Source organism: Cynocephalus volans, chromosome 14, assembly GCF_027409185.1.
Source record: "Cynocephalus volans isolate mCynVol1 chromosome 14, mCynVol1.pri, whole genome shotgun sequence".
In the NCBI taxonomy this organism is placed as follows: Eukaryota; Metazoa; Chordata; class Mammalia; order Dermoptera; family Cynocephalidae; genus Cynocephalus; species Cynocephalus volans.
This window is the reverse complement of record NC_084473.1, coordinates 71,670,796-71,742,884: the sequence shown is the minus strand read 5'-3', so window position 1 is coordinate 71,742,884 and position 72,089 is coordinate 71,670,796. Positions and strand designations below refer to the sequence as shown.

Genomic DNA, 72,089 nt, shown 5'->3' with positions numbered 1-72,089 from the left:
AATATATTTCTGGGGGAAAAAAACTCCTGGGTCAAAGGAGAAATCACAATAGAACTTAGAAATTACTCTGAACTTAATGATAATTAGAATATGACATATCAAAAATTTTAGGATGTAGCTAAATTAGTACTTGACTTGAAGGAAAATGTAGAGCTTTAAGTATTTGTGTTAGAAAAAAGGCAAAAAATTATCTAAGTATGTATTTCGAAAGTTAGAAAAAAATCAGCAAATCAAAAAATATTCAATTTTTTGGTATAAAATGAGGCAAAGAGCAATGGTTAAGATGGACAGCTCTAAAGCAAGCTGCCTAGGTGGGACTTTGGAATTCACCATTGACAAACATATGAATACTTCAGTTCTCTATCGCTGCATAACAAACTATCCCAACACTCATTTTATTGCACAGAATTCTCTGCATCAGGAGTTCCAGCAGGGTTCAGCAAGTCTCTGCTCCATGAGGTGTCAGCAAGGTTCATGTGGCTGCAGTCAGCTGTTAACTAGGCTGGGCTGAAGGTCCAAGATGCCTCATCACACAACTCAGCCTCAGTGCCAGCTGTCAGCTGGCACCCATGGGTTCTCCTCCACACATTCAGTTGCTCATTCTCCAGGGAGTCTATCACCATATGGCCTGTCTCCAGCCGGCTATCCTGGACTTCTCTACGTGGAGAGTCAGGACAGAAGACAGAATCTGCAAGGCCTCGTAAGGCCCCCCGTGGGAACTTGCGCCGTCTCACTTTCCTCGCATTCTACTGGCCAACGCAAGTCACAGACCAGTCCAGTTCAAGGAGAGAAACAGGTTCCACCTCTTGACAGAAGTAACAAAGTTACATTGGGAAAGTAGTAGAGATTGTTGCCAGCATCTTTGGAAACAATATACCATAGGGACCTTAAGCAATTTACTCAGACTCTCTGTGCCTCAGTTTCCCAACCTGTACGGGGGAACTAGGGTAGTTCCTAGGTTAAGAGTGATTGTAAAAACTAAATAAGAAAAAAATGTGAAGCATTTAGATGTGTCTAGTACAGTGATTCTCAAAGTTGTGTGTATCAGCATCTGAAGGTCCTGTTAAAAAGATATTGCTGGGCTCTACCCCTAGAGTTTCTGATTGAGTCGGTCTAAGATAGAACACCCAGATGTGCATTTTTAACAAGTCCCCAGGTGATGCTAATACTGTTGGTCTTTTACTACAGGTAAAATAGCATTGGTGTAGTAGACAATAAGCACTCAATAACTGTTAGCTGTTTTTATTTTTAAAGAAGAGGGGAATTATGAACAGCTTTGCTATGTAGACTCTGAAGGCACAGGGAAGGAAAATTTGTTGTCTTTTTTCCCCTGAAGGAGAAAGTTTATGTGTATATAAAAATGTTGCAAAGCAAGACTGAGTAAGTGGTAGAGCTTTTAAATGCTGTGGTTTGCTGAGCGCCAATCAACGAGGAATACTTCCTGAGGAAGTGAGTTTAGAGCTATGCAGCCAAGGATAATCAGAACTACACCAGGGGTGGAGAGTGACCTCCAGGTAGGGGAAATTCATGAATAAATGTTCATCGGTCATAGTCACTGTGCTGTTTAATTTAATGGATATTTTTTTAATCAGGCAGTATAGGAGGACAGTAAAGAAATAAAAGAATATTCATCTCTACCCAATCCCCAGGCCTCAACAGCCCCATTTTTCTGATATAGAATAAGGATGCCAAGCTTTGTCAGTTCCACTGGATCAGCCTGCCTGCCCCTCCACGTTGTCATGGTAACAGAATACTCTCATCCATCTTGTTTTTTTCTCACAAACTATTCAAAAAAAATGAAATGCCACGAAACTACGATCTCTCTCATTTTCCAGCTACATTTGTTTAGAAACTGCATGTTCTCAGGAGCAGGTTGAAAGTTCTTGGGATTAGGCCCTCCTTTGAGGGTAACCTCAGTCAGAAATCCATCCCTCTGTGTTCTGAAGCAACAAATAACCTTGTATTTCAGCTCTGGGAGAATGTAACTTTTGAGTACTGGGTCCCCTGTTCCCTGTGGCTTTGAATATATCTGTATTTTCTCAATGAGAAAGAAGTACGAGTGTATGCAGTTTTAATACCAAATTTAGCCACATCACCTTGCCCCATAAAAGTCCTCAGACAAGGGAAAGGAAAGCATGATTTACCCCCACATGCTGATACTCTAAGGATTACTTAGGCTTTTTTAAAAAAAATCAGTTTTCATTTTTTGCGCCTATTTTCATTTAAGAGAATACTTAGAGTTGTGTTATTTAGATCATCTTTGCCAGTGGTTCCCATACTTGAACCTGCATGTGAATCCCCTGGAGGGCTTGTTCAAATACAGACGGCTGGAGCCCTCCCTGAGCATTTCTGATTCAGCCGGTCTGGAATGGGGTCTGAGAATTTATATTCCTAACAACGTCCCAAATGATATTGATGCTGCTGATCTGGGGACCACACTTTGAGAACCATGATGGTCACTGAGGCTAGTTAATAAGCTGTGAATAATCAACAATTTGCAAGCTCCTCAAGTGCACCTCTGGTTAGCCTGTTAAAAGCAAGAGCAGGGGAAAGGAGGTACTTGGAGATAGATGGAAGATACTGGTTTCACATCTACCTTCCTCCCTTCCTATTCTGCTACCCCCCACCCCCACCCCCACCACCAACCAAATAACTGGGTCACCTTAGGAGAGTCATTAAACTACCCTAAGCTTCGATTTTACCTGAAAAAAGAATATCATCCCCTTAACCTTGCAAAGTTATTGTTCCAATTAAACAAGACTAAATAAGACAAAGTGTGTGAGGCTACTCTGTCAGTGGGAACCGCCATACAAATAAAAGTTGTTAAAAGTGTTGCAGCCAAGACTAATTATTGTTATGACTGTTGAAGTGAAATTCTATTTATTCCTCAATGGCATCAAAAAGGTTACCTTCTCAAGGGTATGGTCCCTAGTCCTCATAAACAGAATTGATCCTTTTTTCATGAGAGCTTCTATATTACTTGGTTTATATCTCTTGACACTTAATTTTTGTCATATGTAAAATGTAATAAATTACATGCCTAGCTTCCCCAAAGATTCCAAGCTTCCTGAAGACAGGGCACGTGTCTTTTACCTTTCTGTGCCCCATACTCCATCTTTATTCTTAGCACAGTGTTATGTACTTTTAGGCATTTAATAAATACTTGTTTGAATAAACAAATAAATGAATTTTAAAAATTAAATTACATATCCTTGACTTCCAGATAAGATGATAACTTATACAGTGTCTACCTGCATTCTTCCACACAACCTCACCATCCAAATATATATATATAATATAGATGCTATATATTTAATTTAATATATCATATTGTTAACCTAAAAAAGAAACTGAGACAGATATATAAAGTAGAGTTAATTCTGGACAGGGCATTACAATGGGAATACGCATGCCATAGGAAGCTATGTGCATATTCCCATTGTAATGAACAGCTCTTATCTCCAAACTAGATGGCTGGCCTCTGCCAGAACCAGATCCCAAGAAAGGACAAAGACTGCCAGAACTGAAGTCTTTCTTGATAATATGGCTCTGAATGTGGGCATTGGTCTTGACTGTGTAAGCCTAAGTGGAGTCAGGGACACCAGGATTAGTGAGAATTTACAAAATGTTTTCAGCCCCCATAGCCACTGGAATTCTGCGACTGCAGAGCCCAGCCCCACCCCCACCCCTCCTCTTTCTTTCTTGAGGATGTTGGTTAGAGAGAAGTCAGGGTGGAAAGTGAGGAGCAAGCACCGGTAATTTTCATGAAGCCCACCTGGGAATCATTGTATGCCTTTGACTAACCAGGAAGCTCCTACCCCTTATTGACAGCTGATTGGGTAGCAGAAAGGAAAAGCCTAATGGGTCTCTGCCTTGAAGGGTCTTGGCCTCAAGCTCAGAAGGGAGCCCCCACTCAGCTGGAACTCAGACCTAGCACTAAATCAGTTGTACAGTCCTGAACATAATGGGGGTCACTTATCTATGTGTGTTTATCTGGAAACACTGCCCCTAGGCAGCATGTTTATCTGGAATCTTTGGCATGGGGTGCAGAGGGTAGATTCTGATGAAGAAGAAAAGAGTCCAGGAAAGGAGAATAAAAGAAAAGAACCACAGTGACTCCATTTTTTAAACTTAATTGACTTGTTTTCTTCTAGTCCAAGAAGCTGACCCTTCATTTGTTGACAAACAGACTCGTATGTAGATAAACACAGATTGTTTAGAGAAATCCTAAGAAGACAGAATGTGTTCACCTGTTAAACATACAGGAATTACTTACAAATTGAATAACCTAGTTACAGTAGCCATTAATATCCTAAGAAGCCTGAGAAACCATTTGTTCAATATGTCATAGTAATCCATTCTATCTTCACACAATGTTTGGAACTTGTTTACTGCTGAGACTTTTCTGAGCTTACACTATGAAACCTCCTCACTTTTTCTGCTTGTTGAGAAGACTTCCTTCTCACACTGAGAGCTGGTCTCCCGGGTGTGCAAACCTAAATAAAAGCCTCATTTAAATTTCCTTACATGCGATATTTCTCATTCTGTGCCTGGCTTATTTCACTCAACATAATTTTCTCTAAGTTCATCCTCTTGCTGCGAATGGCAGAATTTCATTCTTTCTTTTTCCCCTACAGGTCCTCACTCATAAGTGGGAGCTAAAAATAAATAAATAAATAAGAACGATGTAACAACCACAATAATTCATTGAACTTTCAAAAGGAGAGAACAGAACTGAAGCCACCAGAGGGGGGAAAGGGGTGGGGGTTAGCAAGAAATTGGTAAAGAGCCACAAAAAATGATGACATTGTGTAATGCTGAATATATTAATTATCCTGATTTGAACATCACATATTGCACACGAGTATGGATACTCAACACTGTACCTCGCAGATATGTACAATCATTCGTGCTTCGATAAATAAAATTTTTAAAAATTGAAATGTTCTATAAGTATAAAATACACACCATATTTCACAGTATAAAAAATGCACTCATACATAAAAAAGAATGAAATTCTGCCATTTGCAGCTACATGGATGAACCTGGAGAAAATTATGTTAAGTGAAATAAGCAGGCACAGAAAGGGAAATACCATGTCTTCACTCATAAGTGGGAGCTAAGAAAGAAAGAGAGAGAGAAAGAATGAACAATCACAATAATACGTCTAACTTTCAGAAGGAGAGAACAAAACTGTGGTTACTAGAGATGAGAAAGGAGAGGAAGTAGGGTCAGTGAGAATTTGGTTAATGAACACAAAGAATGATTACTTATTGTAATGATGAATATGCGAATTATCCTGATTTGATCATCCTATGTTGTACACAGGTATTGATAGTCAACTTTGCACCCCACAAATATGTGTTATCAATTATGTTTCAATAAAAAAATAAAAATACAAAAAATGCAACTTAGAAAGTAAAACAAAACAAAAAATATATAAAAAATGCAAAATATCCCATTGATAATTTTAGGTTGATTCCATTTAGAAATGATTATATTCTGGACATATTAGGTTAAATAAAATAAATGTTTAAAATTAAAAATAAATAAATAAATTTCCTTACAGACTGAAGTGTTCGCTTCAACAATAATTTTTTTAAAAAATAATATTTATGTATATATGTGAGGTACACCATGAAACGTAGAAAATCTGAACAGAACAATAACAATAAAGATTGAAGCTGTTATCAGAAGGCTCCCAACAAAGAAAAGCCCAGGACCAGATGGATTCACAGCAGAATTTTACCAAACATTCAAAGAGGAATTGACACCGATTCTTTACAAACTATTCCAAAAGATTGAAACAGAGGCAAATCTCCCAAACTCATTCTATGAAGAAAATATCATCCTGATACCAAAACCAGGCAAAGATACAACTAAAAAAGAAAACTACAGGCCAATATCCTTGATGAATATAGATGCAAAAATCCTCACTAAAATACTAGCAAACAGAATACAGCAACACATACATAAAATTATTCACCACGATCAAGTGGGATTCATCCCACGGATGCAAGGTTGATTCAACATATACAAATCAGTAAATGTGATACACCATATTAATAAAATCAAACACAAGGACCATGTGATCCTCTCTATAGATGCTGAAAAAGCATTTGATAAAATTCAACACTCATTCATGACAAAGACCCTCTATAAGTTAGGTATAGATGGAAAGTATCTCAACATAATTAAAGCCATATATGATAAACTCACTGCCAATATCATCTTGAATGGGGAAAAGCTGAGAGCTTTTCCTTTAAGAACAGGAACTAGACAAGGATGCCCACTCTCACCACTCCTATTCAACATAGTGTTGGAAGTACTAGCCAGAGCAATCAGAGAAGAGAAGGAAATAAAGGGCATCCAGATTGGAAAAGATGAAGTCAAACTGTCCCTGTTTGCAGATGACATGATCCTATATATCGAACAGCCTAAAGCCTCTACAAAAAAACTCTTGGAGGTGATAAATGATTTCAGCACAGTAGCAGGATACAAAATCAACACACAAAAATCACTAGCATTTCTATTCTCCAATAGTGAACATGCAGAAAGGGAAATCAAGAAAGCTTGCCCATTTACAATAGCCATCAAAAAAATAAAATACTTAGGAATTGAGTTAACCAAGGATGTGAAAAATCTCTATCATGAGAACTACAAACCACTGCTGAGAGAAATTAGAGAGGATACAAGAAGATGGAAAGATATCCCATGTTCTTGGATTGGAAGAATCAACATAGTGAAAATGTCCATACTACCCAAAGTGATATACAAATTCAATGCAATCCCCATCAAAATTCCAATGACATTTTTCTCAGAAATGGAAAGAACTATCCAGACATTCATATGGAATAACAAAAGATCACGCATAGCCAAAGCAACGCTGAGCAAAAAAAAAATAAAGCTGGAGGCATAACACTACCTGACTTTAAACTATAGTACAAAGCTATAATAACCAAAACAGTATGGTACTGGCATAAAAACAGACACACTGATCAATGGAATAGAATAGAGAATCCAGAAATCAACCCACACACCTACAGCCATCTGATCTTTGACGAAGGCACCAAGCCTATACACTGGGAAAGGGATTGCCTCTTTAGCAAATGGTGCTGGGATAACTAGATACCAATATGCAGGACAATGAAACTAGACCCATACCTTTCACCATACACTAAAGTCAACTCAAAATGGATTAAAGAATTAAATATACACCCTGAAACAATAAAACTTCTTAAAGAAAACATAGGAGAAACACTTCAGGAAGTAGGACTGGACACAGACTTCATGAATATGACCCCAAAAGCGTGGGCAACCAAAGGAAAAATAAACAAATGGGATTATATCAAACTAAAAAGCCTCTGCACAGCAAAACAAATAATTAACAGAGTTAAAAGACAACCAACAGAGTGGGAGAAAATATTTGCAAAATATACATCTGACAAAGGATTAATATCCAGAATATACAAGGAACTCAAACAACTTTACAAGAAAAAAAAAAGCAACCCAATTAAAAAATGGGCAAAAGAGCTAAATAGGCATTTCTCTAAGGAAGATATACGAATGGCCAACAGAGGTATGAAAAAATGCTCAACATCACTCAGCATTCGGGAAATGCAAATCAAAACCACACTGAGATACCATCTCGCCCCAGTTAGGATGGCTAAAATCCAAAAGACCCTGAACGATAAATGCTGGCAAGGTTGCAGAGAAAAAGGAACTCTCATACATTGTTGGTGGGACTGCAAAATGGTGCAGCCTCTATGGAAAATGGTATGGAGGTTCCTCAAACAATTGCAGATAGATCTACCATATAACACAGCTATACCACTGCTGGGAATATACCCAGAAGAATGGAAATCAAGTTGAAGGTGTACCTGTTCCCCAGTGTTCACCGCAGTACTCTTTACAATAGCCAAGAGTTGGAACCAGCCCAAATGTCCATCATCAGATGAGTGGATACGGAAAATGTGGTATATCTACACAATGGAATACTACTCAGCTATAACAAAGAATGAAATACTGCCATTCGCAATGACATGGATGGACCCAGAATTATATTAAGTGAAAGGGAGGAGGGAGGGAGGTTTTGGTCATGGGCCACAATAATCAACCACATTGTATATTGACAAAATTATATTAAATTTAAAAATAATTTTAAAAAATAAATTAATTCAATTTTTTAAAAAATGATTAAGTGTTAAGTTTTATGTTTTATCTATTTTACCACAATTTTTAAAATAATTAATTAAGCAAAGGTTAGAAGGTGGCTCAGTCAAAGCTAAAGGCAGAGGTGGGAGAAAACAAAAACTTTCAGGAAGGAGCACGGGTAGGCGTGATCTCCACTATCCAGCCTGAACTTTCTTTTCTGCGTTGTAATTCCCACCTGCTCTTGCCAAGTCTTCAGCTGAAACCTGGTCTAGGCTGTGGTTTGGGGACAGAACGTGGGTCACTTTTGGACTGTGATGGAATAGAGGTGCAGTGGTCCCCTGGAGAAACAGAAATGAGAAGCATTAACCACTGGAGCAGCTTTGGGCAGGGGCCAAAGACTGGCTGAGGTTACAGGTGAGAAGGAAGAATATGCAGAACATGAGAACATCCCTGGGGTCTATCGGAACCACAAGGGAGGGAACTCTCTCTCCCAGGCTGTACTTTCCACAGCCCACAGGCTATAAGCCAGGTACTGAAGGCTGGACCACTGGCTACCATCCTAACCTCTTCCCTGACTCCAGAATCTTCTCAGGGTCCTACCTAGCCTGGGCCCTATTCCCTGCACTTTGGCACTGGCAGCCTGGTGGGGATGCTCTGAACTGGAGTTCAACGGTGCCCAATCCTCCTGCAGCTGAAACATTCCTTCCTCCCCCAGTCCATCCTATCCCACTCCCCCATTCCCCCCCAACACACACACACACACACACACACACACACACACACACACACACACACACACACACACACACTTCCTACCTGGCCACCCTCACTCCTGGGATTCCCACTGAAGCTGGCTTTGCCCAAGGCCCAGAAAGGACCACAGCATTCTGAAGTGCCTGTCACCATTTCAAAGAAGCACAGAGCCACCCCTGCTGGCCTAGAGCTCCATCCTATACAACTTCTCAGCTTGGCTGGTCACTAGGGGCTAAAGTACCTGCAGGAGCATCTCACTGCCTAGATGCCATAGCCTTCCTCCACCTGGTCCTGGATGCTTCTGTCTGGCTACAACAAGGGCTACTGCGAGGCCAAGGCTGATGTCCTGCCAACGACACCAATTTGTCTGGCTATGACAAAGGCTACTGCGAGGCTAAGGCTGATGTCACAAATCCGGCTCACAGTGCCAATTGTCTAGCTCTTAATCCTGTTCATGATGCTAACTGTGAAACTAGGCAACCACACTAGTTGTCGGGCTCTTTTACCTGCCGGTAATCCTGCACTGACTGGGCCGATGGTTGAGCTAGGGCTGGGTCTGCAGCTCCCAGACCCCTTAAGCGCATTCACAGACTGAGTCACAAACCCTTCACACGCCAGGCTGGGTCACCAGACCCCTTCATGCAGGTCTATAAGCTAGGCAACTGGCCACATTGTCCTTGGAAGCTGCAGGTCTGGAAAAAACAGCCGTGCAGGGTGGGCACCCAAGGCAGTAAAAGCCAGCCAAAGTGGCACCGCCTTGCAGGAGCACATATTCCACCCACACAATGTTTACCAAACCACCCTGAACCGGCTCCAAGGTGAGGGGAGCCTGACCAAGTTATTCTATTTTCCCAACAGCTGTTATTATCAAAATACAGCCCTCAGAGTCACTGCTGTCTGGGACCATGTAGGGCTGACTGGCCCATCACAGCTTTGTGTGGCCCCACTTGGGGTTGACTGAAGGGCTCTGACACCAACCATGGGTGCTGCAGAGATCACTTTCTTCCTGTTCGGAAGAAACACCCAGCTGATGCAGTGAGGCACAGATACCTGTATCAGGCAGGGTGCCCGCATACTCAGCTGAGATGGCACATACAACTTGGAATCATTTGAAAGTAGTTTACTAAAGGGGTTATTTACAGAGGTGTGGGCAAGGAGTAGGGAACTCACAAGGGACACTGCAGTAAGCCAAAGTCAAAAACAGCCTACACATGACCCCCAGGCCTAAAAGATTGAGGAAGGGTGTGGTTACAGGAACCTGAAGTAAAGCTGAGTTCAGATCTCAGACCTTTCCTTTGGACAAGGAACAAAGCAGCCTATGACGATCCCATGGGGAGGGAGGAGTAAATACATTGGCTTCACTCTCCTCTCACCCTCCCTTCTCCTGTGGGCATCAGGTCAGCTCACTGGGGGCACAGAGGGAGACCAGCAGGTGTCTCTGCCCTCTCTAGCAAGAAACCACTCACCCATATGGTTCTGGTTCATGTGAGCCCAGAGACCTGGCGTAAGAAGACCAGGGTAATCTATGCCCTAAAGGAGTTCAAGCCCAGATATCAAGACACAGGCCCAAAGAAGGAAAGGAAAGAAAGAGAGCAGATTAAAAATCTGAGCAAGCCAGATTTTCCCAGCCACATTCTAATCTGAGCAAGCCAGATTTTCCCGGCCACATGTCCCTGGAGCTGGGTGTGGTTCTTCCCTCCCTCCCCCACTGGCTCACCAGCTGACTTCCCATTCAAAAACATAGCTAACAATGCAGTTTTTAAAATCAATCTATAAAGATATAAATAGGCAATTTACAGAAAAAGAAGTGCAAACAACTTACAAGCATATGAAAAAATGTTCAATCTCATTTGCAATTTATGAGTTGCCAAAGTACTATTCTTTTTAACCTCTCATACTGACAAAGATTAAAACATTTGGTAATACACAGTGTCTGCATGATTATGGGGAAACTGTTGGTAGGAATATAAATTGGTGCAATTTCTTTGGAGGCTTTCAAGTTTAAAATTTACACACCTGTTAATTGAGCAATCCTTCTAGAAATTTATTCTATATATATATTTCCACAAGCAAACAAAAATCTCAACAAGGACATTCATTGCGCTATTTATTGTACATAAAAGCAAGGATTGGAAAAGTCCTAATTATTTATCAGTACAGGATTGGCTAAATAAATTATTTTGTGCATACAATGGAATACAATAGACTTAAAAATAGGTACATATGAGGGTACTTCAAAAAGTTATGGAAATGGCATTAAAAGATAATACAAATCTTTCCATAAACGTTTTGAGGATGCCTCCTTGCATATGTGTACTGGTAAGGAAACATCTCTAGAATTTACTAGGTAAAAAGCAAGGTACAGACAATGTGTATAGTATGCCCCTATTTGTGGGGACTTTTTTTTTCCTTCAGGCAGTCTCCGAAAATGAATAGATTATATCCTTTTTTTCAAATTTATTTGTTTATTACTATTAATGTTTTGCATTCTAAGAAGTTATTGCAGAACAGTGGGGGAAGTGGGAGAGGGGGCGGCTGTAGGGGTAGGGGGTGGGGATGGCCCACGGATGGCTCCTTCCCTGGCCTGATTGTGGACGGGGGGCATGACTGAGGCCTTCAGCCCCGCCGTGGGGCTTTTTCCTTTTTAAATTATATATATGTAATTTTCTTTTTTTTTTAGATGGATCCAGAATCTGTTGGAATAGAGTGCAAGAAAAAAGCAAATTCATTCTTTTCCACCACTTCTGCTTAAATCCCATGGGTTTGTACTTTCCTGGCTCCAGAATGACATTGTAATCAGATTTTATAGTTTTTCCAGTCACTTTTAGAAAGTTTAATGGTCCCCCAATTGCATGCAACTATAAGAAAAACCTCATTTTCATAAATTAACAATCCTCCTGGCATGATAGCGAAAACTCCAGTGTAGTCCAATGTAAACCTTCTCCCTTCCCTGTTGAGGCCCATTGCAGGCAGAGATGTCTGCAGGTTTCTCTCTTACCCACTCACTTCCCCAACCACATGCTGGCTGCAGTTTCTGATCCACCCAGGCCACCTTTGGGTACAGAGGAAGAGGATCTAGGGGGAGACAATGGTCTTCTGTGGCTGGTGCAGAGGTGATTGAGCCTGGTTCTCTCTAAGTGTGATAAATGCTGAGTTTCTGGATGTTTGTCTTACAGTGTGCTACTATAGCTATTGATTTGTCTTTCTTTTTTTTTTTTTTTTCCCCTTTATTTTCCTTTTAGAGCTTCTCCTGGAGGGGACTAATGGCTGAGGATCCTTTAACACAGGAGTTGCTTCTTGTCTGGCTGTGTATAACCTCTCACTCTGTTGGGATCACTTGGTCCCTCCAGGAAATCCCTCTATGGTGAGACCCAAGACAACCCAGGCTGCTCCCTAACCCAATAGAATCCACATTTGGTCCCCCTGTAACCTGTGTCTTTGCCCACAGCTGCTGAAAATGAAGCTCAAGTCCAGAGTATCTACCTGTCTTCACTCAATTCCCAGGTAGACAGCTTCAAAGCAGCCTATCACCTTCTCTGGGTGGGAATAGATGCCATCTTTATTTCCAAGAATTGCCAGGCAACAGGGTCCAGATCTTGGAAAAATTGTCATGAGGCCCCTCTTACTTGGTCAAGCACACTAACAACACTCTCTAAAGAAATCCCTCTGCCTCTACACCCCGTACTGTTATTGGCCAGAGGGAGCGTTGCTAATGTATCCAATTCTCTCTTCCAATCTCTTAGCACAGTCTACAAAGGCAGTTGAACCCATGGAAGTAAGAGGCATCTATTTTGTTTTTCCAGGCCTTTGGTCCTCAGCCAATAGGGAGGAAGATTACTATTTCTACATCTTCTTGCATAAACACATACACACACACGCACGCACACACACACATGGGGGGGTCTTCAAAAATTTCATGAAAGGATTCATATTACCTTTTAATTTTATTTTTCCACTAACTTTTTGAAGTACCCTTGTATATATCCATGTATAAACCAAAATAAAGTTCTGGAGAGATTATACAAGAAATAATCCACAGTGATTAAACAAACTGGGACACCAAGACAGAGGGAAATTTACGTTTCATTTTTTACTTTTTTACATTTTTTACTTTTTTTAAAAATTATTTTTATAATATCATGTATTACTTTTAAAACTGAACCAAAATCTAGTTAATACATTTTAAGATATGAGGGAGATTTTATACACATCAAGATCAAAGACCTCATTGATCCAATGGTAACAAAACACCAAACAATTACAAAGTATATTGGAAAAACAATCTCATTTACAATAGCAACCAAAGAAATAAAATACAAGACATGGGCAAAATCCATAAGAAGTAAACTTAAATATTCTACTGAGGAACATAAAAGAATAATTGAATAAATGGAAAAATATACCCTGTTCTTAAAAGACTCAGTAATTTTAAAATGTCAATTCTCCCTGAACTATAATCTCAATTAAAATGCCAATAGATTGGGGGAGAGGGGACTAGGCAAGCTGGTTATAGAGTTTATATGAAAAAATGAAAATGAAAAACTGGCTAGGAAAACTTTTAGTCCCACCAGAGAGCAGAACATTTTGTAATGTTCCGGTAATCAAAACCATATGGGAGACTTGTGGATAAACACAACCACTAAAACACCACTAAAAGGACAATGAAATAATAAACAAAAGTGTAAACCAAAACTCCAAAGAGAATGGGAGAAGCAGAGGAAGCTGTAAACTGGGTGCCTTTGTGGAGCAGAGGAGATGACAATAAGGAGGGGCTGCCCCTGCAGACCCCTGGAAAGCTTCAGAACACAGAACAATGTCCCGAAGGAGGCAGGAATGAGGCAAGAGGCTGAAAACAGGGAGATTACTTGAAAGTCTATTTATAAGCCAGTTAGAAAGCCCTGGTCCTATCCCCAACCCTCCCAAGGTAAATAAGGTCCCCTATTCCCCACCCAGATACCATTGATTTAGTCTCTGGAGAAACAAAAATGATTTTAACCCAGCCTATAACCAGCCAAACGACCACATCAACACGAGGCTAAAATAAGGAAATTTTCGGACTTGTAAGGACTCCTAGAACGTACCGTCCTGGCAAGCTTTCCTAGAAGCCACTGAAGAAGTGCCTCTCAGACTTTAATGAGCTCAGCCATCACCTGAGGATCTTATAAAACGTACATTCTGCTTTAGAAGGTCTGAGATTCTACATTTCTACCAGATCCTGGATGATACTGACGCTCCTGGACCATATTTTGAGCAGCAAAAATACTATAGTAGCAGTTTTCAAAGTGATTCAAAGGACCTCAAGATCCTCTCAGGATCAGGGAAGTCTTCATTTTTCTAACTACATATCTTCGTGAGACCAGATTTTCTTCATGTATTTCAACTAAACAATACATCACAACAGGTATGAGCATCCAGCTGTCTTCTAGTAAGCGAGACATTAAAGACATTTGCAAAAATGTAAAATGATACCTCCCTTCTCAGTAATTATTTTGCTTTAAAAAAATAGTTATTTTCCATAAAGAATGTTACTTATGTTAGTATGTAATGTGTTTTATTATTGTTATTTTGAAATGAATTAATAAATATTTTAAAGATCTCTCAGCTTTAATTTCTAAGATGGTACCAGATCACAAAAATTCTCTGGGGTCCTCAGTCATTTTTACGAGCATAAAAGGATCCTGAGATGAAAATATTTCAGAACAGCTATATTAGAGAATATGCTTCAGGATGAAGATAAAGGATCCTGATGCAGGAAAGGCGAGAGTGAAGACCATGACAACAGCTGTGCTGGTTTTTTCTTGCTGCTGTAACATTACCACAAACGTGGAGGCTTAAGACAACTCAAGTTTATTATCTCAGCTCCCATAGGTCAGAAGTCCAGGCACAGCGTGGCTCCACTGGTACTTGCCTTGAGTCTCACAAGGCAAAATCAAGATGTTGGCAGGATGCATTTGTTTCTGGAGAGGCTCCCCTGAGGAGGAGACTGGACGAGTCTGCTTCTAAGCTCATTCAGGTTGTTGACAGAACTCAGTTCCTCACAGCTGTAGGACTGAGGTCCCAGTTTCCCTGGAGTCGGTCTCCACTTCTAGAGGCCACCACAGGCCTTGTCTCATGGCTTCCTTCTTCTGTCATCAAAGCCAGCAACAGCAAGTCAGTCTTTCTCTTGCTTCAAATCTCTCTCATCTCCCCTCTGCCTCATCTTCCCTGCCGTATCTCTCTGACTGACTTTTCTGCCTTCCTCTTCTGCTTTTAGGGCTCATGTGATTACATTGGACCCATCAGAATAATCTCCCTATTTTAAGATCAACTGATTAGTAACCTTAATAACATCTGCAAAGTCTCCCTCAGTAGTACCTAGATTAATGTGTGACTGAATAACCAGTAGATGGGAATCTCAGGGAACATCTTTAGAATTCTGCCTACCACAGCAGCAAAAGGAAACCTCCAGATAGCAGGTAGCAGGTCCAGCACCCAACCAATCCAGATTGAAGCAGGCCAGCTGAGGAATGTAAAGTAAAAGGAACAGGTATGCTTGAACATATGAAGAACATTACTGGCAGACATGGTCCACAGATGTTAGAGTGAATGGATAGCTCAGCAAAAAGTTCACAAAAAGCCAGCCAAATGAAAAAACAATGTGCTTATTACTCCAGAAAAAGTTAGGAATTTGAAGAGAAAGGAGGCTCAACATCACAAACCCCTGCTTGGCAGTGAACAACCCTTCCACAATTATAATAAGGTAAACACTGACTACTGATTAACAACAACAACAAAAATATAGAACTGTGGTGAAAGTGGAGGAAGGGAAAATAGGGAAAGAAGGGAATAAATTCAATTAAGAAACTGAAAAACGGCAATGTAAGCATATTGTTTAAAAATATGGAAGTGAATGCTGAGGAGAACTCAAAGAGCTGAGGGTGGCTGTCTCTGAGGAGCAGGACTGGGAAGGGAGTGGGCAGGGCAGGGCTGTCCCTCACTCCGCACCCGTTAGCATGTGCCAGGCCTTCTGCCTTTGCCCTGCCCTCCCACTGTCCTTCCCCCACCTGCTCTTGGCCCTTCTCCGCCCTGCCCTGAGCCCCAGCAGGCTGACCTGGCTGTTCCCTTGCCCCTGGGTCCTGTTGAGTTCAGCCTATGGGAGAGATAAAAGTTCTCTGCACTACAGAGGGTGAAAAGAGGGAGATGGTCTCCTGCAATCTGGCATCTTCCCTGCTCTGCGGTGTTTCCAGGTGCTTTTCTCCTCCAGGCTCCAGCTGTCACAGGCTCCTGTCCAATGTCCCCACCCCTTGCCTTCCAGGCTTACAAATGGAAATATTGCTCTCCTGGGCACCTCACCATCCCTATTAGTTCCCTTAATCCTGCCCAAACTTCTGAAATTGTCCCTTTACTAAAGTCTCTTGAATGGCCTTGTTTTCTGCAAGGACCCTGACTGATACAAATAAAATGTTGTGTGACTTTAAAACTTTGCACATACTCAAGTTATATTCTAAAAAAAAATTAATGGCCTGTTTTCTTGAAAAATGTCAAAATCACAAATAAAAACAAAAAGTCCAAAGATCTGATCTAAATTAAAGAACACAAAAAAGACACAAATTCTAAATTTAAGGAATAATCTTGGATTGCATCTGGACCAGAAAAAAAAATTATTATGAAAAATTACTGTAAAGGACACTAGACAATTGACAGAATTTGAATAAATTCCCTAGAGTAGATGATAGCATTGTAACAATGTTAAATTTCCTGACTTTTGTCATTGTACTGTGGTTATGTGAGTGAAATGTCCTTGTTCTTAGAGAATACATATACTTACTGAAGTAGGAATAAAGGAGCATTATGTCTACAACTTGAATGGTTCAGAATAAAAAATTATGTAGATAATATATGTAAAAAAGAGAGTGATAAAGTAAGAAAATGTTAATCTGGGTGATGGAAATTCTTGGTATTCCTCTTGTAATTCAAGTTTGAAGTTATTTCAAAATATAAAGTCTAAAAAAATATATAGGTTATTTTGACAAAAATACATGAACAGTTTGGTACCAGTACATGAACAGACAGACCAGTGGAGCAGAGTAAAAAACAGCATCTATAAATACATATATTCAAGCACATATGGAATTTAATACATTAAAAGGATGGCATTTCAAAACATTGTTTGCTGAGAATAGGAGTGGGGATGGATTATTTTTTTAAATGGTATATAGAAAACTGAGTAGTCATCCAGAGAAGAAGTAAAGTTAGATCCCTATATCACTCTACGGGCCAAAATAAATTCCAGATGGATCCAAAATTCAAACATAAAAGAAAACAAACAAACACCAGAAGAAGAAAACAATGGGAAGAAAGAGACTTAGTAGGAGGCAGAGGCCACCTATCAGAAAGCCAAAGACTTCAGGCACCTACATGTCCAGGCCCTGTAGCTGGCTGCAATCTTCTGCCTCACCCTGGCCAGACCCCCACTAGTCCTTGAATAAAAAAATTAATGATGCAGTATTTCTCTTTCTGTGCCTGCTTTACTTCACTTAACATAATTTTCTCCAAGCTCATCCATGCTGCTATGAATGGTAGAATTTCATTCTTTTTCATGGCTGAGTAGTATTCCATTACTAATCATCAAAGAAATGTAAATCAAAACCACATTGAGGTATTATCCCACTCCAGTTAGATTGGCAATTATCAAAAAGACAGAAAATAATAAATGCTGGTGTGGATGCAGGGAAAAGGAACTCTTATACATTGTTGGTGAGATTGTAAATTAGTACAGCCATTATGGAAAACAATATGGAGGCTTCTAAAATAACTACAGATAGAACTACCATTATAATCCAGCAATTCCACTACTGGGTATATACCCAAAGGAAATGAAATCAACATGCAAAGGGATACCTGCACTCCCATGTTTATCACAGCTCTATTTACAATAGCCAAGATATGGAACCAACCTTAATGTCCATCGATGGGTAACTGGATAAAGAAAATGTGGTATACATACACAATGGAATACTGCTCAGCCATTAAAAAAAAAATAACGAAATTCTGCCATTTGCTAAAAATAAATAAATAAATAAATAAATAAATAAACAATAATAATAATGAAGTTGAACTTTTAGAAGTAGACAGTAGAACTGTGGTTACTAGAGGTGGGAAAGGGGAGGAGAGAAGGCGTATAGTGAATGGTTGGTTGATAGACACAAAATTACAGCTAGATAGAAAAAATAAGTTCTATTGGTGTATGGTAGTACTAGGCATCTACAATTAACAATAATTTACTGTACATTGTCAAATGGCTAAAAGAGAGGAGCTTAAATGTTCTCATCACAAAAAAATGATAAATTTTTATGATGATGATTTGCTAACTACCCTGATTTGATCACCACACATTGTATACATGTAATATATAGTGAAGTATATTGAAATATATCTCTGTACCCCATAAATATGTACCAACAATTCATTGCAATTAAATTTTTTTATTTTATTTATTTATTTATTTATTTTTAAAGATGACCAGTAAGGGGATCTTAACCCTTGATTTGGTGTTGTTAGCACCACGCTCACCCAGTGAGCTAACCGGCCATCCCTATATGGGATCCGAACCCAGGGCCTTGGTGTTATCAGCACCACACTCTCCTGAGTGAGCCACGGGCCGGCCCACAATTAAATTTTTTTAAAAAGAAAAGAAAATACCCTCTTGTTCATGGAAAAAAAAAATGTATTGAAATACAACTCTGTACCCCATAAATATGTACAATCAATATGTTTCAATTAAATTTTTTTAGAAAGAAAAGAAGATAACTTCTTTTTCATAGAAAAAAAGCATTAATGATGCACAGTGCAGTGGGGGGCAGTGTGGTCTCCATCATGATGCTAGCGGTGGGGTGCCCGCTGAGAAGTCCAGGGCTGGCAGGACAGCTGTGGGGTCCTCATGGATCTGCTTGGTGGGGGAGTCTGGCTGTGCTGCTGACCATCCAATTCCTGTTCTTCCTGTCCATTTGCCAAACCTGCTTCTTCAGCCTTATGATTTTACAAGCTACTTTACATTAAACTCCTTTTCTGTTTAAAAATCAACCATGGCTTGTTTCTGTTGCTTACAACTTAGAATTTTTAACATAAATTGTGTGTGTGTGTGTGTGTGTGTGTGTGTGTAGCATATATACATTATATGACTTCATTTACCCCTTCTGTTGCTTTAAAATTATATCTACATAAATATCAAAATCATACAAAAATCTGGGAGGCTAACACAGCAACCTGGTCACAGTTGTTACCTATGAGGGTGGGGAGTTTAATTGTGGAGCTGGACTGAAGAGAATTTCCACTTTTTAAACATCTTCTTTGGCGTTTAGATTTTCTACAGTAATCACTGATTCATGTACTACTTTCTTAAACTGAATTATACTTTAATGTGATTTTTTAAAAACCAATCTGCTACTTGCCTTACACCTGAGTGGGGGCACCGAGGCTTCAACAGCGAAGCAGACAGACCCCATCGCCATCCTGAGGTAGCTAGACGTGTGATGGGAGACTCAGACCTGGGCACCAGCAGCTGTTCTACAGCCTGGTGAGCCCTGCACTGGGAGATACAGGGATGAGCGAGCCCAGAGTAAGGGCATCTACCCGCCTGTGGAGGGCGGGCAGGGAAAGTTTCCCCTCTTCAGACTTAAAAACTGAATAGAAGTTAGGCAGGCAAATGGGGGAGGGGAGAGGGGACATAAAAGTACACCAAGCAGAGGGAACAGGATCTGCCAAGCCTCAGAGACCATGGCTGCCTGAGGAAATAACTCCAAAGAGTGGCTGGAGCCCAGAGAGGAGAAGGGGGAGAAATCAGCATAGAAAGGTGAGCAAGGTCCCATCACAAAAACCTTGTAAAGTCTTATTAAGCAGTTTGGACTTCATCCGGGGGGGCAACAGGTGGTCAAAGAAGGACCTCCACAGAAAGGGCTGATCAGACTAGCCCTTTAGAGTGATCAGTAAATGTGTCCCCCAAGAGTTCATGTGTTGGAAACTTGACCTCCACTGTAACAGTGTTAAAGAGGGTGGGAAATCCAATTATACAATTTCAAGTATTCTGTTGGGAGCAATAGAAAGGGACTGATACAGTTATCAGCATTTTCTTCTCAAGATAATATCAGCTGTGAAGCAAGACATTCTTACTCTCAATGTCACACAACTGCAAAATTCTCTATTAACTTTTAGAAAACTGAGCGTGTTCTCCTCCTAAACTGAAGGAGAGCCATTCATCCGCCCGTCCCCAGCTTTTGACTCCTGACTGTCAGGGCCAACTTTAATGGACATTTTCCCTTAGGGCAGACTATACCATCATTCCTGAACCACTAGCTATAAAAAGCCATAAGAGTCAAACCCCGGGAGAAAATACAGCCCTTTCCAGAAGTTTAGTGTGTTGCAATCCCTCATAAAATCCTCCAAGGGGCGGTCTATTCAGCCATTCTAGGAGCCACTGGGCCACGGGCTACATTAGTAAACATCAGTGCATTAGTCACCATCAGAACTTCAACTCGTCCTTGTCAGCACAGATGCTGATTCGCCGGCAGCTTGCTGGTGTGTTCGCACTCGTCTCCCTGTCTCCAGCGCCACCCCAGCCAAGGGTTTCCTCCTGCCTTGTACCCAAGCCTCTGCGTTTAGGCCACAGTATTTCTCTCCCTAAAGCTCTTAGCGTGAGGTTTTCCCATGATCACAAGCGGTCTTGGGATTTTCTCTCCCCAATTCTATGTCTGACATTTTCCTCTCCAAGGACACAAATTTTAAATTATAGACCTTTTCACTTTTTCAAACTAAAATCACCACGATTTAGGTCACTCACAATTAGGAGTGACATTAGGAGAATAACTTAGCTTCTTGCTTTTAGCATACACCATAGAGTAACAAAGGAAAGAAGAAGAATTCGGAAATTATCCCTAAAATTTTCTGGTGAATAATTTACAATTTTGAAGCATGGAAGGCACAAAGTGTCTTTTAGCAGATATGGTAAATATGAAATACTGCCACCCATTATTTTGAAATACAGTTTCACAGTTGTTTATTCTGCAATGATGCATTTCTTCAAAATGCATTGAGAGTCTTTAGTGAATTCATTACCTTCACTCATGTAATTTAAAAAGCCAAACATTGATTTCTGCTTTATGACACACTGGTGTGACATCTCTGAGATGAGGACAGATGATATCTACAACTGCAGCACCTGGTCAGTCTCTACTCATCTTCTCTAATAAGGTAGAGATGTGCTCATTATCTGCTCATCAAGAAACACCATAGCTGACTGGCACAGACATCTTTTTAAAAGCATGTCTTTCTCTGTTTGCTGTACTGGACTCTATTAGGGAGTAGGGACTGCAAGGGACATGTCTGTCTTTGGTAAGAGCTCTCCAGCTGTCTCCAAAGAGGCCCTTCATGGTAACATTAATAATCCCAGAGAATGTCTCAAGTTAAGAAACCTGGGATTGTCAGCACATCAAATGAACCCTTCTCTCAGAAACAAACTTTCATTAACCAAGCTCAATATCTGATGTGCATACATATCTCCATTTACGGTGTTTCTCTTGTATGTTTGAAAGAGCCCTCATTTCTTATTTGGAGCTTTCGTTACCATAGGTGACCCACATTCTGAATAGCTAAGTCTGGAATGTTCAGTAAGTGTTACTGAAGGCAAAGACTACAGGCAACAAAAGCTACAGTAACGACATCTGACGCTGACCAAATACTATGTACCAAGCCCTGTGCTGAGGGCTTTACTAGAATGATCTCACTGTGACCCTCCCAATAATCTTGTGAAGTGGTGACCATTATTATCATGGAGGCTTAGAAATGTTAATACGCCCACAATCACACAGTTAAGTGTTACAAAGATGAAATACTATAGTTGAGACTTCAAAATGTCCACTAAAATCTGTCCATCACTTGACCATAATAATAGAGTTGTGTCTGGTCAAATAGCCTATTTCCTAGCTGTTACGGCAAATAGGTACAGACAGTTGACTACGCGAGGATCAGTGGGATTTGAAATGAAATAATGTGTGCAGCTTCTGGGTCATCTCCCACTTAAAAACAGACCCCTTGTGCTACTAACACTCTCTTTCCCCTTCCTGTGAACTGGAACAGGACTTTTCACCTTTGATCGGGAGTTGCTCTACCAAATACAGTAACCACCAATCACCTGTGGCTGTTTAAATGAACTAAAATCAAGTAAATTAAAAGTTTAGATCTTCAGTCACACTAACCACATTTCGCCTGCTCAATAGCCACAGGTGGCTAGTGGCTACTACACAGTACACCACAGATGTAGAACATTTCCATCATCACAGAAACCGCTATTAGACAGTGTTCTAGTAGAGAATGACAAAGCATAAGATGAAAGGACCTGGATCCCAGAACAAGCCCATGGAACAGAGTTGCCCTGCTAGTCTAGACCAGTTGAATTGTTACACGGAGGAGAAATAAACTGCTACTTCATTCAAGTCAGTGTGTGGGGGACATATTTGTTACAACAAATTAGCCTTTACTCTTAAGACAGAAAACTCAGTGCCATTGCCAGGTACTTCAGCTCAATAGCCAGTGAGTGGCAGTACTGTCTTTCTCACCCCATGGTCTCTACCACGCTGAGACTGGACATTTGTGTTTTGATTATTTTAGACCTGGTCCACACTGCCCAACACCCTCAATATGGGCGGATCACCTACTCCTGGCTCTACAACTCCTCCTTCCTCACTCTTCCTCCACCAGCTCATCTGACACATTGAAATATTTTCAGAATTTCATGGTCTGCAGAGTCTCCCAAATGTGAGTAATCAAAATGCCTTAATTACCCCCTGTATCATTTCCTATGAGAAATTTTTATTTTTAATGTATGTGCTTTCTGGCTGTTCACAATTTTCCAAGAACATATCTCTTGCCCATGTCCCTTGTTCATCCCTTGCTTGGTAAGTCAGCAATCTACAAGTGGAACAACTCTCACAAGGACTGAAGTACTCCAAGTACTTATGGCCACCACATCCTCTCATCTCCCGTACATAGACAAATCATAACCAGAAATGGCCCTATTCATTCACAATGATTCACAAAAAGAAATCACTGTCACAGTGAGTGGAAATAGCCCAACTCCCCATGATCAGTGCCTTCTCTCCCTGTGGGCAGAGCTACACAGGAAGCCAAGTCGACATCAAACCACTGCCTGGGAAAGGTGGGCTCAGAACAAAGGAAGGTGCATATATGATTGCAGTGTTTAAAAGTACCTGAATAGGACAAGCCGACATGTTGGGCTTACCAATGGGATTACGGTACTGTACTCAGAAGCACTGGCTAAGGCTATACCTATGCTACCTGGTGCGGGTTTGGGCCCTCCCAACATTTATCTCTGGACTCCTTCCTCACTTTTTTTTTCCTTTTTTTTTTTTCTTTTTCCTTTTTTTTTCTTAACACTTATTTGTATGTATTTGTGGGGCATAGTGTGTTGTTTCAATACATGTATATACTATACATTGATTCACTTAGGGTAGATAGCATAGCTTTGTACCAGTTAATTCACCATTTCTACTCACCCCATCCCCCCTCCCCTACCGACCTCTGGTAACCATTATTCTACTCTTTACTTCTATGAGAACCACTTTCTTGGTTTTAGATTCCACATATGAATGAGATCATGCGGTATTTGTCTTTCTATGCCTGGCTTACTTCACTTAACATGATGACCTCCAGTTCCATCCATGTTGCTGCAAATGACAGGATTTCATTTTTTTATAGTTGAATAGAACTTCAATGTGTACATATATTACAGGGTTTTTTTATCCATTCATCCATTGATGGGCATTTAGGTTGATCCTATTTCTTTGCTATTGTAAATAGTTTTGCAATGAACATGGAAGTACAGCTGTCTCTTCAAAATATTAATTTAATTTCCTTTGGGTACATCCCCAGTAGTGGGATTGCTGGGTCATAGGGTAGTTCAATTTTTAGTTCTCTGAGGAACCTCCATACAGTTTTCAACAGTGGCTGTACCAACTTACCTTCCCACCAACAATGTAGAAGCGTTCCCTTTTCTCTGCATCCTGGCCAGCATTTATTACTTTCTATCTTTTTGGTAACAGCCATCCTAACTGGAGTAAGATGATATCTCATTGTGGTTTTAATTTGCATTTCCCTGTTGATGAGTGATGTTGAGCATTTTTTCATGCGCCTGTTGGCCATTTGCATGTCTTATTTTGGGAAATGTCTGTTCAGGTCCTTTCCCCATTTTTTAAATTGGTTATTTATTTTTTTGATGTTAAGTTGTTTGAGTTTCTTATATATTCTGGATATTAGCCCTTCATCTGACGTGTAGTTTGCGAAAACTTTCTCCCATTCTATAGATTGTCTCTTCACCTTGTTGGTTGTGTCCTTTGCTGTGAAGAACTTTCTTAGTTTTATGTAGTCCTATTTGTCTATTTTTGCTTTAGTTGCCTGTGCATTTGTAGTCTTATTCAAAAAAGCACTGACCATTCCCATTTCATGTAGAATTTCCCCTATGTTTTCTTCTATTAGTTTCCTACCTTGGGGTCTTAAATTAGGTCTTGGATCCATTTTAAGTTGATTTTTGTGTATGATGAGAAATAGGGGTTCAATTTCAATCTTCTCCATGTGGATATCTAGTTTTCCCAGCACCATTTATTGAAGAGGCTCTCCTTTCTCCAACGTATGTTTTTGGCACCTTTCCCAAAGGTCAGTTGGCTATAAGTGCATGGGTGTATTTCAGGGCTCTCTATTCTGTTCCATTGGTCAATTTGTCTGTTTTTATGCCAGTGTCATGCTGTTTTGGTTACTATAGATTTATAGTACATTTTGAAGTCGGGCAGTGTGATGCCTCCAGCTTTGTTCTTTTTGTTTAAGATTGCTTTGGCTATATAGGATCCTATGTAGTTCCATACAAATTTTAAGATTTTGATCTATTTCTGTGAAGAATGTCAGTTGGTATTTTGATAAGGATTTAATTGAATCCATAGATTGCTTTTGGTAATATGGACATTTTGATGATATTAATTCTTCCAGCCCATGAACAGAGGATATCTTTCCATTTATGTGAGTCTACTTCAATTTCTTTCAAAAATGTTTTATAGCTTTTGTTGTAGAGGTCTTTCACCTCCTTGGTTAAATTTACTCTTAAGTATTTTTTTCTTTTCTTTTTTTCTTTTTATTTTCTTTTTTTTTTTTTTTTTTTTTTTTTGGTAGCTATTGTGAATGGGATTACTTTCTTGATTTCTTCTTCAGATGCTTCATTACTGGCATATAGAAACACTACTATTTTTGTTTGTTGATCTTGTATCCTGACACTTTACTGAATTCATTTATTAGTTCTAGTAATTTTTTGGTGGAGTCTTTAGGGCTTTCTGTGTATAGGATCATGTCATCTGCAAATAGGAATAGTTTGACTTCTTTCTGATTTGGATGCCCTTTATTGCTTTCTCTTGCCCTACTGCACTGGCTAGAACTTCCAGAACTATGTTGAATAAGAGTGAGGAAAGTAGGCATCCTTGTCTTCTTTCAGATCTTAGAGGAAAGGTCTTCAGTGTTTGTCTGTTCAATATGATATTAGCTGTGGGTTTGTTGTATATGTGTTTATTTATTGTGTTGAGGTGTATTCCTTCAATACCTAATTTGTTGATTGTTTTTATCATAAATGGGTGTTGAACTTTATCAAATGCTTTTTCTGCATATATTGATATGATCACATGGGGGGGTTCCTTCATTCTATAGATGTGATGTATCACATTTATTGATTTGCATATGTTGTACCATCTTTGCATTCCTGGGATGAATTCCACTTGATCATGGTGAATGATCTTTTTAATGTTTTGTTGAATTAGGTTTGCTAGTATTTTGTTGAGGATTTTTATATCTATGTTCACTAGGAATATTGGTCTGTAGTTTTTTTGTTGTGTCTCTTTCTGGTTTCAGTATGAGGGTAATGCTGACTATGTAGAATGACTTTGGAAGTATTCCCTTCTCTTCAATTTTTTGGAAGAATATGAGAAGAATTGGTATTGGTTCTTCTTTAAATGTTTGGTAGAGTTCAGCAAGCCATCTGGTCCTGCTGTTTTCTTTGTTGGGAGACTTTTTATTACTCCTTCAATCTCATTTCTTATTATTGGTCTGTTTAGGTTTTCTAATTGTTTGTGATTCAACCTTGGTAAGTTGTATGTGTCCAGGAATTTATCCACTTCTTCTAGGTTTTTCAGTTTAGTATATAGTTGCTCATAATAGTCTCTCATGATACTTTATATTTCTGTGTTACCAGTTGTAATGTCTCTTCTTTCATTTCTGACTTTGACTCTTCTCTCTTTTTTCTTTGTTAGTCTTGTTAAAGGTTTATCAATTTGTATATCTTTTCAAAAAGCCAACTCTTTGTTTCCTCAATCTTTTGTATTGTTTCTTTAACCTCTAATTCATTGATTTCTGCTCTAATCTTTGTTATTTTTCTCCTTCTACAGAAAACTGCTTTTTCTGTATCTCACAGGTTCTGGTATGTTATCTTTTTATTTTCGTTTGTCTCCAGGAATTTTTTAGTTTCCTTTTTAATTCCTTCTTTGACTCATTCACTGTTTAGGACTATGTTGTTTAATTTCCATGTTTTTGTACAGTTTCCAATGTTCTTTCCACTATTGATTTCTAATTTTATTCTGCTATGGTCAGACAAGAGAGTTGGTATGATTTTATTTTTTTTTTAATTTGTTGAGACTTATTTTGTGACCTAATATATGGTCTATTCTAGAAAATGTTCCATGTGCTGTTCAGAAAAATGTGTGTTGAGATCCAATAAAAATGGAGGAATAGACGGTCCACGGCGTCACTCTCTCCCACAAATCAACCAATTTACAACTATAAAAATGTAACATCAGCCAAGCCGGGGTCGCTGGAGCTCAGGGGAAGAGGAGGAGAGACCTACGGAGTTCATGAAGGCGGGAGAAACTACAATGAGAGAAAGAAAAAGCTGCTCTGAGCATTTCAGGCCGCAGCTGCTTTAAGGCTTGAGCTGATGAGCACATGGAGCAGGAGCCGGCAGAAGCAGCAGCTGTGCCCTTCAGATGGAGTTACTTGGAGGCGGCAGAAGAGAAGAGGGCCTTGGCGGCCCCCAGGACAGCAAGACTGCTAATAGGGTTCACATGGACCCATGCAGGAGCGAGGAGCCAGAACAACTGGAAAAAGGGAGCCACTCAGAGGCTGGTGAGTCATCACAAGGGACCAGCGCAGGGCCCATCCCATGGGAAGTGTTTGCAGCACAAGCGGTGGGGGAGACAAGCCCACCAGGGGAACACTGGGACACAGCAAAGACAGCTGATCTGCCCCCAATCAGCACAGGACCACTCAGAGGAGACTGGTTGGGAATGCAGAATTGCATGGGGTGCAGTTTGATGAAAAAACTCAGGCCCAGATCAGAGATTCTACAGAACACAGACCCACTGGGTCTCTGGAGAGCAGGAAGTACCTATAAGGTCAACCATTAAACCCTGAGCTGCACAAAAAAAGTCTTCCCTAGGGAAACAGCAGCAAAGTAGCAATTTAAACAACCACACAGCTCAAGTTCTGGTTCCCACAGGAAGTTCCCCCGTGTTAGAAGCAAAGGACAAAAATTTAGTTCTGGCCCAGACACACCACCAGCACCTTGGGGCCTGCCTGGGAACTGGAGGCTTGGATCTGGGGACTAGACCCCACTCCCAGTTCCAGGCAAACTGCACCAGTGCCTTGGGGCCAGTCTGGGGATCTGAAGCATGGAGAAGGGGAATGGACCACCCTCCCACACCCAGGCTCATCATGCCAGCACCTTGAGGCCTGCCCAGGGACCCGAGGCAAGGAGAGAGGACCGGACCTCTCTCCCACAACCAGGCACACTGACCCAGCACCTTGAGGCTCACCCAGGGATCCAGGGTATGGAGTCGGGGACCAGACCACCCTCCCACAACCAGGCACAACATGCCAGCTCCTCGGAGCCCACCCAGGGACCTGAGGCAAGAAGAAGGGGAATGGTCCTCTCTCCCACAACCAGGCATACCATGCCAGAGCTTCAGGGCCTGCCCAGGGACCCGAGGCATGGAGAAGGGGACTGGACCCCCCCCTCCCACAACCAGGCACACCATGCCAGCACCTTGGGATCTGCCCAGGGACCCGAGGCAAGGAAAAGGGGAACGGACCTCTCTCCCACAACCAGGCACACTGAGCCAGCACTTCATGGCTTGCATGGGGAACCGAGGCATGGAGAAGGGGACTGGACCACCCTCCCACAGCCAGGCACACCATGCCAGCACCTCAGAGCCCACCCAGGGACCCAGGGCATGGAGAAGGGGACCAGAGCTCTCTCCTACAACCAGGCACACCAAGCCAGCACCTTGGGTCCCACCCAGTGACCTGAGGCAAGGAGCCAGGCACCAGACCCTCCTCCCACAACAAGGTACACCACAGTAGTACCTTGGGGCCCACCCAAGGACCCAAGGCAAAGAGAAGGGGACTGGACCTCTCTCCCACAACCAGGGACACCATGGCAGCACCTCGGGGCCCACCTGGCCCAGAGGCATGCAGAAGGGGACTAGACCCTCTTCCCACACTAGGCACAAAATGCCAGCACCTTGGGGCCCACCTGGATACCCAAGGCATGGAGAAGGGGACTAGACCCCTCTCCCACAACCAGGCACATGGCACCTGCACCTTGGGACCTGCCCAGGGACCAGCGGTATGGAGAAGGGGACCAAACACACCCCACAACCAGGCATACTGCCAGTGCCAAGGAGTATGCCAAAAACAGCACCTCCACGTGGGTGGCCCACCATAGCCACCACAATAACCATGGCTGCTGCAAAAGCGGCTAGACGCCACAGCCACCACGCAGATGGTCCACCAACCACTGGAGTGCATTCACACAAGAAGAGTCACCAGCAGAGACAAAGAAAAGAAGAGGATGTCTCTTTCCACAAAACCCATTTCAGAGTGACAGAAGAAGCATCTGCTCTATGATAATATTGGGGGACCTGATCACATCTCTCAGCATTGGACAGATCATCTAGGCAACAAATTAACAGAGTAACCATTATTTTTTCAGAAGGAGAGAAGAAATCTAGGGCAATTAGAGGGGGGGATGGGGGAAGGGAAGAGGTTGGACAAGGGGCATAAAGAAGAATTACAATTTGTAACAATACATGCTAGTAATATTGATTTAATCAACATATCTCAATGTTCAACCCCAATAATATTTATAATCAATTTTGATTCAATAAATAAAATAAATTTTAAAAAAAGAAAAGAAAAGAAAAATGTTTATTCCTCAGCTGTTGAATGCAGTGTTGTATAAATGTCCATTAGGTCTAATAAGTCTATAGTGCAGATTAATTTTGATGTTTCTTGGTTAATTTTCTGTCTGGATGATCTGTCCTTTGCTGAAAGTGGGGAATTAAAGTCCCCAACTATTATTGTGTTGGAGTCTATTTTCCCCATGAGGCCTATTAGTATTTGCTTTATATGTCTAGGTGCTCTAGTGTTGGAGGTGCATGCATGTAGAATTGTTACATCCTCTTGTTGAACTGATCCCTTTATCATTATATAATAACCTTCCTTACCTTTTTTTCCTTTCATTGGCTCAAAGTCTATTTTATTTGATATAATTATAGCTACTCCTGCTCTTTTCTGATTTCCATTTACATAATATATCTTTTTCCATCCCTTCACTTTCAGTTGATGTGTGTCCTTATAAGTGAAGTGAGTTTCTTGTGGGCAGCATATTTTTGATTCTTGTTTTATACTCTATTCAGCCACTCTGTGTCTTTTTATTGGAGAATTTAACCCATTAACACTTAGAGTTATTATTGATATATAGGGACTTGTTACTACCATTTTGTTCCTTTTTTTTTTTTTTTTTTTTTCTGGTTGATTTGTAGATCTTTTTTTTTTTTTTTTTTTTCTTTTTTCCAGTTCTACTGTCTTCCTTTGTGATTAAATGGTTTTCTCTACTGGTAAATTTTGATTTCTCACTATTTATTTTTAGTATATCTATTATAGGTTTTTGTGTTATGGTTACCATGACCTTCCTTACTTTCACCCCTGACCATTGTGTCCTACTGACTGACACCTTCTTTTAGATATATTTGATCAGGTCAAGTTGAGACTGAGAGCAGTTCGGCCTCTGAAGTGCTTGACTTTAAGGTTCCACTCTTAAGAGGCAACTCTCTCTGTCAGGGAGAGCCCACCATAGTTCATGTACTAGAGCATATTATTACAAGCAGAAGGCTCTCAATCTTGGTATTCTGAGCAGAGCCTCAATGTTTCCTTTGCACCGCAAGAAATTTTCTAGGCAGGGGCAATACATTTATGAGGTCCAAATAGTCTACAGTGAAAGATATGTGAGAACTCTGTGTATTACACTTCACATGCTGCTTGGAGAGAGTCTGGGAGGATTCCAGACCAGAATCCATAGAAAAGTATAATTGTCTTTTCTCAGAAAATTCAAAGAAGATTCCTAAAATTGTCACAGCCTTGCCTTTATTTGGCAGAAGGGAGCACTTCTACCACGTGGTGGTCTAAGAGTGTCTGCCTTCACCAAGGGCTTTAGGGAGCCAGCCTCCCTCTGCTGGTCACAGTCCCAGGGATGTAGGGTCCTCTGAATGCCTAGGCCACTTGGAAGACTTTGTGCTAGCATTTTCAGATGTCTTCTTATCATGACAATGGTTACTTTATTAATAATGAATAAGTTCAACAACCATGTATTAAGGACTCATGAGCCAGGCACTATGAATCCTGAGGACTATATAGATAGGGAGTGTTTATGAGCTGGGGAGCACAAGTACACAGAATACATGGGGAAAAAAGCTTTGCAGACAGTCTAACAGTTATCCTCCTTTGGTCTGAATCTTTCTCTGCACCTTGCTATGTCCAGACCTTTTCTTGATACAGGACCTTCACCAGGTGACCTAAGAAATCTGATTTTCTTCTCTTAATCTTTAAAAAGCATTAGGGGTCCCCCCTCCCCACCTCACCATCTCTCTATTCCAGAATTCTATACCTGAGAAATCTGTAAAAAAATAAAATAAAAATAAAAAAAGAAAAGAAAAAGAAAAATTGGAGCTCCCCCCACCCCAAGAATCAGAATCCAGGGTGCAGGGAAGCTCCAACTTTTTTTTTAAAAAAAATTTCTCAGGTAATTTTTATCCCAGAACTAGACTGCAGATTTCTGGTCTATAGGAAAATGTAAATCTCCCTCCTAAGGCAGAGAAGATAAATTATAGAATCTAAGTGGTGATCTGACTTTTCATTTTGAACATTTTCATAATAAAATGTTGGAAAAATAAAGACTGTTGCAATCTCATGAGAGGTTGAGTGAAAACAGCAGAATGGAAAGAGAGAGAGAGAAACCAAAACTCCAGTCCCCCAAACATTTATTGTGCACCTTATAGAGATGATATAAGATCCATCCTGGTCTTGCAGCAATTGAGAACCTGGGAGGAGAGTCACTTGGTGTATTGCAGGAGCCCCAAATCTAAGAGGGCACTTGTGTAGAGTTTGCGTTTTCCAAAGAACTCACCCAGGCCAATAGGTAGAGACACCAGTTTAATAGACTTACAGGAGTTGCTGGCAGTGGCCAGCCAGCTGGAAATCCATGCCACCAAGGGGTACATCACCTCAGTTATATAGTGAACAGATCAAAGTAGAGTTATAAATCATTTGCATGCTTATGCACAGACCCTCACCCAACTCAGAGTGCTCGGGAGATGTGCCTGAGTAGATAAGTTAATCTAATTGCTGCTTGCCTGGTACCATAATGCTTTAACGCCAGCGTGCTAATTTGTTTACATACTAATTCATTAACTCAGGGTTCTTGCTTCCTCCAGTCTTCCATTTGTCCTAAAGGGGACATTTGTCTTAAAGGGGACACACCTTTCCTTTGGGGAAAAGGGGAACTCTGGCATGCATGGGGAGGGGAAATAGGTCTATGTCCAGCATTTACCCTACACTTGGGCATAAATTTCTCTAATAGAGTATACTCTAATGAATATTTTAATTACTGTATTAAAGAAAGGCAGAATATAGAAGGTGGTAATGAGAAGGTACTTAAAGCAGTAAGGGGGGGCGGGGCAGAGTCACATCCCAACCAGACAAAATTATGTTAAACCACCTTCCCAACCCCAGTGCGAGGGCATCCATCTCTCAGACTTGCAGGATCCCCATCATGAAGGCTCCCAGAAGAGATGACTAATGCTGGTGCATTCAATGCCTGTGGTGGACCAGCTGTTCTCACTTATGATGCAGATGAGTTGATAGACTGATCACAAGTGATTTGTTACTAATAATATGTAATTGACCTTAAAATAAATTTATTAGAATGAATTTAAAGCTCTCCTAGGACAAAACCATTCACACTCCCATCCTAATGTACTCTCCCAAATGGGATCATACGTGTACAGTCAGGGCTGGCTCAGGAAGAACCGCACATAACTGAGGATGCATCCTTTAGAGTGACACATGAGTGAACAGCACCTGGTATGTAGCTCTTGATGGACATTCAGTTTGAAAATTACTAATTTAAACAAAACTTGGCCATGTATCAGATTCAACTGTAGTACATGTTTAAAATGCCAATTTCTGGACCCCACCACCGTGTACCTTGCAAAAAGAAAGGTACACCACCACCTAGATTCTGTAATTGCTAACATTTTGTTCTATTTGTTTTATCCTAGATCTCTTCATCCATTAATCCATCTTACTTTTTATGCATTTCTAAGTTGTAAATAGCAGTATATTTTGCCCCTAAACACCTCAACATGCTCATCATTAACTAGAATACAAAATTTGCTTATGGTTTTGTTTTTTTGTTTTTTGTTTTTTTTTTTGGTAAAATGTACATACAGTGAACCTGCAATAACCTTAAGTGTACCATCTGCTGAGTTAGACAAACACAAATATCCCATGTGACCCACACCCATACCCCTATCAAGATATAGAACAGAAAATTCCTTCAGACCCCTTCCTTATCAATCCTCACCTCCATCCCCCAGAGACAATCACTGTTCTGATTTTCAGTTTTATTGCAGGTGATTATTTAGTAACATTTCAACTGTTGCTGTAATGCATAAGAAACATGCACATCATATCCTCAGATGAGGTTTAGGTGGGTATGGGACAAGACACATACAGATATTTACATAGACACACAAATACTCTACAAAAGGAGCATGTTATTAGCACGATTAATTATTGGCCACTAACTAGTTCTGTATGCTAGTAATACTCCCTGGAGAAATACAGATCTGGAAACATGGCTAGATTTTTTTAGGAAATCTGCCTTGGAGGGGATGAGATGAGCCCTCAGGCAATTTGCTAACTGCAGAAGTTCATGGGGAGAGACATCACAGAAGTAGTATGGCCAGCTGGGTGCTAGCTGCTTCCTTTGCTGCCACCAACGAAGGCTTGAAGAAGTTGTCTGACATTGCTTTATGGTAGCACTCACACAGTCAGCCCCACTCATGTCGGGAAACATCATTCTGAGAGCTTACAGAGATCTCAATGTAGCAAAGTAGCTGATAATATAAACCCTGGAATCACAATGGCTAGATTCAAACCCCAGCTCTAACGCTGACTGTTGTGTAAGCCTCAGTTTTCTCATTGGTAAAATAAAGGTGAAAATAGTACTCTTCACACAGGGTTGTCGGGAACTGTAAACAAGATCTTGACTATAAAATGCTTGGCACAGGATCTGAAAAGCAATGGATGCTCCAAGCATATAATCTGTCATTATCATGTCTACTTCCTCATGCTAGAGAAACTGTGGCTTAGGAAGGCTGGACATCCTGCCCAGTGCTAAACAGCCAGAAAAGAGCAGAGTGAGAGTTAACTTGGGTCCGTTACCTCTGATTCTATGCCCGTGCTATCTCAACAGGCTGCCGTCTTCAATATACCAGGTGTGAGATGAGGGGCTCAAAGACAAAAAGGCAACTTCCCCCAACCTATCTGGGCACAATGCATTCTGCACAGACAAGCTAGAAGAGAAGATCCTGTGGCTGGATGCAGAGTGAGGCTGTGGAGTCATGAAATCACAGCTCAGACCAGACTTGGCCACTTAACACCCGTGAGAATTTAAGCTCATTCTTTTAATATTTCTGAGCCTACTTCCTCCTCTGTGAAGTGTTAATAATAATGCATAATGAGAGTGCCCAGTAAATTGTAGAACTCTACAAATCTGAGATTTTTGTTGCCATCAGGGCTATAGCTCCTGTACTGTTACAGGATCCTTGCCCACAGAGTAGCTGTCACCTGTCAAGTCCCAAGGAACACAGAGAAGACCAAGTGTAATCTGGCTTCCAGAAAATTGGGAGATTTTATTTCTCTTGGGAAACAAATGGGCAACACTGGGGCAAGAAATCTCAAGGCCAGCTCAGAGATTTACTGGCTAGTCCCAACTCAGTACCACAAAGCTTTTCCAATCCCTCCTCACATCATAACAATGTGCATCATATAATCGTACAATAAGCAATACAGACAAGAACACAGATAAAAAAGTTTAAAATTTTTTTCACCACCTAGAAATAACCATCATTAACATTAGTTAAAAAACACTCTAGGCATACTTCCATAAGAGAAAGATGGGTAGAATGAGTAGACAGGTTAATAGAAATAGTTATGGAATAATACTACACCTGCTATTTTGATTACAAAATACTAAAGTTGCTTTTACTAAAATTTAACAGAAGGAAATAACTCAAGTGGAAATCAACTTCATGCTGAAATTCAAGTGTTCTTCAACATTAGAAGAATGATTTCTCAAAGGTTAAGAGCCTATAAAAAATTAAGAAATTAGAATTATATATTCATTACTTTTCCATTTTAGATAGTATAATTTCTGGCAATGAAAAGTGAGGTCTGCAACCTCCCTTTCATTTCTTTAATGTATTATTTAGCATCTGAACTTTTGTTTTATTTAATTCATGTTATTATTCTGTAATCCAAAACACTCATGAGGAATCTTCCTCTGTTCCTTGGGCTTCGTTTCCTTCTAGACTGGGATCCTTGTCTTTTGGACACTATGTTTCTGGTTTTTGTTTATTTTGTTGTCACTTGTTTATATCATTGTGCTATTTCTTTTCACTCTGTTTATGTTTGCCCAGTCTTTCCAGGCCTTTTATTTGCTTTGATATAATAATATTGCCTAACACTTAACTACACAGCACATACTATGTGCCAGTCACTGTTATAAGTGCTTTCCATATGTTACACATTTAATCCTTACAAGAATCCTGAGATATTATCACAATCCCCATTTTATAGATGAGTAGCTTTAGCCACAAAGAGCTTAATTAACTTCTTCAAGTAACTTTTAAGTAGCAGAGGAAGATTAGAAACTAGAGATTCTGGCTCTAGCATCTATTTTTTAACCACTTTACTTCCCACCATACCTGAGATTAATTTGTGCCCCCAACTGAGCTACAGCTTGAGAGCTCTTCTATATACTTTTCCTGGCCTGGAGGTATGGTGAGTGGAAAGGGAGAATTCGGCTGAGAAGGCGGGGTCATTTGGAGGTTTAACATACAGTACTAGCATTCACTCCATCTCATTGATGACTGTATTCCAATCTCCTTAGCTTTGGATTCGTCCCCTAGTTTAGCCTATAGCTCTCACATCCATTGAGAAGAGATTGCTTCCATCTGCTTCACTCATTTCTCCCCAGGAACCATTTCTACTTCTTCACAGTCAGAAAAGGGTAAAGGAGATACCCTCTTGGTTTATTTTCTCCTGACTGAGAATATATTTAAGAATTCTCAAGATTTTGGTGATTCACAGTTATGACTTCCGGAAGATGGGGTTACAAGCCTTTCTACATAATACACTTCCTCTCAATTCCAGAATCTTCTACATCATTCCTTATTCACCACTTTTGAAGTTTGTGGCACTGCAATGTGCCCCTATTCCTTGTTTGATTGCCGAAGTAGCTAAAATATTTAGCTAATTTTTATAAACTTGGTGGTGGTGGTGGTGGTGGTGGTAGTGATGGGAGAGGGGAATGTTCATTTACTTAACGAGGCATTAAAGAAAGGAGACAGGCATATTCACTCCACCATCCTGAATCAAATATGCATACTCACAGTTTAGCATACATTAGCATACATTGTTTATTGAAGATACCTAAATAATGTCTGATCACGGAAACTACGTTCCTTTGGGAAGGAAGAAATATAAAACCCTAGAGTACAAAAAATCCAAGACAAGGAAGAGAATATTCTGAAACAGTAATTAGGGAAAATAAAGAAAAATGCTTTAAGCACTGAGATGTTCAGAGCTATTTAGCCTTCAGTGCGGAATGTCAGATCCATGGTTCAGATACAAAGAATGAACAAGGAAAATTTCAAATTTTTCTACTTTTTGGCATGATTTGCTCTAATTATTTTTGAATATTAGGCCTTCACACTGTTAGTATCAGATTTCAACAGCTTGCCTTTCTCCATCCTCAAGAATAATCTACACTACAAGGAAACTCCACTCTAGCACTCCCAGCCAGATATGCTGGAAGTGTAGGGTCCCTTTCTGGCCCATTAGCCCATGACAGACGCTGAAGCAGGAGAAGGGAGGCACAGAAGTTGCTGACCACAAATGAAGCCCTGCTCCTCCACAGGCCTTCTACTGAAATGTAAAAAAGCATGGAGTCCCTGGAAGCCATAGGTATCTCATTTAAGTGGTCTCACCAACACTGCTGAGTGCAGCTAAGAATTATTTACAGGACTAAAAATAATATTTTGTGGAACTGAGAGAAAATATTTGCATATCAGATAAATGCAAATTAAAATCACAATGAAATGCCACTGCACACTATTACTTAGTTAATACCAAGTTCTGGCAAGGATGCAAAACCACTGAAATTGTCAAACATTGCTGGTGTAAGTACAATATTGTACAGCCACTTTGGAAAACAGTTGGGCATTTACGTGTTTACAATGGCTTTATGCATAAATCACCAAAAACTGGAAACAACCCAAATGTCCTTCATCTGGGGAATGGATAAACAGATTGTGGTACATATATCCCATACAATGAAACACCACTCAGCAATAAAAAGGAACAAACTACTGATACATACAACATGGATGAATCTCAAATGCATTATGCTAAATTAAAGAAGCCAGACTCAAAAAGCTACATACTGCATGAATCAATTTATATGACATTCTGGAGAAGGCCAAACTATAGAAACAATAAATAGGTCAGTGGTTTACAGGGCTAGGGTTGTGCAAGAGGTTGACTACAAAGGTGTGGCATGAGGGAGGGAATTTTTGTGATGTTACCATTCTATACTTGTAATGGTGATTATAAGCTTTTCAAAACTCAGAGGTGTACTCTAAAGGGGGTGAATTTTGCTGAGAAAAAAAAAGTAGTTCATAAAAGAAAAATATGTCATGTGGAAGAAACTTTAGAATGACCCACTCAACTGATAAGAGAAAGGCCAGGGAGGGTAAGTGATTAACATGTTATCTGAGGAGAGGAGAAAAGCAGGATGAGAACTGAAGTCTCCTGACCCCAACCAGGATTCTTTCCACCACAGCAGTACTCTCCCATTTATTTTTTACCTTGACCCTCAGTAAGAAATATATATTTCTGCAATGTAAGTTATCACAAATCTAGCAGCATTAACAATCATTATCACAGTTCTGCAGATCAGAAGTCTGGTGTGCTATGGCTGGATTATCTGCTCAGGGTCTCACAGGCCGATGTGAAGGTGTCAGCTGGCCTTGGCTCTGTTCTGGAGGCTCTAGGGTAAAAACGAATTTCCAAGACCATACAAGTTACTGGCAGAATTCAGTTCCACGCAGTTGTGGGATTGAGGTTGTTTCCTTGCTGGCCATCATCATTTTCAGCTTCTAAAGGCGGCCCACTTTCTTGGCTCAAAGCCAGCAACAGCAGGTCAAGTCTCTTTCATGCTTTGAATATGACATCCTCTTCTGCCCTCAGCTGGGAGAAAGCTCTAATCTTAAGGGCTCATGTGATTACTACGGGCTTACCTGGACAATCCAGGATAATATACTGTGTCAACTGACTAGTAACCTTAATTACATCTGCAACACCCCTTTTGCCATGCAACGTAATATATCCACAAGCACACCACCAGGGCAATGAAGGTCATGGGGACCAAAATTCTGCCTACCACGTATTTTTTACACAATGACCTAGTGCATGCACATATAAATGAAACAAAAATTAAAATAATACTTACCTGTACTAAATTCAATACTCTGATGCTTTTATTACATATTTAAAATGCTGGTGGCTACACTGCATTGATTTTATGTCCCACTAAGGGGCTGCAGCTTGCAATTTGAGTTTACCTCCTAGAGTCCAGCATGCCCTTTTAAATTTCCATTGGCAATGGTATAGACCTATAGAAGGGCTTCCAAGGTCTGTGTAACACCCGAAATTTTATATGCAAAGTTATGGGACTAACTAATTATAAGAAAAACAGAAAAACACAGGTTCAGGTACATTCTACAGCATACCTGGTCAGTATTGCTCAAGGCTGTCAAGCTCATAAAAACAAGACTGAGAAACTTTTAACAGACCAGAGGAGACTGGGATACATGACAAGTAAATGCAATGTAATATCCTGGATTGAACCTTGAAACAGAAAAAAGGTATTAATGGGTAAACTGGTAATGTTCAAATAAAGACAAGTTTTGTTAATAGCAACCTATCAATTTCTGTTTTGACAAATGTACCTGCTAATGTTGTCAAAAATGGGAGAATGAGGTAAGGAGTACACAAGAACTCTCTGTACTACCTTTGCAACTTTTCCATAAATCTAGTATTATTCAAGATAAAGCTTATTTTTAAAATGTTATAAGACTGAGCATCTGTGCATCATCCTAGAGAGAAGATCCCGTGGACTTTCTCTCTTCAAAGTGGTCCATGATCCAAATATACTTAAGCACCATTGCCCAAGGCTTCCTGCTGCTTTCCTTAACCACTACTTCCTAAGTAATCTGCCTTCTTCCTGCTATGTCACCCACACCTTCCTTCAAAAACCAAAATTTAGCAAGAAGCTGGGGGGAAAAGGGAATGAGAAGTTATTAATAGGTATGGAATTTGGAAGATCAAAAAACTTCTAGAGATGGAGGATGGTGACAGTTTCATAATAATGTGAATATACTTAATGCCACTGAAAAAATGGTTAACCATTTAACCAACTAGTGGCTAAATGGCTTAGTGACTTAAAAATGATTAAAATTGTAAATTCTATATTATATATATTTTACCAAAAAAAATTTTAAGTGAGATACTGATACATGAGATAGCATGGATAAACCTTAAAAACATTACCTAAGTGAAAAAAAGCCAGACACAAAAGACCACTGTAGTGGATTGAATTATATCCCCCCAAAACTCACTGAGGATTGAATTGTCTCCCAAGTTTTATGTATTAGAAACTTAGCCCCCACTGTGACTGTTAAGAGGGTGGGAAATCCTATTATGCTAATTGAAAGGTGGAGCCTTGAAGAGGTGATTGGATTATAGGACCACACAGTAGTGAATGGATTAAAAATGGTGGTCAGGGGCGTCGTTCTGAGTGCTTTAAAAGAAGAGGAGAGTTTGTCTCTCTCTCTGCTCTCTCTGCTTCCACCATCTTGCAATGTGAGACTTCTGGGTCACTGTTGCAGCTACCAGATGGACTTTGGACTTCTCAGTCTCAGAAACTGTAAGCAATAAATTTCATTTTCTTTATAAATCACCCAGTTCCAAGTATTTTGTTATAAGAAACATAAACGGACTAATACAACCACATATTATACGATTCCACTCATAGGAAAATGTTCTAAAATCGACTGTGGTGATTGCTGCACATACCTGTGAATGTACTAAAAAGCACTGAATTGTACACTTTAAATGGTGAATTGTATAGTATGTGAGTTATATCTTAATAAAACTGTTTAAATATTTTCTAACTGATTTTCCATCCAGGACCACATTTATTTGAACTCTGAGGACAAGTGGTATTCTCTAAGTTCTGGAACCACATTCTGTTAATGTACTGAAAAAATGGACAAAATTAATAAAAGGACTGTGGTTTAGAATGGCTGGCAGAGAAGATCAGGAAGGTCTATGACTGGGCATGGTGGCTCTCCAGTCTTTTTGTTCTGGCAGGAACAAAAGTGATATTATAAAACACACTAGTCTGAAGTTGATCAAACACCTTTATTCTGGTCCTCGTCATTCATTAAGCTATCTATACAGAACATTTTCTTCATCTCTGCCCCAACCAGCAGCTGCTGCACCCAGGCCTTAAGTGGAAGACAGAAAGAAGTAGTGGAAGACCTTGTAGTGAAAAGCTAAGAGATGAGATCACTGCTTATCCCAGCTTAAGTGAAGGTAGAACAGGAAGAGTGTATATGAGTGCAAAAACTCTGTTCTTCAAGGCTGAGGCATGTGAAGAGGGGTGAACTGAAGGATACAGGTGAAGGCTCACAAAACTATCCAGCTCAGCCATCAATCCAAAGTACCTACAAATATAAAGAGCAACACGTAAGGCCAGGTGCCTCAAAAGCAGGATTAGTGTAACAAACAGGGCAAAGTTAAAATGGAAGGGGCTTTGGTACTGACAGCAGTTCTTTCAAAATACTAATTGTGAGGAATGTCTATCCAAAAGATTCCCAGGGAAAGACACGTAATTACAGAGGGAGGGCAGCTGGGAATTATGCACAGTAGTTTGAAGAATTAGAATCAGAGGTGGGAAAAGGGCTATGAAGTCATTGTGTTAGTTAATGAGCACTCATAGAGACCATACAAGAGGAGAGTGATACCAAATAAATGAGGTAAGTTGTCTTAAGCGAAGAGCTTAGAGAATTCCAGTTCCAGATGGAGGACTGAGCACACAAGTTTGTATGCCCTACTATCCAAGATTCCATTCAGAAGGAAAAAAATTTTTATGAAGGTATAAATCTACAACAAAGAACAGGAGCCCATCAGTAGCCAAAAGATTTCAACAAAAAACTAAATAAGAGAAATCTGACTGAAGAATGTTACAGACAAAGCAGAAGAAAAATGAGCCTAAATGAACACAGAGGGGGCTGCAGCAGAGGGAGCCCATCTGCCTAGGAGAGCCATGGGAGGCTCCAGACTGTCACCAGGAATGAGTAAGAGATGTGAGTCAATAAAGGGTTAACAACCCATGGGTCTATATGAGAAACAGTTGCCCCCATCTCCCCACCACCCTCTCTACATGCAGCAGCAGAAGAAGACAGGGATTTAAACCTAACCTGGGAAAAATAAATCATAGGGCTCTCTTCTAAAGAACCAAATGGACTATCCAGAAGAACTAGAGCAGCTTCTAAAAATGCCAGCTTCCCAAAGTAAAGCCTCTGCATTCTAGCCTTTAGGAGCCCCCAACATAACACATGGTTTTCCTCCTGTTCACTCTAAGGTAAATCCTTGTTCTAACCCCATTCACCCTAAAGTAAATCCCCCCAGCACCTCCCCCCACACACACACAGCTTCCAAACGGCCTTCTTATCCCTCATTCTTAAATACAATGAAAATCAATGAGTATTTGGAGAAAGGCTACACAGTGTACGGAGAGACCAAAATTTATTTTTAAAAAAAATCTAGAATAAAACAGATAACTCAGGGAAAAGAAGAACACATAAGAAAAACAAAACAAGGCAAAAAATGCTTCTAATTAAAAAACTGAAAAATTAGCTTCTCCTTTTAATAATGGCACGTTCCTGGTGAGACCAACAGATAAAGCTAAATATATAAAAAGAAAATCTTTCAGTCACTGAAGAGGCATCAAGACATCAATAAAAAGCAAATCTAAAATGTAGATAAGGCAAGAATGCAAAGTGAAACCAGCCTCCAAAGCTACTTTTGTCCTGAGGATATCTGCCAATCTGAAAGATACAGCTGAGAAACAGCTGTGACTCTGGCAGGCTGAGGGAACCAAGGATCAAATCCCAGAATCTGCCCAAGTAGGGAGGTCTGATAAGCCCCCTTTTTTAAGCTAGAGTCCCAAAAGTCCACAGCCTCAGAAAAAGGCTGAACTGAAATTAAATCGGCTGCCTCATAAACCTGCAGCCTGAGTTCATATCACCGAGGTGGTCCAGGAATCTTCAAATCTTGGATTTGCATTAAGGCGGTCCTACACTGATAATGCCCCAAGGTGACTTGCAGGCACAAGTGAAAATCTTTGGAGAAAGGTATTACCATAGACGCCTCAAATGATCCAACCAATAATTATTTCAAGTACAATGACCAGAATATAAAGATAACTAGGCATGTTAAGGGGGAAAAAAAGACCATGAGACAATACCAACAGAAACAACAGACAAAAAGACAGCCTCAAAAGAGTTTGAATATTAGATTGAACACTGTAAAACAAAACCACAGTTTACAGCTTCATTGGCTATAAAACAAAAGCCTCAAAAGGGTTTGAATATTAGATTTAATATTAGATTAGACACAGACTATAAAACAATTGTGTTTACTATGTTTAAAGAAATAAGACAAGTTTCAAAATACCTGCAGAAAATACAAACAATAAAATGTGACAAAAGAGATCTAAAGAAGAAACAAATGGAACCCACAGTACTGAAAAATACAAAAATTGAACTTAAGAAATCAACAAATACGTTGAAAGGAGATGAGACAACTGAAGAGAGAATAAACTGGAAGATCAGAAAAAAATTACACAGAATGCATCATGGTGTGGCAAAATTATGGTTGAATTTTTTACACATGTTTAATGAGAATCCCAGAGAAAGAGGAGAGAAAAAGAACCAAACAGGGCCAATACCTGAAGATCAGAATTGGCTGAGAATTTTCCAGGACAGACAAAAGACATCAGTCCACAGATTCAAGAAACCCAAGCAGACTACATAAAAAGAAATCCACACCTCTATGTATCACAGTGAAACCACAGAAAATCAAAGGCAAAGAGAAAATCTTAAAAGCAAACAGAAAAAATATGGACAAATTAGCTTTAAAAGAATGACAGACTAGCAAGTGATTTCTCAACAGAAACAACGGAAGCCAAAAAAAAAAAATAGTATAATGATACCTTCAATGTCCTAAAAGAAAATAACTTTTCACCTAGAATTCTATATTCAGCAAACAACGGAAGTAAAATAAAGGCATTTTCACACCCAAAAAAAAGAAAAAGGAAAGCAGAGTGTCAGCTACCAGATCATATTAAAGGAAATTCCAAAGTATTTACTTCAGAAAGAAAGAAAATGATCACAAGTGAAGGATCAGGAATACAGAAAAGTGCAAAGATAGTAGTTAACGTGGATAAATCCATATGTCATCAATTGAATAATACAGCAATAATAATGCTTTATGCAGATGACAAGAACAAGAATACATGACAATAATAGCATATAACTTGGGGGATGAGAAACTTTAAAACGGAGTTCTTGGATTCTCAGATCCCACTTGGTTGAGAATGAAGAGAAAGGTACTAACATTAGGCTTTGATGAAGATTAATGTACTAATTGATACAGTAACCACTAAAAGAATAGAAATGGAGTATATAACTTCCAAACTGATAGAGGGAAAAAAATGGAATAAAAGAATAAAAGAAGGTAAAAAATGGAGAGAAAAAATAAAACATAAAACAGGCAGGACAAATAGAAAGCAGAACAAAATAAGACAATAGATTTAAACCCACAAATATCATTAAGTACATTAAACATAAATGAACTAAATGCTCCAGTTAAAGACAAAGACTTTCAGTCAGAATTTTTAAGAAAATAATCCAATTATATCCTGTTTACAAAGAAATGGAAAAGTAAAAATAAGAAGATAAAAAAAAAACATATACTATGCAAGTACTAACTGAAGAAAGCTGGTAAGCTTTAACAATATTAGACAAAATAGACTTTAAGGCAAAACGCACTACTAGAAGTAACAATGGTCAATTTATAAATATAAAAGTCTCAGTCACCAACAATATATAATAATACTGAATTTGTATATACCTAATTACATGGTCTCATAATATTTAATGAAAAAATAGACCCAGAAATATGAACAGAAATAGTCCACAATCACAGCAAGAGACTTTAACACACAAGTCTCAGTAGCTGATGAAATAAGCAGACAAAAGAAATTCAATAAGAATACAGAAAATCTGAACTATGCAATAACCAAACTTTACACTGCACCAAACAACTACGGAATGCACTCTTTCTTCAAGCACACACAGAATATTCACAAGGTTGACCATACACTGGCCCATAAAGTTCAAGTTTCAAATATTCCAGAGGACAGAAATAGAGAACATTTTTCAAACACAACAAAATTATCAAAAAGACAACTAAAAAGTTCCCATCTTTTGGGAAATTAAGAAATATTCATATAAATAATCCACAGGCAAAAAAACAGCAATTAGAAAATATTTCAAACCAAATGATAATGAATATACTACCTATTGAACTTGTGAAACAGAGCTAAAGCAGTACCTAGTGGGAAATTTATAACTTAAAATGTGCATGAGAGAGGAAAACAAAACCTAAAAATTAATGAACTAAAAATCCATTTCAGGAAGTTAGAAACGACTAAGGAAGTTGATAAACACCCAGTGAAAGTGATCAAGGAAAAAGAGAAGAAGCTCTAATACCAAGAATAAAAAAGGAGATATCAATAAACATATTATATACACTACAAAGATAATAAGAGAATACTGTGAATAACTTTATGCCAATAAATTTGAATGTGCAGATGAAATATAAAAATTCCTAGAAAAACTATAACCCCTGGTGGGGAGGGGAGGGAAACTGTCTCAAGAAAATAAAGGAAATGAGAATGGTCCTAAAACCAAACAATTGAATCAGTAATCAAAAATCTTCCCACAAAAAAAAAATTTCCAGGCCCAGATGGCTTCAGTGGCAAATTCCACTGACAGTTCCGCTGAATTCCAAACACTGAAAGAAATCATTCTAATCTTACAAAATGTTTTCCAGAGAATAGATAAGATTTTAAAAAAGTACACTTCCCAACAAATTGTATGAGACTCACATACAATATGAAAAAAACATGCTCATCTCTTACAAACAAGGATGCAGCATTCATAATCTGATAAAAATTAATCTACAAATAACCTACAGTAAGTATAATTACTGGGGAAACACTGAAAGCTTTCCCTTTGAAATCAAAAGATGCCTGCTATCACCACTTCTATTCAACATTGTACTGGAAAAGAAAGCACAGCTAAGGAAAGTGAGAATGCCCTTAAAGCCCCTCAGCCCCTGCCTCCAAGAGCTCTAGAGATACTTATTTTTCACTATGATTTAATAAACAAGCTGCAGTCTTAAAAAAAAAAAAAATGTACTAGAGATTCTGGAGATTCTAGCCAGTACAGTATGGCAAGAAAAAAACAAACAAAGATAAAGAACACAGCTGAGAGTCAGATGCTAACCAGTGAATACATATGATTTGGTTCCATTTGTAGAAAGTTAAAAAAAACAACTAAACTCTAGTATATAGGGATGCAGATTTATGTGGTAAACTATAAAGAAAAGCAAGGAAATAACAACAAAAAAAGTCAGGATACAGTTATGTCAGGAAAGGGAGTGAGAAGAGATATGATAAAGAAGGAATATATGTGGGACTTCTGGGGGCCGACAATATTCTATTTCCTGGCTTACTTGGAAGTTGCAAGGGTGTTCATTTCATTATTTACTGACTTTATATTTATCCTATGTGTCATATTTCACAAGACTTAAAAATATACAGATTTACACAAGAAACTATAACAACAGATGTATGCACAGAGGGGACCTGAATGAGGGATTAAGGGACAGAGGGTAGAGGAAGACTTCACAGTACAGGTTTTCAACTTCTACACTCAACCCACACAAAATGCATGAAAGATTAGTTGTGATAAGATACAAATGTTATCAGCCTTGACAATGTCAAAGTACTGGTAAAGATGACACAAACTGAGAGCCAGACATGGGCTAAAATGGGGAAAGTGATTAGGTGCATTAACAGTCATACCTTACAAAGTGGGAAATCAAGAAATACGTTGAAAGTTGGGTATAACGAAAAAATAGATATTTTAATGTTATATAAACTGTAAAGGTAACAAAGAAACTACAACTAGTGCTACAACTACCAGAAATCAGAAAAGAGGGAGAGGATTTATGAGGTAGTATAATACATCATGTCTACAGTTGATAAATCAAGTTCTAAACACATTATTTGGAAATATAAGTAATCACCTGAAAAGCTAAAAACAAAAAAACAGTAGTTGAACAGCAGCTGCACTTCATTATAAGCCAGTAGGTAATTATTTGCTTTTTAAGCATGAATATATATTGCCTTACTTAAAAAAAGGAAAAAAAAGTTAATTATCTACTCAGAACATACATGTCTAAAGACATAAGAACATTTATTTTACCAGGTATAAAACAATATAATATAGACTAAATCCGCAGAGGCTACCATGGCCAAAATTCAGATCAATGTAGGATAAAGCAGAGGGATTCAATTACTGAGATTATTGCAGAAGAGGATGAAAATGAACACTTCAACCATTCAATAAATGGCCATTTATTAAAAGTTAAAGTTAAGCACTATGCCATGATAGAGTGGAAAATTGCATAAGATCTTTCCACTTCTGTTCCTGGTACCGTACAATTTACTATCCATAGAACGACAGTGTTATGTCTTCAAAATACAAATTCAACTATATCACTCATCTCTTTGCAAAGCTAGTAATTAAAAACGAACAGGTAAAGTAGGCTCCAAACATTTTTGATTGGAAAACTTACACAAAGTCAGTCACAAGAAGTTGCCTGCCTTAGGTAGGCAACTAACAAAAAATTGTTTTTAAGAAAAATGAGTAGGAGGAAAGAGAGGCTGAAGAAAGATCTACAAATTAAGGCTCAAGGCTGGCCCTGAGAATGTATCTAATAAGACATTTAAAAATATATATGTCAAATGGGTCAGAGGCCTAGGTTGATATGGCAATGTAGAACAGAAAAGTAAAAAGAGAAATAAATAAGAAAAGATTCCTGAAGATAATGAGGCTTGAAGGAGGTAATGAGAACACCCTGGTAGGGTAAAGGTGAGAATGAATTGAGGGCACATGGCTTTCACAAAGCTATTCAATCAAAACACTGGCATATGTAGAAAAGAGAAAACTCATCAGATTAAGGAATTAAGTAGCAGAAATAGCTCTGAGAGAAGGTAGCTAAAATGAAGTATTTCAAAAATGTGCTATTTCAAAGACAAGATTTTGTTAGTACACAGGTTAATCCATTAATCCTAAGAACAAATAGATACAGACAAGTACAAAATGTCACTGCACCAAAATAATCACTCTACACATATTGTTGAAGAAGAAAAAGTAACAATAGGTGACCCTTTAAAGGTTAGCAATTGTTTCTGATCTTTAATATTATGATAATAGGGTGCTTTGGGTTGAATTTCTCCCCCAAAACTTAAATCCCCACTGTAACTGTTGAAGGTAGGAAATTCTATTATGGTAATTGAAAGGTGGGGCCTTGAAGAGGTGATTAGATTGTTAAACCACGCCATAGTGAATGGATTAATAATGGTGTTCAGAGGCATGGTTCTAAGGGCTTTAAAAGAAAAACACGTGAGAAGTTAGTCTCTGCTCCACCATTTTCTGCCACGTGAGACCCCAACATTGCTGTAAAGCCACCACCAAAGAAGACTCTCACCAGATGTGTTCCTGGGACTCTGGACTTCCCAACTTCCAAAACTGTGTAGGAGGGAGCAAGATTTATATCTATGGATGGGGACCAAAGTAGGAATCAAACTTTTGAATCCATTTAACTCCCCTGGGGTCTTTATACTTCCTCCCATTTCTTTATGGTTAGCAATTTCAGGTTTTCCTCAAGGGAGTTAATGGAATCTCACTATATCTAGCAAGTTAGCTTTTCCTATCCTTATAGCAAGTAGGAAGAAAGAATTATCCCTACACACAAAAAGAACCAGACATCCATTTTTGAAGGTTTTGAATTCACATGATTAGCATGGAAAAGACTGGTGGAAATGACTGCCCACTGATAATAGAACTCACCTTCCAGAAAAGCAAATTCATCCACAGCTTCTATTGCATTATCTGAAACACAAAGTAAAGGGAAACTCGACTAATTCCAGTCATTTGAACAACAGCCCCAAAACAATACAATCCACACAGTGAAGGACATAAGGCTCATTTTGCAAATGAGGGCATTTATCAAATTTGTCCCTTGCTTTCCTGAAATCCATTTCTGCTCCGCTACCAATTCTTCCATATTCTCGCTCTCTCTAGAAAAGTCCAGGCAAATACTCTTCAATGGGGGTGAAGGGGTGGGGAGAGAATGGAACCCTCCTACAACCCTGTTTACACCCAAATTTATTCTCTTTTCTCTGAAAATCATCAGAGAAGAATTTGGCAATATAGCAGGGAGTGTGAGAATATGGTATATGAAACCTTATTCATGTTGAGGGCTTACCAGCTAGACAAAGAGTCAGAAATCAAACCCCCAGTTGCTAGGTGAAAAAGAAATGTCTTTTTCTGGTACAATATGGCAAAGGTATGAAGGAGTCCAGTCCTATTTGGCTACTCACAGACACCTTTCATACTCTGCCCTACCACCCCAGCCACCCAAACACAGACTCTAAAGGAAGAGCTTTCTGGCAGGCCAACAGAAAACATCCTAGGGAGTGACCCTGTGGTACTTCTCACACCACCACGACGCCCTCTCAAGCAGTGAAAGGGGAAGCCTAGCCCAGTCCGCCCTTGTCTGCCCCCAGATACGACAGTGCCACTCTACCTAAATCTCTCCTCTGGAGGGTTTTCCTCTTTCCTTGTTGAGCACAGCAGTAGGCATCTTTTGCAATGGTCTCCACAAACAGTTCCTGTGAAGCAAACAAGCAGAGTTTTATCAATGGGTTCTAGCACACTCAAGGGGGGAGGGGTGAAGGAGGCTCAGGTGCACGGGGAGGTGCTGGAAGCTAAGGTTGTCCAGGACTTCAGAAAGGTCGTTCCGCTACCCTCTTCCCCAGTAGGCCAGAATGACACATCCCTCCTCCCTGACTTGTAAATCCACCCCACTCATTCACTAGCGACTCCTACAAGTTCTGTGTTAGACACCGGCGATGCAAATTAAAGTCGTTGAGCCAGCCTTCAAGAAGAGGCAGGTGTGTTCCGCCAATACAACTCCTGCAGGTAACTGAGCCTTTTCCTCCGCCTCCACCGCCTACACTCACACCTCTGAACCGGGCCCTAGCACCTCAGAACCCGGCCCCAGCACCTCAGTGCTCAGCACACTCCGCCGCGGCCTCGTCTACCTCCTCCCAAACCAGCCCAAGCCGCCAAGCCCCGCCCCTCGCCACTCCTCCCGCCCCCACCCCCGCCCCCGCCCCGTGCCCTCGCGCTCCCGCCGCACCGCGGCTCGTGCCAGAATGAAGATGGCTTCCTGTCCCGCTAGCGTCACGTCGGGGTCCGCCTTCACCAAGGCCTTCACTCGCGCCAGAGGCAGCCTCGAGAGACGAGCCCCGGGCGCACTCGTCGGGGCCTGGGGCTGCAGGGTTACTGCCTCCCCACCGGACCCCTCCTCCTCCCGGGGCGTCCCGCTTCCTGCCGCCGCCATCCCCGCCCTCAGCGTGTTGCGCGCGGCCGCTGACTGTGCGCGCGCAAGCGGCGCCCGCCCCTTTCCCGCGCGGCCTGGAGGCCACGCCCTCTGTAGGCGTGTGGCTCCGCCCCTACTCGGCGGGGCGCTTCCGGGAAGCCAGGAGAGCGGGGACCCGCTTTGGCTCTTCCGCCGCTCTTCGCCCCTCTGGACCGTTGCCGCTCCCCGCGACCCTTCGGCCCCGTCCGGCTGCTGAGCCCAGGCACTGCAGCCTCTTAGTCGGGGAATACTGTGGCTGTGCCGGGCTGGTGCTGGAAGGAGCGCCGTGGTCGGGAGAAACACATTCAACGCGCGAGTCTCAGTGAACACAGTGTTAACCCAAGACTGAGAAGGGCAGGTGTCCCGGGAAGGCCCGGACCTTCCCCGGAGGGCCCAGCGTCGCGGAAGAGGGTGCCGAGGACCCGAAAGCTGTACCAGCTTCAAGCAGAACCAGTTTTAGGTCTCTTGAAGGAGGGGAAGGACTTTGGCAGGCAGAAATGGAAGAAGTTCTGTCAGGCAGAGAAAACCACAAGAAAGGCACGGAGGCTGGAAAGAATGAAGTGTGGCCATCACAAGGCGTCCACGTTACTTCAGTCACGGGTTGCATCACAGCACTGGCTCTCAGACTTTGTTCTCAGGATCCCTTTACACTCTTAAGAGATTATTGAGGACCTCAAAGAGCTTTTGTTGTATCATTTTATTGTATTAGAACTGAAACCAAGTTTTTAAATATTGATTTAAAATAACTAATACATTACACCTTAAAAATAAATAATTTTATGACGTTAAAATTAAAAACAGAAAAGTTTCTGATGTCTGGCTTAATAGAAGACACCAGATTCTCTAGCTGCTTCTATTTATTAAGGTTATCACTTCATGTAGCTCTGAAAAATTCCACTGCACCTCCTTGAGCGAATGAGAATATAAAAGGCAAATAACTTCTTAGTACTATTAAGAAAATAGTTTTGACCTCACAGACCCCTGAAAAGAGTCTCCAGGAAATCCTCCCCCCACCCTGGTGGGTTCCCCACACCACACAGAGATCTGCTGTCATAGAGGAGCAGTTAATGTAACAATAACAGGCTTATCTTTATCAATTGTTAATAGCTCACATTTTTCAGCAATTACTACGTACATGCTTCAAAGTGCTTTTACATTTATGTAAATTTCGTTATGTATGTAATTTTCATAAAACCCTATTGAGGTAGGTAATATTTTAACCGTGTTTCACAGTTGAGTAAATTGAGGCACAAAGTGAGTAATAACTCACCCACAGCAGAATGTGATGAAGCCAAGATGACGTTAAACTTGATGACATCTGAAGTCACTGTCCATTCCAAAATTATGTGGTAAACTCTTATGTGACTGGTGTAGGGACAGAAAGGTGTGATACCTTTCCTTACCCATCATGAGGGTCACAACCTATACTCCTATAACAAAAAATAGGTTAAGAGAAAAGCACAAAAAAATTATTTAATCAAAGTTTTACATGACACAGGAGCCTTCAGAAATGAAGACTCAGAGACCCAGGGAAAACTGTCTACATTTATGCTTAGGTTTGATGCAGAATGGAAAGTCATGTAGAAATGTGATTGGACAACAGGGTAGGATCTAATGGTAATAGACTGAGGGAGAGAACCTGGCAAGGCTGTTCAGATGCTTCTTGGTCTCTCTGTAACGTTTCTTCCTCACAGGTATAAAGTAGGACCCCTCTAGAATGAGGGTCTTCAAGGGAGCAGGGAAAGAGTAGCCTTTCTAGGTTTTATGGTTTGCTTTGGGGAAGAGGAGTTCTAGTTTCTATGACCCACCTTGAGGAAGAGAAATTCTGGTTTCTATGACTTGCTTATGGGGGATAAAGAGGAGTGTGAGACTGGAGGATGGGAGAAGGTCAGAAAGACCTTGCCTTTGAAGCCTTCCCAATTTCCTTCAGTTCAAAGGACTCAGTATGCCAAGGTTCCATACTTTGGGGTATTGTGTTGTGAATCCCAGTAGTGGATTATCACAGAGAGGTTTCACTATAGCAGAATAAGAATCTTGGCCCAGAATTTAAATCTTCAGAAAGGAGTATGAATCACTGAAAATTTCACCAAAGCCTCCATTAGGGCTTCACTCCTGAGTCCTCTTCAGAGTACATTTGTGAACAACAGTCTTGTGCATGGAAAGTTCCACACAAAATTAATTAAAGCATGGCCAGATTCTTGTATAACATTGCAGTAGAAAACCACAGGACACCATAGCAACATTCCAGCAATCTCAACGTGGTTAAGTACTTACCCTGAGTTAACACAATAAAAGAGTTGACCGTGGTGGGTGCAGGATTAGTTAAGACTTCTTGAAGGGCCTGAGTAAAGTTGGCTTTGGGAGGATTCTCTCTTCAACCCCCCTTTCTTCCCAATTTTCTTAGTTATTTATATTTTGCCTGCCTTTCCTCCTTTCTCTCTCGCTTTTCTTTCCCTACTGCCTCTTTTTTTCTCTCATCACTTGAATGTTTTACCACTGGGCCCAGCCCCATCCTCTTCTCCCTGGTTTTACAATGACTAACCAAAAGAGTTTATGTAGACCAGACAGGACTTCCTGACTATGAACATTGAAAGGCACTAAGATGTGTTGGAAAGGAGAATCATGTTTTACTGTCTTTGAATTTCAGTGGCAAAAAGGCAAAGGAAACAGGAAGACAAAGGTCAAAAAAGTCACACACACAAAAAGTTTGCATTTAAGTCCAAATAGAATGAAGCTAAACATATCTTTAAAAGGCTACAAGGAGAAAATTAGTGCAAAAAAAAAAGTCATGTGAAGCATTTTATGTAATAAAGTAGTGGTTAAAGACAACTTACCATCTACCCTACTAGGGTAAGTGTTCTACCCAGGATGTTATGTATGTGGAGAAAACTATTAACACTTCATTTTTTAAAAATAATTTTTAAATATGTGTTGTAAGTACGTGTATGTGCTGTTAAATGTGAAACTTAGGCACATTAAAATTTTGAAGTTTATTTGAGTAGACAGCAATTCAGCAATTGGGTGATGACAAACCACAAGCAGTTTGGGCTCCACCAAGGTGGTAGGAGGGGAAAACTTTTATAAGGTATTTATTGGAAGCAAGAAAAAGAAAATATTTGATTGGTTAAAGTGTAACAGTAGCTATAAAGTTCCTAGTTAGAAGTTAGTTGTTGGTGGTTTCTGATTGGTTGAGCGTAAGTTTCATTTTCCTAGGATATGACCATTCACATTGAGTTGGGTTTCAGTTTGCTTTCATAGGAACCCAAGGCACTGGAGCTATCTCAGCCTAATGGGCTCCCAATTAATTATTTTAACAGTACATTCATTATTGTGTATATATTTGCACATATGCGTGTGTGTGTGTGTGTGTGTGTGTGTGTGTGTGTGTGTGTGTGTGTGTGTGTGTGTGTGTGTGTGTGTGTGAGGGTACTTCAAAAAATTCATAGAAAAATTCAAACTATCTTTTTTTTTCTTTGGTGAGTGGCTGGTTCAGGAATCTGAACCCTTGACATTGGTGGTGTAACACCACACTGTAACCGGCTGGCTGGTTAGCCAGCCTCATGCTATATTTTAATTCTATGTCTCCATGGACTTTTTGAAGTACCTCTGTGTGTGTTTGTGTGTACGTATATGTATACACACACACACATGTTTGGAGAGTCAATAGTTAAATAAATCATGGGGAAAACAGAGGGCATGCTAAAGCAAGAAAAATTCACAGGACTGTTTAGAATAAAAAAGTAAAGAAAAAGAATGAAATATCATGAGCTTGGCCACAGAAACCTTGGGATGCAGGAATTGCTTAAGCACTTAAAAGTCAATGCATCAGAAGCGGAAAGGCTATTGAGAAAAATAAAAGGGAGAAACTGAGATAAGAGGTGCTCAGTTTCCCTGAGTCTGGGTCTCAAGCCACTCCTCTGAGTTTCAAACCACTCCCCAGGGTCTCAGGCCCCTCCTCTGAGCCCTGAGCTAGAAGAGAGTTACTGTTGCTTGTTGCATTTTCAAGCATGACAGAGGAAGATAGAGATGGCTGGAGGGAGGCTTGATCAATTTCAGTGGTCCTGCATGTGCAATAAAAAAAAAAAAAGAGTTTGGCCTTGAATGACCCTCCACTGGAGGCACTAGAGAGCACTGAGTATATTTTAAGTATATTCAGTGTATATGCTGGAATTTGACCACTGCACAGGTGCCAAAAGAAACAAGTAGAGCGTGTGCAAGGCTATGAGTTACGTAACCAGGAGCCACCCCTTTAGTTGAATATTCATAGATAGCATGAATACATATAGATTGCCAACTATAAAAGGGAGAACCCAGGACAAAAGCAGGTCTGCCACTCACTCTTGAGCTGGCCGGCACTTTGCCTGTGAAGTGTGTTTTCCTTACTCTTTTCATTAAACTTGTTCTTGTTTTCTGCTTTGATTCTGCTCTTGAATTCTTTTCTGTGGCAGAGTCAAGAACCTGGAAGGGGACAAGGTTGAGGTCAGGTATCTGACCTCTCAAGACCCTCACCTCTGGTAACAAAACAAAAGACACAAAGGAAATGTTTACTCTTAGTCAATCCAGTGTTTAAAGAAATTGTTTAGGCAGTAGTTCCTAATCCTTTTACCCAATTTGGATTGAAATAATACAGACTCAATGCAGTCTGGAAGGCTCTTCAAAATTGAGCTCCTTCCAGCCTCTCTAGCTCTGCTGCATACCACCTCCCCCTCCTCTCTGCACTTTACCAAACAGGTTTTGTCTTCAGCTGTTCTGCAAATTTACCAGGAGAGCTATTGCCACCTTTCTTCCTTGTGGAAGCCCTCCTCCACCAACCCATCTTCCCACAGTTGAGATTAAATCGCTCATACCACTGAGGACCTGTCCTTCTATAGTACTGATCATAGATTACAATCCTGTGTTTACCTGTGTGACTATATGACCAATGTTTGTTTCCTCCCCTCCCCCACCTTCCCAGACTGTAAGCTCCCTTAGGTCAGTGTCCCTGTCTGATTTTGCTCATTGAATCTCTACTCTGTATTACAGTGCCTGGCATTTAGTAGATGCTCAGTAGATATTTACTGAATAAATGATTCACTAACAGGGGCTCACCTGAATTGACATCTCCTAAGGAGGCATGTCGGAACCTGAGAAAAAAACATTATTTGAAAATGCCCATTAAGAGTTTCTAGTAATTTCTGTAACGGGTTCTGTCCTCCCCTCAAACTGTAAAACCACTGCCTTGAGCGATTAATTAAATGTTTGCATACTTACTTTGTGTTATTCAATGGAAAGGAAAGTTAAAAGCATGAAAGAAAAACAAATATCTTTTAGCACTTTAAAAAATCTGAAAATAGATTGATACTAGTAATTACACCTTTGGATTATTTCCTCTTATTTGTTTTGCCTTTTTCTCTATATGGACAACAGACAGAGTTGCACTTGTCAGAACATCAGCACTTCACTTGCCCTGCACTCTAATCTGTGGAAGCTTGTTGTCCCTGGAATAGTTTATGAGCCTCCAGGAGCAGCAACATGAAGAACCAAATACTACCCTGAATTATCTCCAGTAGATTCCTTTTTAGTTCAGTGGTCTAGGGGACTGGCTTTTCTTACTCTCAGGAAGTGATGGAATGACTGTGAGATATATGTAGCCTTTAGGAAGTGCTCAAACGAGAGGAAAGCCTGGGAATTAAAGCATTTCAGTATACGCCGATACTTCAAAAAGTTCATGGAAAATAAAAGATAATACAAATCATTCCGTGAATTTTTTGAAGTGCCCTGGTATAAATGTAAGTTACTATGGCATTTCAGTTTATTAATTTTACTGTCCTTCTACGTATGGAATTATGTAGCCAATAAACATAGTTAAATAGTATTTATTATCTCATCATTGCTTGCAATCAGAAGCACTTTTTATATTAAGTCTAATTCCTGAAGAATATCATGATTATATATTTTTATCTTGAAGGTATTATGATTATTTTTCAAGTTTAATTTTGAAATTTTTCATGTAGAAGGCCTATACATGCTCTTTCACCCCATAATGGGCATGCCATCTAGACTAAGGTAAGCCAAGAAACTTCAGGGCCACATGAACCAAGCCATGGCCACGGGAAGCCGCAAGAGGTTGAGACAATGCTGGTGGTACGCTTCAGCACAAGATCATTTTTCACAGATATCGTCCCAGTCACTTTGGGAAGAGCAGGCTGAAGGTTTACCACCTGAAGAAGAACTGGAACTTCCGGCTGCCTGTCAATATAACGCAGATATTTGATGAAGTACACAAGGATCAGTGCTGCTGAAACAATTCCAGCCCCATTCTTTAAGGAATACAGTCAGGCTACTACAAAGTTCTGGGGAGAGGAAAGCTTCTGAAGCATGAAGTCATTGGGAAGACCTGAGGACGAGTTTAAGGATGTAGGGGCAGCCTTTGTCCTAGTGGCCTTTAAACATTTTAAGTGCTTTTCCAGACAGAGAGACAGAAGGAGAGAGAGAGAGAGAGAACGGGGAAGGAGGAAAGGAATCTATAAATAAGTAGAAAGTCCATGCCTACTGTGAATAAGCCTGGACTTCCCACTAGCTTTACTTTTTGAAGTTGGATTTGTATTGTTTTATTTTGTTGGTCCTTTTTATACAATTCAGTAATTTTCCATAAGGTCAGGAGACCTGATTTAGATCAGTCTTGCCCCTAATTCAAGCTGGTAGTAAGAAGCCATTCCATGCTGCTTGTATGAGAATGCTGCTTCTCTCCCTCACCAACCCCAACAACCCTTACCTTCTGGAGTAAGACTAAGATGAAACTCCAGGAAATATTCGGAATAAGGGCTGGAATAGCAATTTGGTATCATGTCACACATAATTTTACAATATGTCCATAAAGTCTTTGACACTCCTAATTCAAGAAGTGGTGCCTAAATCCCTTCCTCTTGAGTGTGGGCTGGACTTAGTGATCACTTCTAATGAATAGAATATAGCAGAAGTGATATTGTATAATATCCAAGGCTACATCATAAAAGGCATGGCACAGAAAGACTACTAGAGCTAATAAAAGATTTCAGCAAGGTTGCAGGATATAAAATCAATATACAGAAATCAATTGTGTTTTATGCAATAACAATGAACAATCCAAAAATAATTTTTTTTAAAAAATTCCATTTATAATCACACCAAAAAGAATATAATACTTAGGAATAAATTTACAAAAGAAGAACAAGATTTGTACACTAAAAACTATAAAACATCACTGAAGGAAATTAAAGTATACCTAAATAAATGGGGAAACATCCCATGTTTATTCATTGGAAGTCTTAATATTTGTTAAGATAGCAATACTCTCCAAATTAATCTACAGATTCAATTCAATCCTTATCAAAATCCAATATGGCTATTTTTGCAGAAATTGACAATCTGATCCTAAAATTCGTATAGAAATGCAAGGGACCTAAAAAAGCCAAAAACTTTTTGAAAAGGAAGAACAAAGTTGGAGGACTCACTTATTCTAATTTCAAAAATTACTACAAAGCTATAGTTTATACCAAGACTGAATGGTACTGGCATAAGGATAGACATTTAAGTCAATGAAATAGAATTAAAAGCCCGGAAATGAACCCATATAGTTATGGGTCAGTTGGCTTTGAACAGGGGCACCAGACAATTATATGGAGAATGAATAGTCTTTTCAATAAATTGTGCTAAGACAACTGGATAGCCACATACAAAGGAATAAAGTTGGACCCCTACCTCATACCATATACAAAAATTAACTCAAAATGTACCAAAGACCTAAATGTAAGAGCAAAATCTATAAAACTTTCAGAAGAAAACAGGGATAAATCTTCATGACCTTAGATTGGCAAAGAATTCTTAGATATGACATCAAAAACATGAGCAACAAAAGAAAAAATGAATTAGACTTGATCAAAATTTTTAAATTTGTGCTTCAGAGGATACTATCAAGAAAGTGAAAAGACACAATATTTGTAAATCATAAAATAGATAATAGACTTGTACCTAGATTATATAAACAACATTTACAACTAAATAATAGAAAGACAAAACAATTTAAAAATAGGCAAACGATTTGAATAGACATTTCTCCAAAGAAGATATACAAATGTGGCCAATACACACATGAAAAGATTCTCAACATTATTACTCATTAGGAAAATAGAAATACAAATTAAAACAACAGTGAAACACTGCTTTCCACTAGGATGGCTATAATAAAAAAAGACAATAGCAAGTGTTGAAAAAGATGTGGAGAAATTGAAACCTTCATGCATTGCTGGTCAGAATGTAAATTGTGCAGCAACTTTGGAAAACAGTTTGGCAGTTCCTCAGATATGTAAACACATAGTTACCAAGTGACCCAGCAATTCCACCTGTAGGTATATACCTAAGACAACTGAAGGTATATGTCCACACAAAAACTTGTACACTAATGTTCATAGTAGTATTACTCATAATATCCAAAAAGTGGAAACAACCCAAATGTTCACAACTGACAAAATGGATAAATAAAATGTTATCAATTCATACAAGGAATATTGTTTGGATACAAAAAGTAATTAAGTACTGTACATGCTGCAACATGGATGAACCTTGAAAACATACTAAGTGAAAGGAACCAGACAAAAAAGCCACATATTGTATAACTCCATTTATATGAAATGTCCAGATTAGGCAAATCAGTAGAGAAAGAAAGTAGATTAGTGGTTATTGGGAAAACAGAATAATTTAATAAGGATCACCTTGCCTCAGGGCCAGTTAGGGATGGTTCAGTAAACAAATTGTGTGTGGGTGGAGTTAGTGCACATGGGCAGCATCCCAGTTTGGCTGGCACCTGCTGCACAGCCACGCTTTCCAACCTCCAGCTTCCAAGGACCTGTTTGCCAGTTACCTAGCTAGACCTGTGTGTGAGGGGTCTGGGGACCCAGCCTGGCATGTGAAGGGTTTGTGACCCAGTCTGTGAATGAGCTTGAGGGGTCTGTGAGCTCCAGACCCAGCCTTAGCTCGACAATTGGCCCAGTCGGTGCAGGATGCCGACATTAGTCTAGCACGACAATTGGAGTCATTGGCAGGATTCCGACATTAGCCTAGCGCTACAATTAGCCCAGTTGGCAGGATTACGGGCAGGTAAAAGAGCATGACAGTGGTTGCCAGGGCCTGAGGTACAGGAGGAATAGGAAGTGACTACTAATAGATATGGGATTTCTTTTGGGTGTAACGAAAATATTCTAGAATTAGACAGTGGTGATGGTTGCACAATCTTATGAATATCCTAAAAAACACTGAATTGTACATTTTAAAAGGGTAAATTTTATGGTGTGCAAATTACATCTCAATTTAAAAAGTGGAGGAAAAGGAGCCTATTTTTTTAAAAGATGTTGCTGCTTCCTCATATTCTCTCTTCCTCCTCCCCCACTTATCCCCCAGAAGGATACTCAAACAGCCCTATGGAGACATGCATGTGGTTAAAACTGAGGCCTCCTGCCCACTGCCAGCAAAGGAACCAAAACCTTCTGCAAACAGCCACGTGAATGAGCCATCTAAGTGTATCCTCCAACCCTAGTCAAGCCTTCAGCTGGCTGCAGCCCGGCTAATATCTTAGCTGCAATATCATCAGGAGACCTGAGCCAGAACCACCCAGCTAAGCCAAAACCACCCAGCTAAACCACTCCCAAATTCCTGACCCACATAAACTGTGAGGTAATAAATGTATGTTGTTTTAAGCTGCTAAATATTGAGGTAATTTGTTATGCAGCAATAGATTACTATGAGATTACTTATAACCAGGACGAGTAGTCAGTCAGTCAGTCTTAAAGAATTTGTTGAAAACCCACTGTCTCAGAAGCTGTACTAGCCATTGGGATCCACTGTTAAGAAAAAGTAGATACAATCCCTGGCCTTATATAGCTTAATATACAGAATACATGACAGGCATTAATCAAATAAATGCTCTAATATGTCTATTACAAGTAACAAAACTACAGGCTGTCATAAAAACATAAAATAGGAAAACCTCAGATCCCAATTTGTATTCTTATTCTGGAAGGTACTATTCAAAGCCTCTCCATTTTCCAATTCACCCGTTTTGCACCCATCACTCGCAGTTAGGGTCAGAGAGAATGCATTGAACAGGTCCTAGACCTGTACTATGCTGCTGCCCATTGAAATAACACCAAAGCTGTACTATCACCCAATTACTGCATCCACAAGAGTCCATTTCACATCATCTGTGGTATGTTTCTGTATACGTATCAGGGAACCACCACCCAGCAGCTGACCAGTACACAGAGGAACTACAGGCAGCTCACAGCACCAGTCGGACATCCTGTGGCACACCAAGACGTTCACTGATCAGCACCAAGCACTGAAGCAAGCGAATGCTCTTCTTCTACATAAATGTAATATCCACTCATTCATAAACTTGGAAAGTGGCTATCTGAGGCCCCATATAATCACAAATGCCATTAATCCCTGGCATTCTCTCTCCCATAAAATCTGTCATGTGGATTCACCTTGTCTTTCACCCTTCCCAGATAACCCTGACCAAAACCCAGTCCTCCATGCCATACATGTTCAAACAACCAACACACAGACTGAAATAAATGGTGGAAGATGTGGCAGAAGGATTGCAGGCCTCCCACTAGCACTGTGGTCACGCCAACACTTGATTGCAAAGGAAAGAAACCATTCTGAAAAGCAGTTGTGCGAGCTTGTTGCCAACCCTCAGGAAAACCCCAGAATACATCTGGATTTACATCAGAAAGAACCCAGACACACCCTCGGCCAAACCCTTCAGGAGAAAGAGATCTGGGGCATGGGTGACGCCACTCAGCCAAACAGCTCACCCACCAGCTCACAAACACTGGTGGGCAAATGTCTTGGGACCTTCACCATGGATACACACACACACACACACACACACACACACACACACACACATGAACGTTTGTTCCAGGTGCACATAACATTTCATCTCATCACCATAAACCTAAATTTCTAGTTTTCTATGTTTACCCCAATATCCACCTTTACTCTATTCAGTTGTGTCAACACTTAGAACTCTCTCCTGTTTTCTTAGAACTCAGATGTCCTATAAGACTTAAGGAAACAATCACCTTCTTTAATAAAATAAAATTCACCAAAATGTGACTGAGAAGAAATTAGGCACATGGAGAAGATGAATTGGTCCACAAATATCTAATTCATCCCTGATTTCTTCCCTTGTCTCTCATTAATTGCCTCTTTCACCCCAACCCTAGCATCAGGTGCTGTGACCCCTTTAACCTGGGTCAGAAAGAGACCATAAGAACCTGCCATTAATTCTCTATAATAGATTCCCTAAGCTTGAATAATGTTTGGATAACTTTTTAAAAATTCCATAAACTCTTACTGCTGACCTACATTATTTTTATTATGTTACTTTAAAATGAACAAAGATAAAACTAGGTATAAATTTCCAACACATATAGCTTTTAAATTACTTTAAGACCCAACAAAGCTACAAGTTAAAAACAAACCTACAAAACCACTAGAGTTCAAATTGAAAACATCAGTGTGATGGATGATGTTTTGCTGGAACTAAATGGCTGATGTTGGGCTTAATAGACTTACTATTTGCATATTTTATGCTTCACTTTCTGTTCACTTGATTCTTTTGACTTTGAACAATATTAGGATCCTCACCTGAGTCATGTCAGGTGAATTTACCCTTTTTGGTAATGAACTTGTTTTAAATACAGACCTATTAGTTTGAAGGACTGATTAAATTTAATAGTGCATCCCAATAAGTACATTATAATGAAAAACAATAGTCAGGCAAACATTAAATATAGTTTTGAATAAAAATTACCTTATTTTTTTCCCTGCTATTGAACAGCAATTCAAGTTTTCATGTCTCACAATAACTCTGCTCTCAACGTGATATGGCACTGTTATGACAGAGGGTTTTTTGAACTGAGGATGCCTGTACTACCTTCGGGCCAGGAAACTGATCAATTTTTCACCATCTTTCTCTATTCAAACTTACTGCAAAATCTGTATTCCCCTAACATGCCGTGATTTTATTTGTTCTCCAGTTGGCACCAAACTCAGCCTTAAGCACTGAAATAATGTGGTAGTGTATTTTAAAATTTTATTTCTTTAGGATAATCTTCAAAACAAAAACACAAAATGTGAACATTCTCATGGAACACTCATTTCCTCAAGAATACATCTACAGACCTACTTACAGAAACACAACTTCAATAGCACAAGTCACAGACGAAACATTTCAGAGTATTTACTACGGCCTTGGGAGGTATCTGGGGGGAATGACAACAGGGAATGTTATAAAGCTGGGTAATCTGGTTTACAGAATCCATTCATCTATTTTCAGCTCGAAGCAAGGGCTGTTTGTCAAGACCCAGCCACGGATGACAGCTCCCTCTGCTGCTGGGCTGGGGACCATTTCCCATCATTTTTTGGAGAAGACCTGACTTCCCCCAAAGGTGAGGCTGGGGTTGATTCTGCCATTTAGAAGAAACCCTCACTCAGGGTGGGGACAACCTGGGTTACCCAACAGGCCTCAGCAGGATCGTCTTGTCTTCATCATTCTGCATGAGGTGTGCAGTGTCACAGGACTCATTACATAAGCTCCTGTGCTGGCTTATGCTTTTGGTTTTCACTCTACGTCATTGCCTCCTGTAAGAACTCTCTTGCCAACTTTAATTATGAACAAATTCACAGTCTCGCTGTACAGTTAGCTGAAGGGTTACAGACATGATTTCTTCCTAAACTAATTGCCAGATATGACTGTTCCAGTCCCACCAAACCTTCCTCCCACTGCTCTGTGGACTTCCTCCCCAGCGTCCTCCCCCTTTACCTCCCACCCCACCCAGCCTGACCATGAAGCAAGATGCTGCAGGAAATGCCAGTGGTTCAGATATGTCAATGGGAGATGTCAATATTATTTCCTAGACCTGAGAATCTACTGCATAACAAAGTCAAATGGTTTGGTGAAAGGAAATCCAACTTGGAAAAAAGTGTGTGAATAAGTTGGGAATTGCTGAAAAGGCCTCTTCAAGGAAAAAGGTTTCCTCTTCTTCTGTTTGGCCAAAGGCCCTCTTTACAATCCTCCCATGTGTGGCTCCACTTCTCTGCCCCATTCCATAGTTTTGGTCAAAGCCAGGTAAAACATTAGATGGAAATAAATAAAAGTAGTAAAGAGAGCTTTCAAAACCAAAATTATCTCATTATCATGACAGTAAGATAAAATAGAAGAAAAGAGGTTAAGAAGCAGAATAAACACTAAGAATAAATAACATAAAATATGAAAGATTAAAAATCAGCCATTTAAAACACAAAATAAGCAAATAATAATATTAGCTAAATAAATATACTAGAAAGACAAAAAAGAATCATGTGGTAAAAAGGACAAATTAAATGCAGTCAAAAACACAGAGTGCAAAGGCTAACATCTGTATTTTTAAAACTGGCAAACTGGGTGGGTCATTTGATCTGTGTATCCTGTAGGTTTCCCACTTGACTGATTTCCCATTGAGGGTCACTGAAGCAGCCCTTGAGGGTCTATGCTCTGGGGAAGCCTCCCCAGTCAGCAAACTCCAGCTTTTATTACATGATTAAGAAGCTTTGCCATTAGACACTAAATTGCTCCAGTTGACTTTGCTACCTAGCCCCTTTGGGTATGCAAAACCATAGCCAAATTGGATGATTTCCCCATAATCGGAAAGCATGCCTGCCAGTGCCTACGAACTATTATATATGTTAGCCTGGGAGCCACGCTTACAGAATCCTCGTGGGATCCTTGATTACCGCCTCTGCACCTCACACTGCTCTCGGCTGGTTCACCTTAGACTGGGCTGCTCAGCTAATTTACAAAGTGGTAGGTCCCAGGCATTTGGTCAGAATACAGGCGTCTCCTGGTTTTCTATTGCTCTGGAAATAGAAACAAATATTTGTCTCTATTTTGCACTTAATAAATGCTGAAATCCTGGTGAGTCATTGCCCACCTGCCCCAGTCTGGTAAGAACTGGCAGGGCTACAGCCTGTGGATGCAGCCTGCTCTGCTCTGATGCAGAGGTAGGAGCTTTCACCTCTTTGGCTCTACTTTTACATTTTTAAGGTAATATGTTCTCAGGATTGTTAATTCAATACTGGAAAAGCTAGACAAAACATGAATGGAAGACATTGAAATCCATGGAGGCAGAAATTGCAGGGTGACTTGTTTCCTCTTATTTCCTCACTCTAGCAAAGAAGATTCCATCCCTGCAGCCACTTCTGACCCGTGTGTGCATACACATGGGGGGTGGGGGGGGGAGGAGATCGTGGAGGAAGGAAGGATGGGAAGAGAGAGAATTGGGGGTTTTCTCTGTGGATTTTAACACGATCTCTCTGGTTGCAATGAATATATGTCACTCTTGTGGTTAGAAAAATAATAAAATTAATTTGAAAAAGAGTGGAGAATTTTCCCAACATAATAAGACAGCCAAGAAAGAAAAAATGGTTTTCAACGAGTAGCTGAGGGTATTAATTTGCATTTGTGTACCAAAAGACATACCTGGTAAATATATATGCCACCTAGATCAAAGATTCTAGAGATAAAACATCTCTTTTTCTTCCAGTTCAGAACAGATTCTGCAGAACATTAATGTTTCAAATCATCACTCCGAGGGCAACCATGGCCTGATCTTACCAGACATAAATGAGGAGATAATTACCTTAGTGGGGAGGCGTCTATGCCAACTCCTTTGATTTTGGTGCCCTGAGAATAGAATATCTTAGAGGCAAATTATCTCTACTGCCCTTAAAGATGCAGCCTCACCCTTCTCGAAGATCTGACCCTGTGGTACTGAATCAATTAGTCACCATGAATTCTCCACGGCGGAGGGAGGCAGGGGAGGTGGGGAGGAGGTATATGTAGGAGAAATGTTATAATAATAACTATATTTAAATAGGAATTTCATGAACATTAATTTTGCTCTAATTCTACCTTTTAAGATATCTCATTGGTAGAAATCGTATTTGCCTTTTTAAAAATCCCTTTAATCCATCAAAGTGGGAGAATGGATTATTCAATATGACAACATTCTAAGAAAACTTGGCCCCACTTTTCTAACATCATAATCACCACTTCTATCAAAATAGTCTACAAACACTTAGAGTGTCAAAGTTCAGCCCAGAGACCCATCCCAAAACCCAAATTCCTGATGAGAAAGAAGATTCTGAGCGTCCTGTTATCATACAGGGGAAAGAGGGCAGGTGGAGCTGACGAAGCTATGAATGCTGGAAGCTCACAGCACTACCCACAGACACGGATGAGGACACAGCCCCTGACACAGAGGAACTAGACTTTACTTAGCAAGCCCTGATAATTAAGACCAGGAAACGTTTCCTTTTAGGAACACTTGGCTTCCCTGGGAGTTAACCTTGGTGCTTGACTCAGATCCTGACCTTCAGTGGACCTAAAACAGCTAAATGTACCTCTTGTCTTGACCCTGCCCTACCTCCAGGAGCAACCTCTTAACAGCTACTTCTAACATTTCATCCATTGCTCCTGCCTGAGTCGCACTTCCAGTTACCCATTGCACCTGACATTCACCTACGAACCATCACTTTACCTGTAGCTCCTGCCTAAACTCTTGCCCTACCTGACTTCCCTTCCAGTTTACATCCTCTGCTGCCCTGCCCACCGTCCTGCTTTTTAAGAGATTCAAACTTTGATAAGAGAAATCGAAAAAACATAATCAAGGACAAGTACATAAATCAAATACTGGTGACAGGAATGAAATGTGTTGCTCATTTTTCTTCACACCAGCTCCTCACAGGCTTCTCCTAGCCTGTCAATTCTCTTTCTGTTTTCAGAAATCCTAGCAGACAACAAGGTCCTGGGTTGTTCCTTGATTGCTCTGTGTATGCCACTCGGGTCTTCCCCAAAACACTAAGTTCCCTGAGGCAGAGATGACGTCCTCCTTCTTTTGTGCTACTGCAGCATCTAAGAAATGGCTTTAAAGCACTTGTTTAATAAATGCTTGCTGGTTGGCCGGTTGTTCGATTAATTTATAATTCATTTATTCTTTAGTCACTAAGCGTGCACTCCAAGAACTTAAGCTCTGCAATTAAATATCAGTAAGAAGATGTGCAGAAAACACAGTGATATTAATGGATGATTTATCAAATTGATGAGGTTTTTTGGCCATAACTGAGATGTATATCTTTTCCTAAGAGGGGAGAGTAACACGAAAATTGAGCACATTTATACTTTAAACCTAAACCCTAGGATATTAGAGCTCAATAGGCATTAAAGGTTTTCCTAATCCAACTCTACCTCATGATTTAACATGGAAACAGAAAACTGGGGAGGTTAAGATATTACCCAACTTGCCAAGTGAGAATTATTTCCTAGTTTCTCAAGTTTTACTTTTTAGTAAATGATTACTCAATTTTTATTTTTACAATTTATGTTTACAAACCCTTTATTACATTACATTCTTTTTTCTAACTTTCTATTATGAAAAATTTCAAACATACAGAAAAGTTGAAAGAATAGTAAAATAAACACTCATTTACTCTCCACCTAGGTTCAACACTGTTAATATTTTGCTACATTTGCTTCTCTTTCCATAGAAAGATAGACAAAGACACACTTTTTTTGCTGAATTATTTGAAAGTGAGTTTCAGACATGATAACTCTTCCACCCTAAATACCTGCCTACATCTCTGAAGCATAGACAGTTGCTTCCACGACCACAATACCATTATTACACCAAATGAAATTAGCAATTGTTCCATAATATCACTTAATAACAAGTCCCCTTTCCCAAAAATACTTATATAGCTGCATTTTTATCTTTAACCTGGATTCAATCAAGTTTTATGCTTCATATTTATTTCATTGTAATGACTTTTTGATAGAACAATTCACCCATTTTTTCTTGATATTAACATTTTGACATATCCAACTGAGTTATCTTGTAGAATGTCCCACATTATGGATCATATTAAATATAGAAGGGAAGGTCTTCAAAAATATCATCGAAAATCCCTTGAAAAAACTATACATGAGTTTCAAAATTTTTTGCACCAAAATAAATTTGTACTAACCTGTTATAATATGTCTGAACAGGATCTAGTTTGTGGCACTAAGAAGAATAAGGCATAACTTTGAAAAGAGCCCCTATCACACTAACATGAATTCTGCTAAAATTGAAGCAACAACGAATATCAAATTTACAGTGAAGCTTGGGTAAAAGAATGGTGACTTCATTAACACTTAATGAAAAGTGTATGGAGACAATGTCCCAAATCAGCAGTTTACAAATGGATAACTCGTTTTAGGAAGGGACAAGATAATGTTGAACATGAAGCCCATAGCAGCAGACCATCCTCATTAATTTGCAAGGAAAAAATTAATCTTGTTCATACCCTAATCAAAGAAGACCAATGATTAGCAGCAGAAACAATAGTTAGCACCATAGACATCTCATTTGGTTTAGCTTACACAATTCTGACTGAAATATTAAAGTTGAGCAAACTTTCTGCTTATGGGTGCCAAAATTATTGCACCCAGATCAGCTGCAGACAAGAGCAGAGCTTTCAATGAAATTTTGAACAAGTGGTATCAAGATCCGGAAGCCTTTTTTTGAAGAATTGTAACAGGAGATGAAACATGGCTTCACCAGTACGATCCTGGAAACAAAGCACAATCAAAGCCATGGCTACCAAGAGTTCGAAGTGATCCAATCAAAGCAAAAGTGAACTGGTCAAAAGCAAAGGTCATGGCAACAGTTTTTTGGGAAGCTCAAGGCATTTTGTTTGTTGACTTTCTGGTAGGCCAAAGAATGATAACATACGCTTATTATGAGAGTGTTTGGAGAAAGTTAACTAAAGCTTTAGCAGAAAAATGCCCAGGAAACCTTTACCAGACAGTTCTTCTCCACGAAAAGAATGCTCCTGCTTATTCCTCTCCTCAAATAAGAGCAATTTTATGAGGGTTTTGATGGGAAATCATTAGGCATCCACCTTACAGTTCTGATTTGGCTCCTTCTGACTTTTTGTTTGTTTGTTTCCTAATCTCAAAAAATCTTTACAGGGCACCCATTTTTCTTCAGTTGAGAATATAAAAAAGACTGCATAGACACAGTTAAATTCCCAGGACCCTCAGTTCTTACGGATGGACTAAATGGCTGATACCATTGCCTACAATGGTGTCTTGAACTTGATGGAGCTTATATTGAGAAATAAAGTTTATATTTTTTGTTTTTATCTTTTAATTCCATTTTTATGACCATTTTTAGGTTACATAGCACCTTATATATAATGACAGCTAAATGAGTATAATTTCCTATTCCTATAAAAAGTTCTCTTCATGTCTATTCTTATTTTTAAAAGGCTTAATTGAAGGATAGCATACACATGACAGAGCATATAAATTATGTGTGTGCACACTTATTTATTATCTCAAGAAATAATCACAAATTGAACACACTTGTGCAACCCACACACACTGTAGTAGTAGACCACTGCCCTCAAGAAGGCTGCCTCATAGTCCTTCCTCCCTCCAAGTAAAAACTACCCTGACTCTAATACCATACATCACTTTTGCCTGGTTTTGATTTTATATCAATGGAATGATACAGTGTATGTTCTTTCAGTATCACACTATATTTTGGTCATTTATAATGTCTGTTTTGTTCTCTCCCCACCCCCTTCTCACTAAGGATCCATGTCTCACTTAGTTTTGTATCTCCCTGGTGCTTACAGTGGCACCTGGCCTCTGGCAGCTACTCAGTATATTCATTTAATAATTGAATAAATGAAATCTCACACATCTCGCTAGTGACTGCCAATTTTAAAACTCAGACCTTCTTACCCTAAGCCAGTGACTTTGCCTTTCACTTTTAGAAAAATTTGAATTAAAAATGGTCTCTTTTGTTCCATACCAAATAAAACCTTGGAGAATCTGGAGAGTTCTAATGATCAGACCAGTCTTAAAATAGTTGAAGCCCATAGGACTCAGAGTAAAGCTGACTGGTGCAATGACTCAAGAGTTTGGATTTGGGCTCCAGTGCCAAATGTGAGTTGTAAGCACATGACTGGGTTTTAGGTATCTGTCTTTAAAGAATGGGTAGGTTAGAGCAGCTCAGCTGCTGATTGTCCAGCATCTCTCAAAAAGAGTTAAGACTTTACTGAGCCCTGTAAAGGAGAAGGTCTAAGACAGCCTGACATTACAAAACGCTCCCCCAACCCCCACTCCTGGTCTGAGCTATAGTGCCTACCAACACTTGCTGATGAGGCAGTTCTGAACAAAGAAGTACTGGTTGGTTACCAGCCATGGCACTGCCTTCTTTTTTTTTTTTTTTTTTTTTAATAAAAAGATGACCGGTAAGGGGATCTCAACCCCTGACTTGGTGTTGTCAGCACCACGCTCCCCGAAGTGAGCAACCGGCCATCCATATATAGGGATCCGAACCCGTAGCCTTGGTGTTATCAGCACCGTGCTCTCCCGAGTGAGCCACGGGCCGGGCCTCATGGCAATGCCTTCTTTGCCATCAATGTGTGCCACCCACAACTCCCACCTCTGAAATGAGAGAAACTGTGCTCTTAACTTCTCTCTTGGCTAGGGTCTTCACTTTCTTGAAGCAACATGACAGTATGCCTGTGTTTGCCCACGTCTTAGAAATCTGTTAGGGAAAAAAAACATACTCCCAGCTCCAAAGTCTGGAATGAGAAAGTTAGTCCTGAATCAAGTTAATGCAGGTCTTGAACTAAGAGTAGGAATTTTATCATGAAGGTTGTGGGGAGTAGCCGAAGGATTTCAAGTACTGGAAAAACATAACTAGAATCGTCTTTTAGAAAGACCTCTCTGGCAAATGGGCAGGCAGCAAAGTTTAAAACAGGAAACCCAATTAGGAGGTGTGTACAGTTGCCCAGGTGAGAGATAATGAGGACCTCAACCTAGGCAGATGGAGTCAGGGAAAGGTACATGAAATTGTTGGGGTGACCAGGTTGTGATTGGCTGTGGGGAGGAAGAGAGAAAGAGCATCTCGAGCACTCTCAAGTGTCTGATTAGGAGACCACCTGGATGTAGTCCCAGTCTCAAGAGAGGGAAAGTGATCAGGTTGAGCTTGAGGTGTCCATGGGTCATCCAAGTGTCTAGGAGACAGATACAAAGCTCTGGAGTTTAGAAGAGATATTGGGGCTGGAGATACAAGCTCTAAAATCTCCAGATGTGGACAGAGGCTGACACCATGAATGTGGAGGGGATCTGAAGAAAGAAAACGGAGAAGAGAGCTCTGAACAAGGCCTTTTCTTCTGCTCCCCAGAGATAGACAACTGCCCTGTCAGGACAGACACTACAGCCCAGAGTGGTAGACCATTACTTAATTTAGAAAATTGCTTCTTGTGGGCCGGCCCATGGCTCACTCGGGACAGTGCGGTGCTGATAACACCAAGGCCACGGGTTTGGATCCTAAAAAAAAAAAAAAAATTGCTTCTTGTGACCTTCGTAAGTTTATTTTAAAATCTTTAATGAATGAAATCAAGTCCTTTCAATTATTGATCTGATTGTTACTTTTGGCAAAATAACAACCTTATTACCAACCATCCAGAGAAAGCCATTCAAAATATTTCAAATACATAGGGTAGTAATTGCTGAAATTAAAAAGACTCAGCTGGAGGTGAAAAAAATGGGAGGTAGGATTAGAGCTAGGATAGGGTTAGAAGTTCTAGGGTGGGTCTGCTGCAGGTCCTTGAGGCCACACATAAAGAAGGCTGGGATGGCAAGCGATAGGAAAAGCACTGTTCTGGGGAGCCACAAAGCAGGCCTTCTATCCAGGTTCTCAACTCATTCTCCAGGGGGTCTTGGGAAAATCACTTCATCTCTCTGTACCCCATTGTCCTATTCTGTAAAATAGAAATCGCTGAAGCTTTACTTTCTTCCCTGAAGCCTTAGGTCTAACCTTCCAGATGGATGCAAACGCTCCCTCCCAAGCTCCTGCAGCAGCCCCTGTGCACAGCTGTGCTTTCTCATCCCACTAGACTGGAGATTGTGAGTGCACATGCCTTCCTGGACCAAGCTGTTAATACAAATCAGGGGCTGGCAAGCTATGAGCTGACGGCCAAGTCTGGCCCACCACCATTTTTGCTAAATAAAGTGTGTTTTTTTGTTTTGTTTTGTTTTTCTAAATACAGATTTATTGGAACACAACCACACTCATTCATTTATGTATTTCCCACAACTGCTCTTGTGCTACAAAGGCAGAGTTGGATAGTTGTGACAGAGACTGCACAGGCCACAAAGCTTAGAAGATTTACTATCTGGCCTTTACTGAAAATGTTTTTAGATCCTTAATATAAATGATGAAGTAGCCATAGAGAATGCAAATTCCAATTACTGAATCTCCCAATTTTTCAAGAGAGCCTGGAAATGTGAACATTTTAGTGAAAATCTCTGGTTTTGAAATAGCCCTGTGAGCCCATGAGCCACTTTGTGATCTCTACAAAAAATCACACTCATAAAAAGCAAGGACTCCATTGTTCCTCTCTGTATCTCCAAGCCCTAACACGGTGCCTGGCACATAATAGAAAATCAATTGTTTATGGAATAAATATGATTGAGACTAAATTTTCCCTCATTTCTCTGAGTTCTAAAATTCTATGGTTTCCATGTTCCCCTTGAGAGCTTTTGAAGTATAGCTTAGTAGCCAGTTGCCACGTCTATCCATGTTATCAAAACATGGATCGTCCTATATGCGTTAAGAGAAAAGTATGAATTTTCTGGAAAGCAGACTCTTTTCTCAAAAGCCTTCAAAACATTGGTTAAAATTCTTCCTTTTAATGAAATGTTCTCAGAATAGCTCCACAGGTCTTCAGCCACTCCTATTTCAGCACCTCCCAGGACCTCTGTAGGTTCAAATTATGGTTGCAGGGACACAGGCTGCTTGTTTCAGCCAAGACAGAGGGCAAAGTACAAGGAAAGGAAGCATGCTCCTGGCACCACAGGTTCTACAGTCTTCCCCAGACAGGAGTAGCATGCAGGGGACAACTGCAGAGCAAGCCAAGACAGTGGATTCCACACTGCAACCTATGAAGACTGTAAAGATCCAGAAAAGGTGGTATGGTGGCTGAAGACGTACATTAGAGAAAGTTTCAGCGTGGAGAACCAGACACTGGACTATTTAGATAGAAGGGTGTTCAGCACTGGAGAGTATTACTAAAGGGAGGGAGAGATGCTTTTTAAATCATCAAGCAATAAGTTAGCCTTGTGCTAGTCAATATCAAGCAAGACAATTTTTGGTGACTGTATATAAATTACAGGTGGCTTCATCAGGGCTGACCACTGTAGAAAGAAAAGCACTCTCCCAGTTGTCCTTCCTGCCATTTGCACCATCCTCATGCAATCTTTTGCCTCAGGAAGAATAAATCAATGAGACAATTTAAAAGTTAATAAATAGTAATTAAGCTGAAGGTTATCTACAAATGGAGAATTTGAGCATAGTACAAAGATGGGACATAGGGTCTCTGATAATTGTCCTTGAATATAGTGAGACAGAACTACAAGGAGTCATCTATCTGTTTGGCTACTGAAG

At 40.1% G+C, this 72,089-nt stretch overlaps 1 protein-coding gene across 1 annotated transcript; it reads right to left on the bottom strand.

Moving 5' to 3' along the window:
- Window positions 1-40,073: 40,073 nt before the first annotated feature.
- Window positions 40,074-49,543, bottom strand: POLE4 (DNA polymerase epsilon 4, accessory subunit). Its single transcript, XM_063078784.1, has 4 exons — window positions 49,297-49,543; window positions 48,682-48,766; window positions 47,943-47,984; window positions 40,074-40,397 (listed from the first exon to the last, which is right to left on the bottom strand). Exons 1-4 carry the CDS (start codon window positions 49,498-49,500, stop codon window positions 40,384-40,386), a joined length of 345 nt encoding a protein of 114 aa, XP_062934854.1. The 5' UTR covers window positions 49,501-49,543; the 3' UTR covers window positions 40,074-40,383.
- Between the last annotated feature and the right edge of the window lie 22,546 nt (window positions 49,544-72,089).

Bases quoted from the DNA above. Each gene is read 5' to 3' on its own strand.
- POLE4 (XM_063078784.1), bottom strand. From the start codon at position 49,500: ATGGCGGCGGCAGGAAGCGGGACGCCCCGGGAGGAGGAGGGGTCCGGT. The intron at 48,767-49,296 runs GTGCGGCGGGAG...TTTGCTTCACAG, and splicing joins TCATTCTGGCACGAGCCGCG to GAACTGTTTGTGGAGACCAT. The intron at 47,985-48,681 runs GTAGAGTGGCAC...TTTGTGTTTCAG, and splicing joins CCTCCAGAGGAGAGATTTAG to ATAATGCAATAGAAGCTGTG.